Source organism: Gossypium arboreum, chromosome 10 (assembly GCF_025698485.1).
Source record: "Gossypium arboreum isolate Shixiya-1 chromosome 10, ASM2569848v2, whole genome shotgun sequence".
Classification (NCBI taxonomy): Eukaryota; Viridiplantae; Streptophyta; class Magnoliopsida; order Malvales; family Malvaceae; genus Gossypium; species Gossypium arboreum.
The window spans coordinates 46,243,530-46,308,604 of record NC_069079.1 but is presented as its reverse complement, the minus strand read 5'-3'; the positions used below and the strand labels follow the sequence as shown (position 1 = coordinate 46,308,604).

Sequence of the window (65,075 nt, the reverse complement as noted above, 5' to 3'; positions counted from 1 at the left end):
TACAAACTATATGTAATTTGATGATGCTTATATGTTTTTGTAACACCCGTATCCCGTAACCATCGCCGAAATAAGTAAGGGGCATTACCGGACTTGTAACTCATGGCAGAACGGTAAAATTTTTTTTTTTTAGATCATTCATTTGGATAAACACTAAACACAGCCAGGGATAAAATGTAAACTTCTATAAGTAAACATTCAAAAGATGTCATTTTCGCATGGCTTATATACAATAACCAAATTATTCTTTCGCTACTAGTCTATTCTGTACATGCCATAAGATAATCCAATCTCATGGCTACCGTAATGGTAGATAGTGTGATGAAGTGCTGACGATCCCCGAGCTAGTAGTCAGAATCCACAACCTACAGACCAAAAACATGAACTAACAGAGTAAGCTTTCGTAAGCTTAGTAAGTTTTAAGCAAAACGATAATTTTGTTGAACCAATGACGTTTTTCACATATACTTAATCTAGATAAAATCTCATTTGACCCAATATACCTAACCAAAATTTCACATAATTTAGTTCGCCTTTCTTTAGCCTTGAGCTTTAAGTCGCAAAGTGTTTTCATTCAATATCTTTGGTCATTCATTTCAATTGTTCGATGAAGTTAATCTAGAGCTTCATCTCGAACTATAATATCAATAAACGCATCACTTAACTCTCACATATATATACTTTCGTACAATAGTGACCTAGATGGTCGAATATTTCCAAAGCACATTCTTCATCAACTGAAGATGGATTCACATGGTAAGCACATTCTTCATCAATTTACAACTTTCAATAATCCTTTCCACTTGTTCATAATCACATCCATATTTTCAAGTATTTCAACATGACAAGTACTAAATTACTGTAGGCACCTAAAGAACCAAACATATTCCTTATTACATATACGTAAGTTTACAGAATATAATCCTTACCTTGTACTGGCACATCTAGCTGAACCCAACCCGTACTCAAATCATAAGGCCTTTGGGCAGAATACACTAATATATAAGAATATTTCATCCCATACTTTATTATACAAGCATACCATTACCAATTAGATCATTCTCATATTTGAAGTTATAATATTGATCACATTTACATACCTTTTTGATACTAATAATTCACTTTGAAATCAATCCACCGACGAGTAAGTAATACGTACCTGGACATCTTTAAATACGTAATACTTATTTGATGGTAACTTACTGCGGATACTCAATATCAAAGTCTTACTTGAATCTTCAGGTCTTCAAAACCCGGATATAGTACGAGCACGAAGCCTACGGACATTAATTCAGAATAATATTCCCGCATAAAGCCTGCGGGATCTTAACCCGGATATAGTACTGGCACAAATGCCCTTCGGGACTTATCACATTTATACACTTTCACATCCATCACATTGGCCATTCGGCCCTATCACATATATACACCTTCACATCCATCACATCGGCCATTAGGTCTTATCTCATATATACACTTTCACATTCATCACATTGGCCATTCGACCTTATCACATATATACACTTTCACATTCATCACATCGGCCATTAGGCCTTGTCACATATATACACTTTCACATTCATCACATTGGCCATTAGGCTTTATCACATATATACACTTTCACATTCATCACATCGGCCATTAGGTCTTATCTCATATATACACTTTCACATTCATCACATTGGCCATTCGGCCTTATCACATATATACACTTTCACATTCATCACATTGGCCATTCGGCCTTATCACATATATACACTTTCACATTCATCACATTGGCCATTAGGCTTTATCACATATATACACTTTCACATTCATCACATCGGCCATTAGGTCTTATCTCATATATACACTTTCACATTCATCACATTGGCCATTCGGCCTTATCACATATACATATCTTGTACATCAATTTCGTCATAACAAAATTGACTAGGTATACTAGTCATTTACGGCTTATAGCTTCACTTTAATACGGATTTGGTACTTTGATTACCAATTTTTGATCGATAGCTTATAAGCAACTCAAATAGTTTTATTAAGGTTTACAACATAATCACAAATTCAGCACAAGCTGTTTTTCCTGAGCAACAGTCATTATATTATTTGTAAATGGATCTACGAAACTCCAAATGAAGTGCCGTTAATTTTACCTGAAAATAGACTCATATATATTTTATTCAAAAAATTTTCAGAATTTTTGGTTTGGCCAATCAATACCAGATTTTTCTTAAAGTTTCCCCTATTTCACTGTTTGACTATTCTGACTACTCTTCACTATGAATCAAATTTCTCATTGTACAAAATTCAAAATATGTTCTAGTTTATTTCATTTGAAACTATACTCACTAATGCATCTAGCATATAAATTTTGTCCTATAAAAAGTTTTGTACAATTTATAATGATTTTCTAAAAACAGAACAGAGGATTACAGTGTCATTCTGCACTGTCTCACACAACTTTAAATATCTCATTATCGGAAATTCCTTTGCTTACACGGTTTCTTTTATAAGAAACTAGACTCATCAAGCTTTAATTTCATGTTTTATTCAGCCTCTAATTCAAGTCCATAAATTTATGGTGATTTTCTAAAGTCACGTTACTGCTGCTGTCCTAAGCAGATTATTTCAAATTACACTTAAATTTCCAAGCTCAAACACTTAAGAACTTACCATTTGAGCTTAGTACATATCATGGCCCATCATATCTTAATAAATCAACTCAATATGTTCTATTATGATTGAATTTACTCAACGTTTAATCACTTAAAACTTACCTCGGAAGTGGTCGACGACTAGATATCCACGGCTATTCGTTTACTTTCTCTTTTCCCTTATCCGACTTTGATCCTCTTTGCTCTTAAGCTTAAGTGAAACAATAGATTGGCTTAGGTACTTAACTAATATTATCCACTTGACAATCACATTTGGCAATCACATATCATTTTCAATATGTATTAATTAATAAAACATGCCATGACTCGATTTCATGCTTATTTAATCTATATCTAATTCACATTCACAAGCAAAGAGTCACTTAATTTATCATTCTTTCTTATACAAGAATTTAATCATATTGCCAAATGTCCTTATGTGTACATGGTACATACATAAGGCATATATATACATAATTCATATTCATTCAACACTTTTACTAAGTGTAGCCCAATATCTTATTCAACAACTAATTCGGATAACACATAAAGAAGATCTCAATTTATATTCATTCAAAATCAAGCTAAAACTAAATTTAATTACTCAACTTAATATGCGGCATTTATCTACCAATTCAAATGACAAATTGAATTCATGGTCGAATGCAACAATCAACCCAATTACATAATCAATTTATCACTTAGGTGCTAATTTGAATAATTCTCATACAACTATTATCAATACACATTAATTTTTGTATAAGCCCCCACATTGCCGATTTTCACAATCAACATAGTCACAAGGGCTCACCCTATCCACTCAAAGTTAAATTCACCAATTAAGCAAATGCTATTAATGCTAAGAATTTTTTTTTTTTTACAATTTATCCTAGTTTGCCGAAAGAAATTATGCCCTAATTCATGAACTTAAACAACATTGGTCAACTTTCCAAGCTCATTTGAGCCAACAAGCACATTTAGTTTGTTCATACTCAACTAGAATCAATTATCCTCCCAAAATCATCAAACATACAAAATATACCCTATTAAGCTCATGACCGATTGCTACATGTTTCATGAACACAAAAATTTTCACATGGGTCTTGTTGCAAGCTTCAAAACCAACCAAAATTCACAAATTTTCAAAGAAAATAACATGAATCTTACCTTATTTGAAGCCTTCTTTTGCCGAATGCCCTAAGCTCAAAGGTTTCTATTTTCTTTCTCAACTCACGGCAAGAAGAAGAAGAAAATGGCCTTGTTATTTTCACCTCAAACATATTTTATTCATTTATTTTATTAACTTTTATTATTTCTATTTTATGAAACCATTTTCTTTAATATAAACAAATATATTATTAACATTATTTACTAACATACAAAGCACAAAATGCCAAAACAAAGTCATCATTACCTTCCACTAACATTAAAAGGGGAAATTTGACATGCAACTCCACTATTTTGCATGCATGAATCAACTAGTCATCACACATTTCCCTATCATACTTTCAAAGTTTACTACTAAGCCCTTTTTAGTGAAATTCACATTTATAACTCTAAGTTAAAACATCAAAAATGTCACACATGAATTAACACATATTATAGGCATCAAAATGAATATTAAATTATTTTTATGTCTCGGTTTTGTGGTCCCGAAACCACTTTCTGACTAGGGTCAAATTAGGGATGTCACAGTTTATTTGTGTATGGCTTACTAAGCTTTTGAAAGCTTACCTTGTGTGTGTTTCCATTGTTTTATAGATATCGTAGCTATCGGGAGCTCAGGGATCATCGAGGATCATCACCACACTATCAAAATATATTCTGGTACCTTTTGAAAATGTGAATATTAAAGTATGGCATGTATAGGCTAAGAGTATTTGGATATGTTTTGTAATGTATATCAATCATGCCATGTGATATGGGTAGTTTGTGTTTGAGCTTATGGTTTGTTATTGTTATATGATATGTGTTACAAATGTGCCATTTTGATGTGCTTATGGATGACCAAATGAAATAGCCAATTTTGGTAAGTTTTGGTATGTGCTTATTTGAGAAATTGGTAAGTTTATGAAAGTGATTGAATAAGGTAAATTGAGTGTGTAAATCATATGTTTTGATATGTATTTGGCTCATGGAATGATATGATTTGGTATGTGTTTCAAGCATGAAATGTGTTGTTAATGAACTAGTATAAATGGTATATGTTTTGTTAATGAACTAGTAAATTGATTGATAATTTGGTATGAAATGTGCATGGTTTGATGATTGTAGGTTTGACCCAAATTGGGTGGCAAATTGGCTTTGCAAATGGCCTATTCAGGCAGAGACACAGGCATCTGTCTTAGCCATGTGTGACATACGGTTAAGCTACACAGCCGTGTGTCTCTTAGGGTAGTCCTACAATTTAAGGTCAGTCTCGAGCACGGCCTAGACACACAGGCGTGTCTGGTGGCCATGTGAGGCACACAGCCTAGGCTCATGGCATGTGTGGCCATTTCGAAATGTACGCAAGCTTGACACATGGACATGTGGCCAGCCGTGTGACCCAAGTCAGTTTTGACCACGACCAAGGCACACGGGCATGTCTCCGGCTGTGTGGATAAGTCAGTATGTATGCCCTGTTTTGCCACGGCTTAGACACACGGGCGTGTCTAAGGTCGTGTGAGGCACACTGCATGTTCACACGGATGTGTGACCTTTATAACTTTGAAAAATGTATAAGTTTCGAGAATTTTTGTATGAGCTAAGTTTAGTCCCAAACCTTCTTCAAAGCATGTTTAAGGTCTCAATGACCTATATAAGGGACTCTATGATAATGTTTGAAAATGACTGTGGATGATGTATATGAATTGTGTGTAAATGTTCCGATATGTCCGGTAATGCCTTGTAACCCTAATCCGGTGATGGATACGGGTTAGGGGTGTTAAAGATACAATCAATCGTATCAACCAAGACCACCTCCGCCTCAACAATATCAACCTCCAAAGTCATCTCCTGAAACTATAGTAGAGAGGTTAGCTGTTAGCACCGAAAAGTTCCAACAAAGGTATGAAGTGCACTTCCAAGAAATTGATCAGCAAATAAGTAAGTTAGCACTTATGATTAGCCGTTTGGAGAACCAAGGAAAATTGCCATATCAAACCGAGCTGAACCCACATTAAAATGCAAGTGCTATTATAGTAATAGATGGAATAGAGTCAGAACTAGTGCCTGGCACGAGTCGTGGCCACAACATTGAACAGGAATAACAAAAAGTCGAACCAATAGGTCTCACAGAGTCGGCACCACAGAGACCATTTGTTGTACCTCCTCTATTTTTTGGAAGGCTCGCCCAAGTTAAAAAAGAACGAGAGGAAAAAGAAATTCTTGAGACATTTTGGAAGGTAGAAATCAATATTCCCTTACTTGATGCAATTAAACAAGTTCCATGCTATGCAAAATTCTTGAAAGAATTATGTACCGACAAAAATGAAATTCCAAGGAAATGAATGAGTGAATGTGGGAGAAAATGTTTCTGTAGTATTACAAAGAAAAATCCTACCTAAGTGTATGGACCAAGGTATGTTTTATATATCCTGCAAAATAGGTAATATTGGCATAAAGAAAACCATGTGTGATTTGGGAGCATCTTTTAATGTAATGCCTTTATTTATTTTTAAATTGCTAAACAAGAGTCCTTTGAAAGAAATAGGGGTGATTATTCAATTGGTAGACATGTAATATGTGTATCTAGAATGGGTGTTGAAAGATGTCATCGTTAAGGTAAATGAACTAATTTTTCCTGCAGACTTTTAGATCATCAATATGAAGGATGATTACTCAAAAAATGCTTCTGATATTCTACTCAAGAGACCATTCCTAAGCACCATACTTACAAAAATTGATGTATGAAGTGGGACCTTCACTATGGAATTCGACGGTGAAGTGGTAAAATTTAATGTTTATGAGGCGATGGGCTAACCCAGTACAATGTCAAATATTTCTAGTATTGATATTATTGAACCACTAACAAAATTTCATTTTGAATATCATGAAGAAGGCGGGTTACAAATGGTGTTTTGCAGGAATTTAGACCTCGAAACGATGGATAAGTTGGAGGAGTTAATGACGTTCAGAGAATCAGTTCGTGAAACTATTATTTTATTAGAGAGTCCACAATTTCCTAGAAGCCAAGGTACATACTTTGAACTTTCTCCGTCTAAAACTAAACTGTTAAATTCTATTTAACAGGCCCGAGAAATAGAGCTTAAACCATTATCGGAAGACTTGAAATATGCCTACTTGGGTAATGGGAGCACTTTATCGATGATATTTTCTAGGAAAATTTCAGGATTGGAAGAGGAAAATTTAATTCGAGTCTTGAGAGACTACAAAGGGGCAATCGGGTGGACGATCATCGGCATAAAAGGGTTAAGTCACTCAACTTGTATGCATAGAATTCTGAAAGAAGAAAATGCGAGCCCTAAGAGAGAAGCTCAAAGATGCCTTAATCCACCAATGATGGAGGTCATGAAAAAGGAAGTTCAAAAGTTACTAGACGCTTGGATGATCTATCTAATTTTCGACAGTAACTGGGTTAGCCCAATTCTTGTAGTACCTAACAAAACTGGTATGACTGTAATAAAAAATGCATCAGGATATTTAGTTCCCACTCGAGTTCAAACATGTGGAGACTCTGTATAGACTATAAGAAGTTGAACTCTTTAACTCGAAAAGACCACTTTCCACTTCCTTTTATTGATAAAATGTTAAAATGTTTAGCGGGAAAAACTCACCACTGCTGTCTTGATGGTTATTAAAGTTTTTTTCCAAATTCTAGTGGCATCAGATAACCAAGAGAAAATGACGTTTACATGTCCCTTTGGCATGTTCGCTTATAGACAGATGCCGTTTGGACTTTGCAATACGCTAGTCACATTCCAAAGATGTATAGTAAGTATATTTTTTGACTATATTGAGAAAATAATTGAGGTATTTATGGATGATTTCACAGTATACGGTAGTTCTCTCGATGAATGTCTGTCAAACCTCATTAAAATTTTGGAAAGCTGCCTAGAATTTAATCTAATTCTAAATTATGAAAAGTGTCATTTTGTGGTAAATAAAAGACTGATTTTAGGGCATTGTTTGTGCTGAAGGGATCACTGTCGATAAGGCCAAAACTGATGTTATCAACTCACTTCTATACCCCATGAATATGAGGGAAATTCGCTCTTTTCTTGGTTATGCAGGTTTTTACAGGTTATTTATAAGGATTTTTCGAAGATTTCGCGACTGCTCTGCAATCTATTGTAGAAAAATAAAGTGTTCAAATTTGATCAAGCATGCAAATACGCGTTCGACACTCTCAAGCAAAAGCTTGTTTCATCTCCTATAGTATAACCACCAAATTGGGATTATCCTTTCGAGCTCATGTGTGATGCAAGTGACCAAAGTGTAGGAGCTGTCCTTGGGAAAAGAATTGGGAAGGAACCCCACAATTACTCGACTATTGAAAAAGAATTATTAGCCATTGCCTTTGCTTTGGAAAAATTTAGACCATATTTATTAGGCACTGTAGCGTTGAAATATTTGATCCAAAAAAATGATGCAAAACCTAGGCTGATTCGATGGATTCTACTACTGCAAGAATTCAATCTCGAGATTAAAGCCAAGAAAGGGTGCGAGAAATTGGTAGATGATCATTTGAGCCGAATATCCCTTCCAAAAGATAATGCTCATTTTAAAGACGACTTCCCAAATGAAAATCTTCTATCAGTTCAGGCAGTTTACCCATGGTTTACAAATATGGTAAATTATCTCACTACAGGTATTGTTTATTCCAACTAATCACGTTCTGAAAAAGACAAAATCAAGAGAGACTCACAATATTATATCTGGGATGATCCATACTTTTGGAAACACTATTTTGATTAGGTAACCTGACAATGTGTCGCAGAAACCAAGGTACAATCTATCCAATCTTTTACGCATGTGGAGGGCATTTTAGTCCTAAACGCGCTGTACATAAGGTACTTGAATATGAATTGTTTTGGCCACACATCTTTCGTGATGCTTACTTATTTTGTAAGACTTGCGAGAGATGCCAAAAAATGGGTAATTTAAGCCGAAAGAATGAGATGCCCTTAACTCCTATACATGTGTGCGAAATTTTTTATGTATGGGGCATCGATTTTATGAGACCATTTGTTTCATCATTTAATAATGTTTACATTATTCTCGCTGTAGATTACGTGTCTAAATGGGTAGAAGCTAAAGCTACCCATCGTGCCAATGCTAAAATTGTAGTGAATTTTCTAACAAACTTTATCTTTTCTAGGTTTGGCACACCAAGAGAATTAATCAGTGATCGAGGAACTGATTTCTGCAACAAGGTAATTGATACGCTACTGAAAAAGTATGGGGGTTACACAATGTGTGGCCACGACTTATCACCCATAGAAAAACGGTCAAGCAGAAGTTTTGAACTGTAAAATAAAGTCAATTCTGGAGAAGACGTTGAACCCAAATCGGAAGGACTGGAGCCTGTGAATAAACGATGCATTGTGGTCATACCGTACTGCTTACAAGGGACCCATAAAAATGTCCCATTATCGACTCATATTCGATAAACCATGTCACCTTCCCGTGGAGTTAAAACAAAAGACATTTTGGGTTGTTAAACAATGCAACATGGAGTTGGATGCCGCAGGTGATTATTGGAAATTACACATTCAAGAGCTTGAAGAGATTCAGTGAGACGCATATGAAAACACCCAAATTTATAAAGACAAAACCAAGGCATTTCATGACCAGAAAATATCCCACAAACAATTTTCAATTGACCAGAAAGTGTTACTTTACGATCCCACACTGAGAATTTTTTTGGGTAAGCTTTGAACCAAATGGCTTGGTCCTTTTGTTATTACTAAATTATTTCCATATGGTGCAACTGAAAATTAAAAGCGAGGAGTTCGAGAAATGTTTTAAGGTCAATGGTCAAAGTTTAAAATCCTTTTACAAGAATTTTTAAGTACACGTAGTGAATGAATTATTTTTCGAGGAGCTGAATGATTAAATTTTCAGATCGTCGAGATAACGATGTTAAACAAAAGTGCTTTATGGGATGCAACTCATTTTTGTCTTCGTTTATTTAATTTAATTTTGAAATCTAGTTTAGTTTGAGAATTAAATAAAATATTATATAATCTGTTTGATCGTTTTATTTTTCAGGAATGTGGACAGGGGCTATCATTTTCTAGAAGTCAGAATTCAATTGTGGCGTAGGCACGAACACGTTCGGCACATCCATTTCCTTTCCAAGTAAACAAAACCATACCCAAACCCAAAATTTCAAGAACCCAAGAAGCCCAAAAAATGAAAAAAAGAAAAAGAAGAGAAACCCAAACCCAAATACAAGTAGCCCAAAGAAAGAAAAAAAAGTAGAAGACCAAACAACCCAAGCACAAAAAGAAAAATGATGAAAAAAAGAAGAAAATAAGAAACAAAAAAGAACCCCACGTTTAGAACTCCCATTTTCTTTCTTTTCTTTCTTTTTTCCCCTCTATTTCTTATTCACCCATCTTCCCCAAACAAAACCCTAATACTATTAGACTATCAAGCCATCGCCGTTTCGCATGCCATCATCGACCCCTTTCGCTGTCCTACGTCACCGTTGATGACCGAGTAGCCGACGATCAAACCCCTTCCATCGTACTTCGCACATCGTCATTGCCATCACTTTTCCATCAAAACGCCACAGTTTGCAAGCCAAAGCCGCCATCTTTCCACCGCTGTTCATACCTCTCACTGCTGAGATTGCTCAATTAATCACCACCTCTTTTTAACTGACCAAAACCAGATTGCTCAATTAATCACCACCTCTTTTTAACTGACCAAAACCACCCTATTCTTCACCAAAAAACCACAGGTCATCTCGTCTCCACCGCTCCTTTGTCGTGCAACACCATCGATCGAGTTCCTCAATCGCCAAACCTTCACCCTTAACAGCCACCACCTTTCCAAAACCCAATCGCTACCTTTAGAACAACAAACCTCACCTTTTTTTCCCCATTACCGCCGACCTTCAAAGCCCCCTCCCAACCTTAAAAGAACCGATTAAAACACTCTACACAAACAATTCCAATGCCGTTTCAATCATCTGCCACCATCCGTCATCGCTACACAATCATCTTCAATTGATTTTTGAGCCCAAAAACTGACCATGGTTCGTATTAGAAACTAGTTGGTCGATAGATTCTCGATTTCACTTAACCGAGGTTGAAATCGATTTTTAGCACCACTAGTTATCAACCTTGACAACGAAGATCCAGAACCACCACCACCGATAAATGTTCCTGGACTGATTTGACTCTGATGCTAAAGAAGCTCGACACCGGTTGTAATAGAAAGTCCACAAGTTCATCCCGACACTTCTAACGACACAACGTTTCAAATTTACAACATGTTTTACGGTTACTAACATTTCCTACAGGTCGTTTAGACGGAGCTAACACTTCGAGTCACAATGACGCTGAACTGTTGAACCAAAGTGAGCAACCAACTCCACGACAAACAAGGTCGGCCATCGTTCACAATCACACCAACCTAATAAAGAGCGAGAGTCAACCTTGAACTACAGTACTGAAGCTGCTGATATGTCGTGTCCCCCGCATAGTGCAGTCTAAAACGAGTACCAATCTTCTAGAAATAATAGGCACGGTTAGTGGGGCCAAACTTATACAATGCCACAATAACAGAGACTTCGAGGGTCTCTAAATTTCACAATACCAGAACACCGTGCAAGATATGAGGAAATTCAACATCGGCCAATTCCAGTCTGTAAATATAACTTCCTCTTTACCCTTGATACACTTAACATGCGTGAGTCGGTGTTTAAGTATTTCAATGTTATCGGTTGGACATTATATGCTAATATTTACTGTGCTGCATATTATGAACTCGTGTTTGAATTTTATGCGACATTTAGTTTTGATATAACTGTAATTAGGACTGTTGAAACCCTGAACGTAATTAAATTCAGGTTGCTTGATCGTTCATTTGCTATGTCTATTTCTGATTGTAACATAGCCATGGGTTTCGTTGACCTTTATGATGTTCACTTCAACTTGTACCATACTGCTCTACTTAAGATACCTAGTGATTTCGATTCCAATTCAACTTACTCGATTTTGACTAATTTAGTATCCAGGTCTTACAATTCTAAGACCTTTAAAGCTTTGCTAATGCATGAACCGATCCTATGGTACATTCATAAGTTTCTCATTTTTAATTATTCGGGCTGCAATGATTTTATATCTGTCTTAACTAAGACAGAACTATTTTTCTTATGGTGCATGCATTTCGATTTTAGGGTCAATTTAGGATATTGGTTTGCACGTAGTTTTCATGCTGTAATTTGGGCTCGTCGTCTTATCATACTCAGCCATTACGTCACACATTTAGCTACAAAAATTCTTCCATCTAGGGTTGATTTTTCCTCGCTAACATATGTTTATAATATGGATCCTTTGGATGAATATTGTTTGGTTTCTATGGGTTTACTTGTCGGCACACCTACTGCATTTTATTTTGTTCCCCCAGGTACACGAACCGCTCGAAGCAATAAAGTCTTTCGATGAGGTGGCGATCTGACTACTAGAGAACAAAAGGAGCAACCCCCTTCCGCGGTGGACGAAAAACTTTATCGCATTGAGGCTCGCCTAGAAATAATTGAAGCCAACATCTCAAGCATCCTCATCATACTGTAAAATGGTCATTTCCACCATCCTCCGACCCATTAAATATATACAGGGAGTACATTTTACCTCAACTTTTGTTATTCTTTTTGCACATTATGGGCAATGTGGGCTAAGTAGGGGGACATGCCATGTTATTTCTTCTTTGCATGTGTTTCACTAAATAATTCCTTAATTCCTTTCGAAAATAAACCTCTAATTCTTATGCTTAGTTTATTTAAATAATAGGGGTGAATCATGAATAACTACTGCTTACTTGATCAATAAATATTTTGTAGAATTGAAAATGTTATTGCTTAGTCAATATTTCATATAAATTGTTGGCTCTTTTGAACTTGCCTAATGAAAGTACTCATTTTAATAAATAAATAAATAAGTAATTTGTTAATGGCTTCATTAAGAGTGAAGGATAAAAAATGTGACCAAATTGAGTAATTGGGGTGAGGTGCTTGGGTTGTCATCTCATTTTGCGTCAAAAGATTTGGTGACGAACCAAAACTTGTAACACTCTGCTAACTGAGCTTCCTTAAGAAAAGAGAAATAAATTCATTAGGGACATGCCAAGTTGAGTAACCAGAGTGAGGTGCTTGGGTTGTCATCTTATTTCATGTCAAAAGATTTGGCTATGTCTCGAATTTGTAAAAAATAAAAAATAAAAAATAAAAAAATAACATGTCGAGTTGAGTAACTGGAGTGAGGTGGTTGGGTGACCCTCCCATTTCGCATCAAAAGACTTGACCATGTCACGAATAAGTTTAAAAAAATATAAATGAAAAATTGAAAAAATATATATTGAGTACGATTGTCTTGCAAGTTTGATTAAACCTAAATTTAGTGAAGTAGTTGAGTTTGACATACTGTTCGAGATTTTATAAAATGCTTATTGATTGAGTCTAGTAATTATTTATTTTTAATTCACCTAATTGTTTGCTTTATACTTGATTGAGAAAGGGGGTTTGATTTCGAAAAGGATTGTCAATGATTTTTAGTGAATATCATGCTTGAGGACAAGTATCGACTAAGTGGGGGGAATTTGATAGCAAGATAAATTCATTTTTTTGAATACATTTAGTTTTGGCTAATTATCGAATAAGATGCTACTAAACTTCGGTTCTTCTTATTAGGAATGAAGTTTGTGTGCTGAAATTCAAATTCATACAAAAAGGGGGCTAAATTGGAACAAAAGCAATAATGAGGGCTAGATTGAGAGATTGAATATTTAAAGTTGGTTGAATAAAGATTGAAGGGTTGAAGATTAAAAAAAGTGGCTGGATAAAGATCAAATTATTTTTTATATTGTTAAAATTTTGTACTTAGTTTAAATTTGATTTTTAAATTTTGATTTATCTAGTGATAATGTTTAGGAAAAATCTAGCTAAGTTTTAGCATTAGAAGTATGTATAAATACTCGGTGGATATAACCACCGGGGAGACTTGGCCTTGAATATAAAAAAATTACTGCATTCTGCCAATTTTTTTTTCCCAATTTCAATAATTTGGTTAATTTGCCTTCTAAGCCCTTTCCCCTTTCTAGTTCCCACAATTTCCATTAAAAACCACTTCCATACTCCATCTAGCATGATTTATTTCATGGTTAACTAAGTTCCTTTTAGCCTTAGTCCAATTATTGCTCTGACAAAGTAACCGTGAGATATGAACCCATACTAAATACTTTGCAATTCTGTATTTGCTATCTCTCTGGTATATGAGATAGTACAAATTTCTTCCTAAAAGTCGATTCGATTTCAATTAATAAAACACACGTTGGGTTGGAATTGTTTGGCGTACTGTTGGGAAGTTGAGTCGGTCGTGTTGTATTCAAAATCCTGCGAACAAATTAGCATGTTTAAGTGGGAAAAGCTAGTTGGATTTCGTCAAGGGAGATAGTGATCGGATTTAAATGACTCACAGGATTGAGGCCGTTGATTCTAGTTGGACTTTTCAGATTGTAAGGCTGTCAAAGTCTTAAATTAAGGGCATGTGTCACATGGTTAGAAATTCGACAAGGGTTAATTTCTAGGTCGTACCGGAACTGACTACAAGAGGAAAAGCTGGTGGTTTGAGGCATCCTTGATTGCTATAACCAACTTATTGGTTGGAAGGAAAAACCTTTTTTCAAGGATCGGTTTGAGTTCGGGGTGTACCGAGGCTAAGGCTAAGCTTTAAAATATTTAATTTACCCATTTATTTTATTTACTTAAATTTATTTTTGCAATTTCGAATTTGTTTTCATTTTATTACACTACATATTTATTTATTTTATTTACTCTATTAACTTAAACTCCCTTTTTATTTTTCATCTCGCAATGCACAGGTTGTGGGCATGACTGTATCACGACAATAATTCTGGTAACGAGAAAAAAGAGAAATTGGATAACTAGACCTTGTGGATTCAACGCCCATCAATGTTGTGGAATATTTTAGTTATTAATCGTTTGCTTGCTTCTGGTTTAATTGTTGAATGTAGTACGAGATTTGCTAAAATAGTTCATTTTAAATGTCATTTTTAGGTGCTGGAATTGGGGTTGTTGTGTCGGCATTGAAAAATTTACAAGTGTGTGACTCGATCTCATAAAAACAGTGAACGACAGAAAGCCGAAAAACCCATTGTCTACACACAGGCCGTGTGCACCACATAGCGTGGCACACAACCTTGTGGGGCTGGGCAGTTTCAAAAATAGCTCCTGTTTCGCAATTTTCTTGAGTTTTGAGCAATATTTCAAGTTAGTTTCACACATTTGATTATTGATTTGACAAACCACATGTCTGGAATTCACGAAACCTACATTCGTTCAATAAATCGTATTAATTAACCAATAAAACACCCAACCACAACCACATCCAAGAATTGAAATTTCATACCCTTAATACCAAATTCAAACACTTCACCGAAACAACGTTTAAAACTGAGTTTTCTCTGTAGGAGGGCTTTGATTTCTACCCGAATTGCCTAACCAAGTACCATAGAAACACTTAAAAAAATCATGGAAAATAATCTAGCATCAAAACTATAATCTCGTTCAAGAACAAAATAAGGCTACAATAACAGAAAAATGCATTGACAGAACTTACCCTACACTTACCAAAAGGTCGAAAAACAAATTGCACACACGTACACCGAAAATGAAAGGAACGGCAACAACAAAATCAATGGAAAAGAAACAAGAATCGAAAACTCACGAAAGCAAAAGAAGAAAAGAAGGAAGCAAGAAACAAAAAAGTGGAAAACGTGAAAAAGGGTTGAGAATGATGAACGGATAAAGGGGTGAGTGAAAGTAGGGATTTTTGATAAATTAAAAATTAAAAATTAAAATAAAAAACTGAGAATCTTTCCTAATCCAAATCCTAACCCACAGATTTGATAGTATTTAAATTAAACTTAATCACCATGCGAAATTGTCTTTTGGGATAATTCCATGGCAACTTCTCCATTATTTGGAAGTTTGTAATTGAGTCCTTGAAGTTGTATTTTTTATTCTGATAATTTTGTCCTCAATGTAAGTCATGGTTTATTTTTAAAGTAGATTAGATGCATTCTATATGGTGTCCGATCTTGATATTAATGCTCTACCATGTTTGTTGTGAGTATAGTTTGAGATACACGTCTGACTTTTGTTTGACTTCTTTGTTGAAAATGCTTTATTATCCGAAAATCTTTTGAAATTCTTGTCGCCTACAATCTGAGTGCTTTGCGTTCTTCAGCGGCAGAATGCGCTGGTATAAAAAGAGAAACATGGAATAAAAAGTTTTTGAGGAATTTTTTATATTTTCTATTTTTATTATTATTACTTTTTAAAATTTTGATTCTAATCTTCTGCGTTTCGATTAAATTTTGAAAATTGGTTTTTAAAAATAAAAAAAATGCTTTTTTTTAAAAAAAAATCTCAATTTTTAATTTTAGATTTTTAAAAAGAAAACTCAAAAACTTTGAAATTGCAAAAGTGTCCATCAAGTCTCTCTGTTTCTCACATTGTCACTAATCCGACAATTTTAATTTTTTTTGTATTATTTTTAGGGTAAAATATAAAAATAGTCACTTTTGTTTGTCTCAAGTTACATTTTAGTCACTTATGTTGTTATTTTGTTACAAAGTGATCACTCTTCCGTTAAGTTCCGTCATCTCCCTAACGGTAATCTTATGTGGCAGTCTAACTAGATTTTAAGTGCCAACTTGGATTTCTTAATGAGATGAGAATAGATTTTTAATTAAATAAATTTAATTAATTAAAAATTTTAAACCCTAAATCTTAGTTAAAAAACCGTTCATCTCCCCTCTTGTTTTAGTTTTCTTTTTCAATTGACTAAAAAAACTATTATCATCAAAATTTTTTATTCACATACAAAAAACAAAAGAGGATTCAATGGAGGGTCCAGCTATGTCTTCTTTACCGACAAATTTATGTTCTAAGACTTAAAATGAAGTGGTTGTCGACAAATAAGAAGATGATAATCATTTTTGTTCCTAATCATTGTATTTTCCAATTCTTAACGTTCTTGAATAATTGGTTTCTCAATCCGGTTTTTTCTGATCTGAATCGGCTTGTTTGTTCACAATCCCTTTGTGGGTATCTCTTTTTTCTAATCTGAAATTCTTTTAGTTGTTAATATTCATATCAAGAATTTTAATTTAGGGTTTTGATTAAACAATAAAAAATCTAATATTTTATTTTTCAGTATTGAATAAAAGAGATAGAGGAATGCAAAGAAGGCATACCTGAACCCTCCATTGAATCCATCTTTATGAAGAAGTCAATTTGATGTCAACTATTTTGATCTTAATAATAGTTTTTCCACTCAAATGAAAAAAAAAACCATTGAAAAAAAGAAGAGACTGAAGAAAAATTAAAAAAAGGAGATGAACAATTTTTCTAGTTAAGGTTTAGGTTTAAATTTTTTTAATTAATTAAAATTTTAAATTAAAAATCTATTTTCATCCCATTTAGAAATCCAAGTTGGCATCTAAAATTTAGTTGGACTGTCACGTAGGATTACCGTTAGAGAGATAACGGAACTTACAGTAGAGTGATCACTTCGTAACAAAATATAAGTGATTAAAACGTAACATTTCAAATATAAGTGACTAAAATGTAACATGAGGCAAACAAAAGTGACTATCTTTATAGATTACCCTTATTTTTATTGTTGTCTTTATTTTTATGATTTTGGTTAATTATTAATAATTTAACTTTTTTGTTTTGTTTTTGAGATGATGTTGCGATTAGATTACTTTCAAATGTGTGAATAATGGAATCAACAGATGCATGTTAATTTAGGTTAATATAAAGCATAAAACCCTAATAAAAATGTCAAAGCTAAGGTGCTACTGTTTTTGAACAAGCGTGGTAGGGGTGTTAATCTTTTCCTACGTATTAATGTATTCTTTTAAAATTTCTGTTTAAGTTAATTCTAAAATGAGTAGATTCATAGGTGGTTAAACATATACATTTGGCACATTATGACGATACTATTTATAAAGCTTTTATTAAGTTAATGACACCCATTAATTGGGTCTAAAATCAATTAAAAATTACTTTAATGTTCCTTTACATTTAAAATAAAATATATTATTTAATAATATTTTAATTTTATTTAAAAATAATAAAATATACATATAAAATTTATTTAAATTCATGTCAATTAAATTACCAAAACCTTAAATTTACCATATGCATAGGATGCTAATAATCCTTTGAATTTCTTCTATTTATGAACCAAAACGTGTATAATATATATATATATACATATATATATATATATTTTAAATTTCATTCTTTGCACCGCCATAGAATTTTTAGTTAATGCGCTGATTAGTGTTTTGAATGTTTCGTCAGTTTTATTATTAATAGTAAGGGTTTTGGGTGATGTTTGTCGTAACCATTTTTTTTTAAGCTGTCGTAATCATTTTTTTTAAAAAAAAACGGTAGTCGACTTGGATTTTAAAAATGAAAATGAAAAAAAAACTGGAGTCGCCACCAATCTTTTTAGGTGTGATCGGATCACCTTAAGTTAATCATTTTAATAAAAGTTAAGATTTACCTAAACGATAATTTTTGGCCTACGAAAATCAGAAAATGGGTTCGGGAGTCGGTTACGCACGAGGAAGGATTAGCACCCTCGATACGCCCAAAATTGGTACCTAGTTGATTAATTAGTGTCTTAGTATCGAAAATTAAAAAAAGTTTGAAAGAATTTTAAAATACGATCCTTCTTTATAAAAAGCTCAAGTGTTAAAGACTCTCTCGTCTCAAAATATAAAATGTCACACCCAGTAAGTTAGGACACGACATCTTAAATTTTCGAGAGCGAGCTTGCCTTTATGAAATCTGTATTTCATTAAAAGGGTATTCGATTATTTAGAATAACGAGAGAAGTCGAAACCCAGTAAGTTAGGGCACGTTTTTCTAATTCTCAAACACCGAATATTGCCTTTATTTCGAACAAAATTCTTATTTCGAGATGACAAAATATCATACCCGTAAGTTAGGCACAACACTTCACATTTTCGAGAATAAGCATTTTTAACTTGTATAATGATTTAAAAGAATATATTCCGTTATTTAGGTTAAATGAGAAAAGTCGAAACCCAGTAAGTTAGGGCACGATTATCTCGAATTACAAAATACGGAATATCACTTTTATGAAAGGGTTATTTTAATATATATTGAGTAAAAACGTGATTTATAATGAAACATAAATGTTATGGTGTTAATATGTATAATGACACCATGATAGATGTGATAGCGTCAAAAAGCAATTAAAAAAATGAAACAATAGTGAAGCTTAGAAATATGTAAATGTAAACACATATGTGAGGGAAATAAAACAATCGAACACGCGAACGAATAAATAAATAAACGAATGTAAGAAAAATGGTAAAATAAAATGACAATGGTAATGATAATAATGATAAAGAGGTATATACATATATGTATTTAGGTACATACATAATAATAGAAGTAATAAGAAATATATAAGGAAATATATACATACATAATAACAATAATATAATATTAAAGGATACGCATGCGTAGTATATAGAAATGTATACGTAATAAAATTATATAGTATATATATATATTTGTGTATAAAACATAATAAAGGTGAAAATAGGTATAACAAGAATATGGCGTTAAATATATATATACTATGATATTAAAAAATGTGTACATAATATATATATTAGGAATAATAGTAAAATAACCGTCAAGAATAAATAGGTATAGTAATGGTGTATACATATCGTGAATAATAACAATGTGACAAAAAATGAACAATATTACGTAAATATATACGTATATTTTAAAAATGAATACTGATAATATTAAAAGTATGTACGTAAAATATATATAATATATAAAAGAAAAATATATGTATATAATGCTCAAAGAATAGGCACAATGCAATGTTAATATAGGTATATATAATGAGGAGTATAATATATAGATATATATATTTTAAAAGAATACATATGAGGTCATCAAATACATTAACCAAAATAATAATATTAAAACAAATTAATAATACTATATGATATATATGTATATAATACTAAGTAGTAATAATAATAATAATACCATGCTAATAAATAAAATATAATAATGATAGCAGTAATAAAATAGAATAGTATGAATAATATTAAGACTAAAATAAAATAATGAGAAAAAGTAAAAAAATGGACAAAGGTGAATTAACAATGAAGTTAAGGGGGGAATTTAAAATAAAAAGGACCCAATTGAATGCGCGCACAACACAGAGGGACCGTGGAAGCAATTATTCCTTTTGATCAGAACGCAGCGCACCAGCAGAGACTAAATTGGAAAGTGCAATAAATTATAGGGCCAAATTAAAATACAAAAAAACTGATTGAAAATCATAGAAAAGCGGAAGGACCCATGCAATTAATCCCTAAGAGCGAAAACACGGATCCCGAGTGGAGCGGGTCGGATCGGTCGGGTCGCTTCAAAGCAGCGTCGTTTTGGGTCTTGCACTGGCACCAAAGCAGTGCCGTTTTGGTAGGCTATAAAAGCCTAAAACTTCTAAAAATTTCATTTTAGTGCTAAAAAAAAAAGAGGTGAGAGAGAGGGAGAGGGCGATTTCGGCCGGGGGCGATCGCCGGCCGGTCAGCCGGGGCCAGCTTGTTGTTCTACCACCGCACACGGTGGTGGGAAATCGCCTCAGTATATTTTTACCTCTTTTTTTGTATTTTTATATGTCTATAATATATGTGTATTTTTGAGTAAAATAGGTTAAAAGAAAGAAAATAACGATGATACTAAATGAAATCACCTTGGGCTATTAGATATTGACTCTCTGTTTGACTTTTTTTTTGCTTCCGATATTCTTGGATCTGTTCTTTGCTTCGTGTATTTTTCAAATCTAATGTTATTTCTTATTTTTAAAAAAAACGCCGATCCTACAATGGTTTTGGATTCACCTCTTATAGGCATTTTTACAACTTGCTTCTTTGTTGTCTCTCTTTTTCCTTTATTGATGCAGTAAGCGGTGGTGGAGCAGAGGCCACTTGCAGGCGTCGGTGGTGGAGCAGAGGGGAGCACATGCTGGCGGCTAGGGTTTCTATTTCTTTGGTTTTGGTATTTTTAGGTTACTGTTGGGCTTAGTGGGTTAGTAGATGGGTTTTGGGCTAGGGATTTAGTGGTTTTTGGGCTTAGTTAGGGGTTGGTTTGTAATTGGGGGTTTTGGGTATTGGGCCCAAAATTGGGCTTGTACAGCTGCCCCTCTTTGCTTGTTGTCGTAACGAGAGCGAGCAAAGACTTGAGAAAGACCAATTTTGCCCGGTCTCACTATGTCTGGACTTGTCTAGTGCTCCTTTTCCCCAGGTAGCTTCATTCCAATCTTGTTGCTTCACTCCGCTTCACTGCTCTACTGCAGCTTCAAGAAGGTAAGGTTTGTTTTGATCTGCTCCACTGCAACTCTATGGAGCTAAGACATGTGATTTCAATCTGCTTCACTGAAACTTCAAGGAGATCTGCTGTGGCTTCGATCAACTCCACTGCTGTTTCAGGAAGAAGATATTTAATTTTCAGCCTGTTACCCTACTGCTTAAGGGATTAAGGCTTGTCATCTTTGATCTGTTTCCCTACTGCTTAGGGTTTTAGATCTGCAATTTAACCTATTACCCTACTGCTTAGGGGTTTAAGGTTCTTCTTCTTCGATCTACACCACTACTGCTTAGGGGGATAAGATCTACAATTTGGTCTGTTTCCCTACTGCTTAGGGGTTTAAGATCCTATGAACATCAACTTGTTACCCTTCTGCTTAGAGGGTTAGAGCTTGGTGGTTTGAATCTGCTTCACTGCATTCGAGGAGGCAAGATCTGTAATTTTCAACTTATTACCCTACTACTTAGGGGGTTAAAGCTCATTATCTTCGATCTGTTTCCCTACTGCTTAGGGGATTAAGATCCATAAATCTTCAATCTGCTTCACTGCAACTTCAGGAAGACAAGATTCGCTGGATTCGATTTGTTCCACTGCAACTTCAGGGAGACAAAATCTGTAATTTTCAGCCTATTACCCTACTGCTTAGGGGTTAAGGCCCATCTTCTTTGATCTGTTTCCCTCCGCTTAGGAGGTTAAGATCTTCATCTTCGATCTGTTTCCCTCACGCCTAGGGAGATAAGATCTGCAATTGATCTGTTACCCTACCGATCGGGGTTTAAGACCCTTCGTCTTCGATCTGCTTCCCTCGCTTAGGGGTTAAGATCTGTGAATCTTCAGCCTGTTACCCTACTGCTCAGGGGGTTAAGGCTTATGAATTCACTGATTCTAGGGACATGACCTGTAGAATCAGTTCCCTGTATATATGCTTATGTCAAAGAATTAGGATGTTATGATCAAAATGAATCAAATGTTCCTAATTAGATGCACTTATGAATGTTCTATGAATGTATGAGTGCAGCATGTTGTGAGCATGAATCCTCGCTTAGGTTGCCATTGCTCTTAGTTAATCAAGGTTCCTTTTGAAATGGTATCCTGTCTTCTTGTTCAAACTTAAATTTTGAATAGAAAACCGAAGGGTAGTCCCAATTTAAACTCTTTCTTCTCGGATGCTTCCAATCTTTGAGTTTGGTTAGTTCTAAATAATAGTCCTGCTTGTGTTCTGTACTATTTAGAAACTTTCGAGTAATATGCGAGAACTCTTTTGTGAAAATGGCTTTAGTCCATTAATCATCATTTCAATGCAAAATGCTTGAAAAAGATCATGACAAAAATGAAACTTATTAGAAACAACATTTGAAGGGAATATATTAATTACAGTCAACAAACATTGCTGGAATACAAAATGGATAAAAGGGAATAGGTGCCCCAGATATCGCAGCGTGAGTTTCTCTGTATTGACTTCTTGAAGGCTCCCTTTTTTTTGCCCAACATGCGTTTAGGGGATCTAGAGTACTCTTGCTGATGCCCTAAGATGTAACATCTCTCCTCCTTGTTAATTTAGGTACCATAAGACCATCGCATGCCCCACCTTTGATCAAAATTTGAATTGCCCTTTATGGGTTTTCAATTCAAAATCCCTTTGGTCTTAAGATGCTCTTTGCGAGTTTTCACCCTGGCCTCTCTCCTTTTTTTTTTTTTTTTTTTTTAGGCGAAGTATTTCTTAACCGAATCCGAATTCACGGGATTGGATAAGGTCTTGCCATCCATTTCAGCCAATATCAATGCTCCGCCAGAAAAGGCTTTCTTCACCACATAAGGCCCTTCCCAATTCGGCATCCATTTTCCTCTGAAGTCTTTTTGTATGGGCAGGATCTTTTTCAGTACTAGGTCTCCCTCGTGGAATTCTCTGGGACGAACCTTTTTGTCGTCAAAAGCTCGCATCATTCGCTTTTGGTACATCTGACCATGGCGAATAGCCCGTAACCTCTTTTCTTCAATCAAATTCAACCGATCGTATCGGATGGATCCATTCGCTTCATCCAACTTTACCTCGACAAAACTCTAAGGAAGGGATCTCGACCTCGATAGGTAAAATTGCCTCCATTCCATAAACTAATGAGAAAGGCGTTGCCCCAGTAGAAGTTCTGATAGACGTTCGATAAGCATAGAGGGCAAATGGTAGCTTCTCATGCCAATCTTTATAAGTTTCCGTCATCTTTCCTACAATCTTCTTGATGTTCTTATTGGTCGCTTTATTCGCACTGTTCATCTTGAGCGATACGGTGACGAGTTGTGGTGTCGATCTTGAACCGATCGCAGACATCCGTTATCGTGCTATTATTTAAATTCAATGCGTTGTCGATATGATCCTTTCGGCATTCCATATCGACATGATGATTTCTTTTTAGGAACTTGCTAATCGCCGATTTAGTGACATTGGCGTATGAAGAGGCCTCCACCCATTTGGTGAAATAATCGATGACCACAAAGATGAAACGATGCCCATTTGAAGCTTTTGGCAAAATTGGCCCAATCACATCCATGCCCCACATCGAGAAAGGCCATGGCGAGGTCATGACATGCAGATGTGAGGGAGGCACATTAATCTTGTCTCCATAGATTTGGCACTTATGACATCTTTTGGCGTAGTTAATACAGTCTCCTTCCGTGGTGGACCAATAATAACCGAACCTCATAATTTGCCTGGCCATTGTAAAACCATTAGCGTGTGTCCCGCAGATGCCCTCATAGACTTCTTTCAAGATTTTTTCGGCCTCAACGGCGTCTACACACCTTAATAGTACCTGATCCTTCCTTCTTTTGTACAGGATCTCCCCATCTAAGACATAGTCACTGGCCAGTCTTCTCAACGTTCTCTTGTCATTCTCGGTAGCTTGGTTAGGGTACTCACGATTCTTCACATATCGTAGGATGTCGTGGTACCAAGGGTGATCATCATTTTCCTCTTCTTCTTCAAGGTTGTAACAATGAGCCGGGGCCTCGTAAATGCTCATTTGGATCGGTTTCACATCTTCTGGCTGGTTCACCTTGATCATAGAAGCCAAAGTTGCTAGGGCGTCAGCCATCTGATTTTCTTCTCGTGGGAGGTAGTAGAAGACAATATCATCGAACTCTTTAATTAACTCAAGGATTAACCTCCGGTAATTGATCAATTTGGGGTCTCTTGTCTCCCATTCACCTTTGAGTTGATAAATTACTAGGCGTAATCTCCATATACCTCTAACACATTGATTTTACGTTCTATGGCCGCATCGTATTCCCATGATGCATGCCTCGATTACGCCATATTGTTTGTGCAATGAAATCTAATTTACTAGTGAATGGATAATGATCTCCACTCGGGGACACCAGAATCGCCCGATTCCGCTACCCATGGCATTTGATGCTCGTCAAAGTTTAGCTTCCAAGGGTGACCCTCTTGAGGGTCTTCTTGATGGTTGCTATGCACATTAGATCTTCATTTGGGAAATCAAAGTTCAGAGGCTCGTAGTCCTCTAGGGCTCTCACTGGCTAAGAAATCTGCTATTGCACTCCCTTTACTACCTTACGGTTCACATAGACTATATCGAATTCGAGAAAGTAGAATTTGCCATCGGGCCATTCTCCGTTCAAGGCGATTGACTCCATCAAGTACTTCAGAGGATCCATTTTAGAGATCAGCCAAGTTGTATGGTACAACATGTATTGTCTCGATCTTGGGTTGTCCAAATCAAGGCGCAAAGACAACTTTTCAATGAACGAGTATCTCGTCTCACACTCAATAAACTTTTCTTCGAGGTAATATATCGCTTTTCTTTCCTTCCCGATTCATCGTGTTGGCCAAGCACGCATCCTATAGAATTTTCAAATACCGTCAAATCTGATATCAATGGCTTATCTGGATTAGGTGGTGTCAATCTTGGGGCATTGGACAAATATTGCTTAACCTTGTCGAAAGTCTTCGGCATTCCTCGTCCCAACCACCGTGGTTGTGTTTCTTAAGGAGACGGAATATGGGGTCACATTTTCAGTTAGTTGTGAAATAAACCGAGCGATGTAATTTAATCTTCCTAGGAATCCTCGGACTTCCTTTTGAGTACGTGGTGGAGGTAATTCTTGTATGGCCTTGACTTTGTCTAGGTCGATCTCAATCCCTTTTCCATCGACCACGAATCCTAGCAGTTTTCCTGACCTGGCTCCGAAGGTACATTTTGCAGGATTGAGCTTCAACTGGAATTTTCTCAACCTCAAAAATAATTTTCTTAAGACTTGCACATGTTCTTCTTCAGTCCGAGATTTGGCGATCATGTCGTCGACATAAACTTCAATTTCTTTATGCATCATATCATGAAATAGGGTAACCATGGCTCTCGATATGTTGCTCGCATTTTCAATCCAAACGGCATTACTTTATAGCAAAAGGTTCCCACATGGTCACAAATGTGGTTTTATTCATGTCTTCGAGGATGCATTTTGATCTGATTGTACCCGAGAAACCATCCATGAAGGAGAAAAGTGAGTAACCCGCCGTGTTGTCCACTAAGGTGTCGATATGAGGCAATGGAAATTATCTTCTGGGTGGCCTTGTTTAAGTCTCTGTAGTCTACACACATCCGTACTTTCCCATCTTTTTAGGGACGGGACGATGTTGGCCACCCATTCTGAGTACTTAACTACTTGTAAGAAACCAGCATCAAATTGCTTCTTGACCTCCTCTTTTATTTTTAACAGAACATCGGGCCGCATCCTTGAAGCTTTTCTTTGGCGGCTGCATTCTTCTTTGATGGGGAGCACATGTACCACAAGGTCGATTTAGCCCTGCATATCCCGATATGACCATGCAAAGACATCCTTGAACTCTTGGAGTAACTCAATAAGGTCCCGCTTTGTCTCTGTAGTGATGCAAGTTCCGATCTTTACTTCTCTTCTTTCTAGTTCATCTCCCAAGTTCACGACTTCTACGGTCTCTTTGTGGGGTAGAATCTGTTTCTCCTTGCGTTCTACCATCCTTAACAAATCGGGGATAAGTTACAATCATGTCATCTCCAAAATCCTCGGATCCTCTAGACACATATCGCTCAAAGGGAGACTCGAATTAATAGCAAGGTCACTCACATCGTTGATATCCGGAGACTGTTTTGGGCGTAAAGGAAGATGCAAAGAACAAAAGAATCTAAGAACAATGGCATGTACGGTATGAGTATGAAAGAATATTTGCCTTTGAATAAGGCGAAAGGATGCATTTTATTGAAATAACGATTTCGAACATAGGCCTATTTCACAAAAGACACTTATTACTCCTAGGCCTAGGGTAATAAGCGTGTTTTGGGCATTACTACGTGTTAGTTTCAAAGACTACGGAATCTCTTCCGCAATTCAATTATTCAAAACACTTTCGGCTCATAAGGGCGAATGCGGTCCCATTCTCTTCTCCGGTTCCTCCTTGAACGTGGCATTAATGTGAAGTTTTCCTCATTTCTTCAATGGACTCTTGGCACGCCAATCTTCCTTCAGCATAAATAGTTCCTCCTGACACAAATGTTCTGGATATATGGGGAAAGGTCATTGGTTTCCATTTAATCTCTTCCCCGTTCAAACGCGCTCTTCTCCTTTCTCGTTTCTTCTCTTGCTCCTCTTTCTTTTGTCTTGCATCTGGCTTGAATCCTAAGCCAAAGCGGTCCCGTTTGTCCGTGAGCATAGGTACTTTGACCCTTCCTTGTAGGCTTCTTCCAAGTCCTTTCCCTGGCAAGGCTCCCTTCCCAACCATCAGTTGTAGTCCCATTCTTGTGGTTTTGGAAATTTTGGGTGTTGGGACTTTATTTCCTTCGACAACAAAGGTCGCATTTACGAATTCTAACGATCGAAAAGAACATTCCATGGCTTCATCATCTGTCCCCACATATGGTGCGTTCTTGTGCAGATGCAATGATGTCTTCCTCCGCATTTATGGTCACCAATCGACCTTCCGTTATAAGTTTAAGCTTCGATGTAATGATGACTAGACCGCCCGCCGAGTGGATCCAAGGTCTTCCCAATAGGCAATTGTAAGAGGGTTTAATGTCCATCACTAAGAAGTCTATCTCGTGCGTGCTAGGACCGATTTGAAGGGTAATTCCATCCTCCCCATTACGTTTCTTTCGAGATCATCAAACGCCCTTACTACATTTAGGCATGTCTTCATATGGGAACTATCCACGGGCAACCTTTTCGGTGTGGATAGGGTAAGACGTTTAGTCTTGATCCATTATCGATCGTACCTTGTAATGTGTATCCCTTGCAAGCGCTGTGGTAATGTCTGTGGCCTTTGTGGACCCCATGCCTCCTAGTGGTATTTCGTCGTCGTTAAAGAAAATAAAATTGTCGCACGATATTGTTGACCAGCGGTCCGGCTTTGTTGACAGAGATGTCATGCGCGACGTATGTCTCGTTCAAGATTTTCATTAACGCGCTCCAATGCGTTTCGAGCTCAAGAGTAAGGCCAAGATCAAATGCGAGCTGGTTGCTTATGTAGTCGTTCAACGACGCCAGACTCACTGTGTTTTTAAAATTTTAAGAATTTCGGCTTCATTCTCGATTCATTGACTCATTGGTGACGATTCAAACTCGACCATCTTTTCTTTCCTTTGCTCTCTTGTCGGGACCTTTTCTTTGGCAATTTTGGTTCTGTGCCTTTGAACATAACGTCTCCCACTGCGTGTAAAAAACCTACGTCTTGGTTTCCTTGTGAAGCATCGGTCGGGCTCTTCTTTCCTGGGATCGTCACATTGCAGCTGTAATTCCATGGTACCCTCTTGCTATCTTTATAAGGGAAAGCAACGGGCTTCTGGATCACGACTTTGGGTGCGACTTGGGTCCCATCTTCATTAGTTCTTAAGCGTGATATGATAACCAATGGGTGGTTGATTTTGCAAGCGTTTCTCGTCGACCCTTCTTCCGAGGCACACACGTCTGCTTTTTCCTAGTTCCTGACATATTCGAAGAATTCCAGCTCCTTATTATCCATCAATCCTTGTACTAAAGCCCTGAATTGGCTGCATTTCTGGATCTCATGGTCCTCTTGGTCGTGGAACTCACAATAATTCTTCGCTTCTCGAGGCTTAACCCCCGAATTTTGCGCCATCAAACCTCTTTCCACCATTTTCTTCCACACTTCTTTCAACGGGGTATTCACTTCTGCAACATTCATCTTAATTTCCTTCCCTGAACTCTTGATTATGGCATTTATACCCTTATCCCCATGATTCGGTAATGGGTTTTCTGCACTAGGTGTATCATCAAATTTAACGATGCCAATATTGATGAGTCTTTCAACTAGCTTCTTGAAAGTGGTGCAGTTTTCTATCGAGTGCCCTGTGGCTCCTGCATGGTATTCGCATTGGGTGTTTGCGTCGTACCATTTGAGGAATGGGGGTTGCATTGGCTTTAGATAGAAGGGCGACACTACATGGGCATCGAATAAGCTCTGGTACAATTCCTTGTAGGACATCGGGATAGGAGTAAACTAGACTCTTTCCGTGCTAGGCCTTGGGTTGAAGTCCTGTCTTGCGGAGCCATGATGGCTGGTAGTTACCACCTTTGGTTGGCTCATGGTGACTGGCTTATTATACATACTCATGTTGTTCACATCGTTCTCTTTCCTTCTCGGGGTTGATCTCTTAGCATTTTCCCCTGCTTCAATCCTTCCACATCTTATCGCGTTCTCTATCATTTCTCCAGACATTACTATGTCTGAGAAGCTTTAGTAGCGCTCCCTAGCATGTGGTTAATGAATGGAGCCTTCAACAGTATTGATAAAGAGCATGGTCGTTTCTTTCTCCGTAAGAGGTGGTTGAACTTGCGTTGCTACCTCTCTCCATCTTTGGGCGTATTGTTCGAAACTCTCATTTTGTTTCTTCTCCATGTTCGTAATGTGACTCTATCGGGGCCATGTGCATCACGTGATCAGATCGCTTCATGAAAGCTCGCGCTAAATCCCTCCATGAACGATATGGTTACGACTCGCTTGGTTGTACCACCTAGAAGCGGCTCCAACTAGACTTTCACGAAACAGTGGATCAACAGTTGGTCATTATTGACATAGCACGCCATGCGTCTGCGAGAACATAGTGACGTGGGCTTGGACACCTACTCCCGTTGTATTTCTCAAATTCAGGGTCTTGAACTTGGGAGGAGTACAGTGCGGAACCAAACTTAATTCCTTAGCGTCGATTCCACCACGATAGTGGTGTTTTCCATTTCTTTAAATTTTTCTTCCAACCATCTACATCTTTCCTCAAGCTCTCTGGAGTTCTACCCTTGTCTTTTTCGCTTCTATTACTTCATCGAGATTGAGGACCACGTGGTTGGTCGGATTATCCCGGATTAGAGCCCGAACCGGTCGATAATTCATCTGTGCCGAGACACCGGTTTGAAATGGTTGAGGCCCGATAGTGATCGATGGCCTTCTTGGGTACACATCAGGTTGTGTCTCGAACGTCATTGGGACAAACCACGGAGGGTAGACGGGATCTTCGTTGTCATCTCCATTATTGATTATGGGGCTTTTCCTTTTCTAATCCACCAGCCAATAGACGCATTAATTGATCCATCATACTCCTTTGGGACTCCAAAGACATCGTCCCTTACATCTTCTTTGGATTTTGGCCACCGTTTTGCATCGATTTGTAGTTGATCCCGCATCTCTTTTTGCATTTGTTCCAATCTTTCTAACCTTTGATCCATTGCTTTTGTTTTCCTCTTGTACCGTGAACGATGTTCCGTGGTAACCGCCATGATTTTAGGGTTTCTTGTAAGTTTTAGTGTGTATGATGCAATGTTGATGCATGAATGCAATGAATGAGATGGATGCAAAACAAGATTGATTCCAATTCGATTTCATTAGAGTAACTTTTCTAGAAAACAAGTTTCTTTACATAAAATAGATTACATATAAGGCTTGGCCACGATACTTAAGGCCTTAACTTGTCTAAGAAGCCAAGCTAGCTTTTGGCCTCGTTCCGCCTCTAACTCAGATTTTAAACTCAAAGACATCGGCTTGTATCGCTAACGCTTGCAAGTGGTCACCACTTCTCGACTTGAGTCAAAGCCTCGCCCATGATGTAGTCCCTACTCCTGACTTGGTCTTGGGATTGATGAAGTTGCTCCTTCCATCGCTCGTTATTTACTTCGAGGAGCTCTATCTGAAGTTCACGATTTTGCAGCGCTGTTTTGAGTTCCTCTATATTCTTTTTAATTCTTCGATTCTACTCGACTAGCTTTCAACTCGATTGCGAGTTACTGAGCAGATCGATATAATAACCTCTCTAACTCGATACCGGATCTTTAACCCTTCTTTCTCATTTTGACTTTCTACCAAACTTCTCTTTAGAGCACCTTCTCGAGCTTGAGTATCGCGAAATTTTTCCTCCCACTGGTTGGCTTTGCTTTGCTCTTTTCTAACTTCATGTCGCCATTGTTCGGATGTTTTTCCTAACCCAGCGGTTCTCATTGATCTACGCAGCTTCTTATAGTCCGTTTTTAAACTGTCTAAGTCCTCTTCGGCCTTGTTCTTCCCTTTTCTGAGTCTTTCAGCTTCTAATTTCTGGGTATCGGCGTCTAACCCTAACTGTATCTTTTCTTCTTCCAAATGCTCGATCCTTTTTTCTAGCTCTAGACTCTTTCTCTTGAAATCTTGCCTGATGATTTCCAGCTCAGATGGGATTACTTTCAAGTGCTCTTCACCGATCGAGGATTCCTTGATCCGATGTAGGGATGTTGTCGTTAATCCTCCGATTCCACCATCGGTCGTACTCGGGGAGTAGTCATGGGATTTGCAGCAAACTTCTTCATTTTCTGAGTCCGGTTCCGTGCATTCGATATCTCGCGAACTTTCCTTTTGTAATTATTCCTGTGAACGTGAACTCGAATCGGCCAACCCGTATGTTGGTGGTATAAACCGTGCGGATCTATATTGTCGCAATGCAAGCAGAGAGCGATCCGACGCCCCCATACTCCCAACAAGGAACCCAATCAAAATCTCCGCATCGATATAATATTTCATCGGGGACCATCCACGGGGCTCTCTATTCAACATCTTCTTCTTGCAGATTTTGGAGAACATTCATCCAATTTTCTTCTGTTACATCATCTCGCCTCGGTGTAGCCACTAACTCTTTCAGCGGAGAGTAATTTTCAGAGAAGATACGATATGAGACCTTTTCCACTTTCCAAAAATGGCTGTGGAACCAGGATAGCAAAAGCTGTGCACATCCAATAAATCTCCCTTCACCTGCTCTTCTACAAGCATTTAATGATCTGAAAGTTTCCGCCAAGATTATGGGTGCAGTGTGGTTCCTTTACTAAGCCTATCAAAAAGGTCAACAACAGCCTCGTCTACATGCCCCAAAGCCTTGGGGAAGATGACCAGTCCATAGATGCTTAAGGCGAAGACATCTACCCTTTTTTTCACGTCGGGGTGTGCTAAGATTAGATCCCTCAGGTTCCTCCATGGGATGCATTTACAATCTCCTTTTTGTTTGATCCGAATTTGTCACCCACTGTTCGCTCATCCCCGTGATGTTCATCGCTTTTTTGAAAATCTTTGACGCGTTGGTGTCCGGTATAAATTCATCTATTTGAATTTTTGGGCAACGGAGTAAGGTCGTGTATTCTTCTATAGTAGGTACCAAATCTACCTTCCCGAAAGTGAAGCAACCGTAAGCGAATTCCAATATTGGGCAAGGGCTCAAACAGTGCTCGTCTACCTTGACATCGAAAGCGATAAGGTAAATCACCGTAATAGAATAATTGTTTGAACTCGTCGTCCCATTGGTTCCATATTTCTTTCAATTCTTGGAGATTATTTTGGGTTACGCTGATTCGAGTGAAATTCCATAGCTCTGACACATACCCCTTGGTAAGACTATTACCTTTCTCTTGTTGTGTTGTCTCACCATACCGGACAAATTGCGTTGTCTTCTACTTTATCAAAAAACCCCTTTTCCATGATAAGCTATCTATTTAGGAACCGAACACGAATCAACACCTTTTATGATGAAAATGCCATGCAAATACAAATGAAAGTAAAACAAAGCAAGTCAGTAATTTATGCACAGTTCAAAGCAAACGAAGAATAATACATATAGCACTTGCTCAGGTAACCACTAGGGTTTCGGAGTGGCTCTACCTAGGGTGGGTTATTAAGGCTCGCTACATGGGGTTTGATTCTAGAATAAGGGTACCTGAACCAACAGATTCCTCGATCTTCACCCATTATAGGCTCATCTGCATCGAAGTTCGATCAGGGGAATACATTTCCCTATGGCTGCACGAGATGAAAATCTCACGAAGACATAGGTACGGATGTATCCCAAAGCAATCCACTATCACGCACGGAGGTGAAAACCTCACGAAGGAATAGTTTTGCGCTCCCACTTAAGAGGTGTGACCACAACGGTCATGCAATGCAATATGCAACACTATTTAAAGAATCGGTATTATTTAGACCACAAAAACGATGAAATGCGATGAAAGGATCGTAATTTTCGATAGTTAATCAATTCTAGACCACAAAATAAAAAAAGCGGTAGTCGATGAAATGAAAATGAAAAAAAAGGATCACCAATGTGATCGGATCACCTTAAGTTAATCATTTTAATAAAATTACGATTTACCTAAGCGATAATTTTGGCCTCTGAAAATCGAGAAAATGGGTTAGAGAGTCGATTACATACGAGGAAGGATTTCGCCCAAAATTGGTACCTAGTTGATTTAGTCGAAAATTAAAAAAGTTTGAAAGAATTTTAAAATCGATCCTTCTTTATAAAAAGCTCAAGTGTTAAAGAGTCTCAAAATATAAAATGTCACACCCGATAAAGAGACATCTTAAATTTTCAGCGAGCTTGCCTTTTATGTGTGTATTTCATTGATTCGATTATTTAGAATAACGAGAGAAGTGAAACCCGATAAGTTCGTGAATTCTCAAACACGAATATTGCCTTTATTTACGAACAAAATTCTTATTTGAGATGACAAAATATCATACCGTAAGTTAGGGCACAACACTTCACATTTTGAGAATAAGCATTTTTAACTTGTATAATGATTCATAAAGTGATATTCCGTATTTTGTAATTGAGATAATCGTGCCTAACTTACTGGTTTCACTTTTCTCATTTAACATAAATAACGGAATATATTCTTTTTAAATCATTATACAAGTTAAAATGCTTATTCTCGAAAATATGAAGTGTTGTGCCCTAACTTACGGGTATGATATTTTGTCATCTCGAAATAAGAATTTTGTTCGTAAATAAAGGCAATATTCGTGTTTGAGAATTCGAGAAAACGTGCCTAACTTATCGGGTTTCGACTTCTCTCGTTATTCTAAATAATCGAATACCCTTTTAATGAAATACACAGATTTCATAAAAGGCAAGCTCGCTCTCTAAAATTTAAGATGTCGTGTTCTAACTTATCGGTGTGACATTTTATATTTTGAGACGAGAGAGTCTTTAACACTTGAGCTTTTTATAAAGAAGGATCGATTTAAAATTCTTTCAAACTTTTTTAATTTTCGATACTAAGACACTAATTAATCAACTAGGTACCAATTTTGGGCGACGAGGGTGCTAATCCTTCCTCGTATGCGAATCGACTCTCTAACCCATTTTTCGATTTTCGAGGCCAAAAATTATCGCTTAGGTAAATCTTAACTTTTATTAAAATGATTAACTTAAGGTGATCCGATCACACCTAAAAAGATTGGTGGCGACTCCAGCTTTTTTTTTTTCATTTTCATTTTTAAAATCCAAGTCGACTACCGTTTTTTTTTAAAAAAATGGTTACGACAGCTTAAAAAAAAATGGTTACGACAATGTTCATTTCAGATTTTCTGTCAGCTAATTGGAAGCCAATTGAAGTTCATAGTATTTGACTTAAGGAATCTGCACCTATTATTGCTGTTAAGATGACAGGTTCAAGCACAACCCAGAATACTGAACCTCAACACCATGTGAATTGTGAAGAACAAGAAGTGCTTTGTATGCAACCAGCCTACGCTTGGAATTTTCAATACTGCTCATGAGATACGTAGAAAGATGGCAGAAGAGGGTAAAAGATAAGTTCATTGATGTTTTGCTTTAAGACCTACAACTATGAACATTTTTATTTCATTGTTTAGTGTTGTAGTGTGGGATTCACTTCTCTATATACCTTACAGAAGGAAATGCATTCCCTGCCAGAAGTGTTTTGAACTCATTGTTGCTGCAAGCCTGTGGATTAGTATTCTTTTCAAGTCATGCTGCTAGCAACTTATCCTCCTTGATTAGGCAATGGAAAAATTCATCTCATCCCCTCGTATTTTTACATGATAGCATTTCCATTTTCGCTGTTAATGTTCACATTACGATGTTCATTTGGTCAAGGAAGTTCATTTAATTCAGTAGTACAGGGAGTTTTTTGTATGGGAGTAGCATTCCCATTTTCCTCTAAAGCTCTTTTGGTTTTGGTGGTTCACTTAATCCAAGTTGCTGTAATAAAATTAGTCTAGTTATCATCTGACTAGCATTATTTTTTTTTCATTTACTCCCATTTTTACCCGAAATGAAGCCAGTGCTAGAGTTTAGGTCTCATTCGTAATGTTCCATGGGCATTATAGTTTGGTTTTGTTAGGTTAGAAAACGTTTTCCCGATCAGAAATTTGAATGAAGTTGGTGTTGGAATCGTAAAACTCTGATATAAAATTAAATAAGCTAAGGTTTATTATGTTAAATTATCAAGAATAAATTAAGAATAAAATTAAACACGGAAGCATACTTGAATTCATTGTTGGAAATTGCCTAAAAAATTTTGATCTTTTAATAAAATAGTTTTTTTCTCTTTGTATAATTCTTCTTATGGAGATAAAAAAGAAAGGGAATAACTTGCATAAGGATGATTCTAAAAACTAAAGTTTTTAGGCACCAATAAAAGTTTGCCATCTCATCAAAATTTAAAGATATGAAATATTTATTATACACTCATCCATAGAGAAATTATTTTATGGACCATTCCCACCACATTATTCAGGATCTATTTCTAATTATTTAATGACATTTCAACAATTTTTTTCATGTCACTAACACGTGATTTTGAATTTTTTTTTTAATCCTGAACCTCAAACCCTGAATCCAGATTCATAAACCCTAAATTCAAAATATAGAAAACCAAACCCTAAACTTAAAACCTAAACTTGTAGCCATAAACCATAAACCCTTGAACCCTAAACCTAAACCTTGAACCCCCAAATCCAAAACCCAAACTCGAATCCTAGACTTTAAATTCTGAACCCAAACCTTAAACCTTAAGATTTAGGGCTCAAGGTTTAAGGTTCAGGGTTCAAGTTCAAGTCCGAGGTTCTCGATTTATGGTAAAATAATTACCAAAATTATGTGTCAAGAATATGGAAAAATTGTACAAAAATTACTACTTTTTAAATTGGTTGGACAAAATAAAAAATATTAACTTATGAAGAAAAAACAAAATGATTAAAAATTGTAAAAGAAGAAAAGACGTTTGATTGTAATTTAAAAAATTAATCATTTTAAGTAATTTAACTAAGTTAAATTAAGTTGGAGAAGATATTAAATATAAATGAGTGTATAATAATATTTTGTTATCTTTAAAATTTAATGACGTGGCACAATTTTATTTGTGCCTAAAACTATACTTTCTAGTATTTATTCCCAAAAGATATACGAGATATATATCTATTTCTTGGGGACCACTATATCTTTTAAAATAACTATTATTAAATCAATTTTGGATATTTATAATTTGATCAAATTATAAATACAACTTATGATATCTACACATTATTTCCATGACACTTTAATACCTATGACACTTATAACATAATTGATCACTTAATTTTGTATCACACTTTATAATAGCATTATATACATTATACATATGTGTCCATAATTAAAGATTTTAATCCAACACTCGGTGTGTGGTTGGTAACAACTTTTCCATTCGAATGGAGGTCACCTGGATTGTTGTCACACGACAATGATTGGTTGGTTTAGTTAATGTTTATTTATTTATTAATAGTTTGCTAGGAATGGAGATTAGTCAATGTTGAGCACATAGATAGTCTAGGGGCATTATTCCAAATGGTTTCGTTTTGAATTTTAATTCAACGGTGGTTTTGAATAGTTTTAGACTGATACATCTGTTAGTTTGTGATTTGGTCGGTATGATTTCAATAACATGGACAATGTTTAAAACAAATTTAAAATTTGAAGCTGTCAAAAGTGGGTCTAATATGAAAAATCGGAACTAAGATTGAACGTATTCCAAAAAATACGATTATAAAGTTGGACAAAAATTAGTATTTACAAAGTTGTTTATAGGAAATCATGACATGTCCATTTTATTAAAAGTATAACCCAAACCCTTAGTTTTTTGTCTTTCTATATACAACTTACAATTGTATAAATATTTGGCATAAGAAATAATCTTTTAACTCAAGAAGCTAGCTACTTGTCATAGATTAAGTCTGCTAACCCTAGACATTTATATTTGCAATCGGTTTTCTTTTCGAAGTACAGACTTCGATTACTCTTTTTCAATCGGTTTTCTAGTTCACAGTAAATTTTGTGCAGCGACTTTCCTTTGCATTGTTATCGAAAATTGACAATTGGAATTTTGGAATTCGAGAGTTCTCTTTATCTGCGATTGTTTTTGTACGGGAAAATACGAGAAGGTTTCAATTTTGGCATAATCGTTGGGAGCTGTTTCTACAGTTTCGACTTTAGGCAATTTTGCAACATGTCAACGGAAGAAGAGTTAGCCAATCTGAATATCGATGAGGATGAAGGGGTATCGGTCAGATCGGGAGAGGAAGAGGTAGACGTGGGAGAAGATTTCAACTTGTGCTTGGTTGGAAAGGTTTTGACAGAAAGTTTGGTGCACTTTCTGTCTATGAAGAACACACTCACAAATTTGTGGCATCCGTTTGAAGGTACCTTAATCACTGATACTGGTAAAAAAAAGGGTGTTTTTTTTTTTTGTTTCTATAGCCAGATCGATCTAAGAAGAGTAATGAATGATATGCCATGGTTTTTTAATAGACATCTCATTATCTTTCCTAAGATGGAAAAATAAGAGGATCCATTATAGGTCCCATTGTTTTATCCCCCATTATGGGTTTAAATTATAACCTACCAATAGGATTGCATTTCACAATAGTTTGGAAATTTTATTGGACAGTTTGTGAAGTATGACGCATCAATTGCTACAAGAGGTGTGAAAAAGTTTATAAGGGTTAGGGTAATTTTGGATGTTTGTTTTCCGTTAAAAAGGAAAAATAAAATTTATCATTAATCAAAGTAGCTCTACCTATGCTCAATTTCAATATGAAAAGCTTCCACTATTCTATTTTATTTTTGGAAGGATGGGGCATGTCGAAGGTTTTTTGCCCATTAAGGCTAACGTTGGGAGATTAAGAGGTGGAGTTTGGTTGGAAAAGTTCATTAAAGGTGGAGCCAAAAAGGATTATACAACCTAAAAGTCCATGGTTAAGGGAGAAACCAAAAGAAGGGATCAGAGTTGGGGGAAGATCGAATAGGATCCTGGAGGTGGCTATATTGTAGAAGTTAGAATGATGGTTATTAATGGAAGAATATGATGTATTCAAGGACAACCCAGGTCAACCACCGTACAATCTAGAACAAGATTTTTAATACACTTAGCTGTGAAAGAGGATCCATCAAAGGCAAGGAGGTAGTTTAAGAGGAGGAGGATAGACTAATAAAGTTTAGGGAAGGGAAGAAACGACAAAGAACCCTATGTGAAGACCAAACTGTGGTAACCATATGCGAAGATCAAGCAATGGAAGGAAGTTTTGAAATCTTGCCGACTGCTAGAATTCAATATAGCCAGTCGTAATGAAAACCTTAAGTTGGAAGGTCTGCGGGTTGGGGCACCCGTTGACAGTTCGTCGTCTCAAGAACATGTTGAGACACTTTTGGACCCAATGTTTGTTTTTGATTGAAACAAAAGTAAGCAAAAAAGGATGGAAAATAAGGAAGAATTGTGGTTTCAAGTATGGAATTGATGTAAGTGCAGATGGATCGAAAGGAGGGCTATCTTTAGGTTGGAAAGAGAAGGTAGATGTAACTTTATAGAGTTTTTCTTCTTCACATATTTATGTAATAGTGAAAGAAGAGAGAGAAGTTTCAACATGGAGGTTCACCATATTTTATGGTGCATCGGTGGAGGGGTTGCGAAAGGAATCATTGAATTTGTTAAGACGGTTAGGAAGAGGATGTGATATCCTTTAGGTAATTATGGGTGATTTTAATGAGATCATGTTTTCTTTTGAGAAAAAAAGGATGGAGGATGAGAGAGGAGAGGCAGATGAGTGCCTTTCGGGAGGTGCTTAAGGAGTGTGGTTTAAGTGATTTAGGTTTTTCTCATGGGAAAGGGGAAAGCTTTCAGACAACAATATTAGAGAAAGGTTGGATAGGGGTTGGCCAATACTAAATGGTGGGAATTATTCCTAGAATATTCAGTTGAACACCTTCATCATAGTATTTCAGATAATTGTCCACTTTTGTTAAACATGATTGGGCAAAAAGTGGAGCAAATGCTAGCAAAAACATTTTGGTTTTGATTTAATGCAGATTGAACATTGGAAGAAGACTTTAAGGAGAAAGTAGTAGTGAGATAGGGATCAGATGGAAGGGATGTGCCAGAAAAGTTATCATAGCTCAGATCTAAATTGAGTAGATTGGCTAGTGCAAATAAAGTTAAAAGAGAAGGAAGAAAGAAAGATTTACAGGCCAGGTTAAGAGAGCTAGTTGAAGAAGAACCCATTGATGAGATTTTAGCCAAAATTACGGATGTAAAGCTCGCATTAAATCCAGAGGCAGACAAAGAAGAAATTTTTTGGGAACAAAGGGAAAGGGTGAACTGGCTCAAGTTGGGAGATCGAAATATGTCCCTTTTCCATGTTGTTGCAAATAGTCGTTGTCAAAACCTTTTTTGAAGTAGACTTTATTTTGAAAACGAGAATGGGAGTCGCCACTCGGGTCACCTTGAAACTTGATCTTTTTAATAAAAGGTTTAATTTATTAAAACAATGTTTTTCGGTCTATAAAAATCTAGAAATGGGTTCGGGAGTCGGTTACATATGAGGAAGGATTAGCACCCTCGTAATGCCCAAAATTGGTACCTAATTGATTAATTAATGTCTTAATGTCAAAAGTTAAAAACTCGGAAATAATTTTAAAAATATGATCCCTCTTTGTATTAATGTTAATTTAAAAAAAACGCTTGAATAGATCGAAACGTGTGTTAAAGGTTCTCTTATCTCGAAGTAACAAGAGGTTATATCCCGTAAGTTAGGATATGACACCTTGAAATCTCAAATAATAAGCTCGCTTTCTATTATTGAATTAAATCTCATGTATTTTAAAAGGATACTTGGGCATTTAGGCTCAACGAGAATATCGAAACCTGGTAAGTTAGTATACGACTTCTCGAATCTCGAAATACGAAATATTGCCTATTTTTAAAAGATTTCCTTTTTATGTATTAGGTAAAAATTAGTGTGACACGAATTGATTATAATAATGGTAATGATCATAACATAATTAATATTTATTTGGTAATAATGAAGAATTATAATGATGCAAATAAGGATATTATTTCATAGCATTAATAATAAAATAAATAAAATAATTTAGAATAAAAATAAAGGAAAATATAAATAATATCAAATTAAATATTTCGAAAGTGACTAAATGGGACTAAATGGGAAATTATTCCCAGTCCTCGGGGTGCGTCGTTTTGCAATGTACCAAAGTGAAACAAAAATTACTTTATGCGGACAAATTTTAACTATATAAAACGGAAATAGGGATAGAATGAAAAATATAAAAAGGTGAAAGGGTTAAAGCTAAAAATAACCCATTTTGCTTAAAAACACGCGGATCCCATCTGCAAGTCGGGTCAAACACGGGTCAAGGGCCAAACGACGCCGTTTTGCGGCTATCAAAATTAGCCCTAAACGACGCCGTTTGCATGGCCTATAAATGCCAAGTTTTTTTTTAATTTCTTCATTCCATTCTCTCTAAAAAAAACTAAAAAAACTCTCTCAAACTCTCTCCCTCCCCTCTCAGTCCGGCCTTGGGCTAAGCCTCCGCCGTAGCTCCGCCGTAGACGGTGGTTGAAGGTGCACAAAATTGGGACTTTTCAGCCCTTTTCGATCCTCTTTTCTTTTTAAAATAAAAACCTTTAAATCTGGTTTTGGTTTAGAAATAGAAGAGGAAATAATTTTCCAAAATACAACAACCCCCGTTGCCTTTTGAACCATCATCAGAACCCATATGGGTTCTTGGGTATTCGGATGCCGGCAAAGTTAGACGGAGGGGGAGACAAATCGACAGGTAAGATTTTTACTATTTATTTATTTATTTTGAAGAAAAAAATAAAAAAAAACACCTTTGATATTTTCTGTTTCATTCTTTTTTTATTTATTCAAAAATCCCCCTTGAATATTACAAGAAATCAGCCTTTATAGCTGTTTAAAATTACAACATTTTTCTTTTTTATTTTGTTTTTGCGTTACTACTATTTCTCTGTCATTGTTCCTGTCCTTTTCTTTGCCTTTTTTGAAGGTGCTAGGCTCGATCAATAGGGTTGGAAAGCTATTCTGGTGCAAGGCTGAGCAGAGAGGGTCAGGCCTCGGGACGAGGCGCGGGCGGTGCGCTCGAGGAGGAGTGGCGCATATGGGAGCTAGGGTTTCTGCTTCTGCTGAAACTGTTAATCATGTGGGTTTGTAATTTTTGGGCTTGAATATTTGGGTAGTGGATTTTTTGTAAATTTGGACTATTTAATTTTGGGGTTTTATTTGATTTTGGGCTCGGGCAAATTGGGCCTACTACAACTGCCCCTCTTTGCTCATTTTCGTGCAACGATAATGGAGCAAAAACTTTTAAGAAGGATCAATTTTGCCCGGTCTCACTGAATTTGACTTCTTTCGGTGCTTTTCTTCTTCAAGTAGCCTCATTCCAACCCACTGTATTTTCAGGGGTTTAGGAATTGTCACTTCGATCCAATCCATTGCAACTTCAGGGAGATAAGACTTGTAGCTTCGATCCACTCCACTGCAACTTCAGGGAGATAAGACTTGTAACTTCAATCTGCTTCGCTGCTACTTCAGGGAGATGAGATTTGTGTCTTCAATTTGCTCCACTGCAACCTCAGGGAGATAAAGTGTGTAGCTGTAATTTGCTCTGCTGCAACTTCAAAAAGATAAGATTTGTTATTTTTAACCCGCTTCACTGCAATTTTAGGGAGATAAGGTTTGCGTCTTTAATCTGTTCCACTGCAACTTCAAGGAGATAAGATTTGTAGCCCGTCTTCAATCTGCTCTACTGCAACTTTAGGGTGATTAGACTTGTAGCTTAAAACTGCTCCACTGCAACTTTAGGGAGATAAGACTTGTAACACCCCCTAACACCAAACCATCGCCAGAACAAGTTTATAGAGCATTACCGGACCTATCGAACAATTTACAATTAATATACAAATAATTATCAAACATAATATAAAATAATCTTAAAGTCTCTTAGATGGACCCTCGATGCCCAAAATATGAATTAGGAGTGATTCGGGTGCTTGGGAAATTTTTTTTATGCGAACTCAATATAACCCCTTTATAAATATCTAACCTTCCCTGCAAATTCAAATCGAGAGCAACCCAAACAAAAACCACAACCAATCCAATTCACATTTAAATACACCTAAATTATATCTAAAACATTAACTTGATATTTTAATTAAATGAACATTCATAATATCATTCAAAATTTTACTAACTAGCTTTATTCATTTTTCTTTCCAAGTTTAATACCAAACTTACCAAATTTGTCAAACCATTTCATTTAACTTAGTACTAAAACACCAAATATCATTTATTACAACTAAAATCATAAAACATTTTAAAGTGACCATTACAACACCTATGTACATGCCACTTTTACCAAAAGAAGAGTACATCACCAAAGTTTGATGCTGGAGTCGGGATTGTTCTAGATGCTGGACCGGGACTCTGGACTCCTATCGACCTGCGTACGGAAACAACCGTACGCTGAGTATTTCATACTCAATGGTATTACCATAATTCAAATTATAATAACAATAATAGAATATAATTATCAAGCATGTAATGATTAAATTTATCAAATATCAATTCATTCTTAAACTTTCATTTATTAACAATAACAATAATTTTTTTTTTAGCTATTCTTCAATTTCATTCACATATCATATGCCTCAATTTCAATCACTACATGAACATTTAGTTCATGCCTTTCATTTCCAATCTCAATTTCAATCCACAATTCAACTTTCTCATTTCTTTCAATATTTTCAATAGTATAATCAATCAATTTATTTTAAATTTCTCATTTCAGTTGTTCACCTCATTAACAAACCCAAACTTTGACGGATACACGGATTTCAACTCAAACACACCAGTACGGCACATTGTGCCTAAAATAATATATAGTACCTGATCAGTATATGACACACAAGTGCCTGAAACGACACACGAGGTGCTTTATACGACACATAAAGTGCCTGAAACGACACAGAGGTGCCTGATACGACACATAAAGTGCCTGATATATGACACATAAAGTGTCTAATTGGAAAAGCCGATAAACCCTGTACTCTTCCAAATCCTATGGTATGCCAACTATATCCGACTTAGCCCGACTAGTTAATAGGGTATTCCAATTCTCAATTAAATTTTCACTTTCATACCAAATTTAAAATCACTATTCAATTTCAATTTCACATTCAAATCAATATATAATTCAATTATACATAAACATTCACCATCCAATCCAATTCCTTTTCAACTCAAATATTAATACTTACCTTATACTTATCTATTAAATATAAAATTTATATAGAACATTTAATAAAAAGTAATTTGAATTATAGTACGTAATACAAACCTGGATTTCGCGATTACTCCTTGATAACTTTCTCCTTTCCTTTTTGTGCCGATGCCTTAGTTTCCTTGCTAGCTACGAAAATAAAAATAATTACACTATTAATTACAACACTAATTAATAATAATAATTGAATTTTTATCCAATTTATACCTTATTCCAATTTAATCCTAATTAACTCATTTACTTTTCTAACTCAATTCATACTTTATTTCTATTCAATTTCCTTCTATATTCTACTTATCTATCTAATGTTCATAATAAAACCCTAATTTAAAAATTCTTTCAATTTAATCCCTACAGCAGAAAACTTATAGCCTAGTTTACAATTTAATCCTTTAATCAATTCTAACTTAAAATTCATTCAATTAAACCCCTAATTCATTATTTTGTTCAACATGAACTATGTTCAAAAACTTAAAAACTTCCAAAACCTCAACTTAATTTCAACAAAACTTTGTTCTAAAGCTTCTAAAATTTAAAAGAAAATAACTTTATTGACTTACCAAAATAAGCTTAAAGCATTAAAACTCTAATTTTTCCTTTTATTTTTCTTTCCTTCTACCTTGAAATGCTCTCAGTTTCTTTTGTTTTGTTTCTTTATTTATTTAGCTAGTTTCATAATAATTTAATATAATAATTATTATAATAAATATCTATTTACTAAGAAAATAGATATATTACAAATATACACTTATATATTACTATATTTGTATATCATCATTACCATCCATTTGTCACAATTTAGTTTATTTCATAATATAATAATAATTAATAAATATCTTTTACTTATTACTTAAGAAAATATACAAATATATTACAAATGTATTTTCATGTATTTTACATATGTTTATTATCATTACCATACATTTGTCACTATTTTAATTAATTTAATAATAATAATTTAATAAAAACCATAACAATAATTAATAATAATAATTATTATATATAATACATAATCTAAGAAAAATCTTAGATTTTTCTTCCCATTTGCCACCTCACCTAATGAAATAGGCATAATTGGCTATTTAATCCCCTTTATTTTGTTTTAATCTATAATTAAACTTTTACCCTTTATTCAATTTAGTCATTTTTACTAATTACTCTAAATTAAGCTAAATTCACTTAATAAAAACCTAATTAGACACACCACTAGACTCATAAATATTTCTAATAATTATTTACGAACTCGGTTTATTAAGATGAAGGCCCGATATTGCACTTTTCCAATGCTTGTGAATTTTGGGTCATTACAAGACTTGTAACTTCAACCTGCTCTACTGTAACTTCAGGGAGATAATGTTAGTGGCTTCAATCTGCTCCACTGCAACTTCATGGAGATAAGATTTGCCATAATTTGTAGCTTTAATCGGTTCTAATGCAACTTCAGGGAAATAAGATTTCCTATTTTTAGTCTACTCCACTGCAATCTCAGGGAGATAAGACTTGTGACTTCAACCTGCTTCACTGCAACTTTAGGGAGATAAGATTTATAACTTTAATCTACTTTACTGCAACTTCAGAGAGATAAGATTTACTATCTTCAATCTACTCTACTACATCTTTAGGGAGATAAGATTTGTAACTTCAACCTGCTCCAATGCAACTTCAGGGAGATAAGGTTTATAGTTTTAATCTACTTTACTGCAGCTTCAGAGAGATAAGATTTGTTATCTTCCATCCGCTCCACTGCAACTTCAGGGAGATAAGACTTGTAATTTCAACCTCCTCCACTACAACTTTAGGGAGATAAGGATTATAGCTTTAATCTGCTCTACTGCAACTTCAGAAAGATAAGATTTGCTATCTTCCGCTTGTTCCACTGGAACTTCAGGTAGACAAGATTTATAGCTTTAATCTACTCTACTGCAACTTCAGGGAGATAATATTTGCTATCTTTAATCTGCTCCACTGTAACCTCAGGGAGATAAGACTTATAATTTCAACTTGCTCCACTGCAACTTCAGCAAGATAAGGTTTATAGCTTTAATCTTCTCTTCTGCAACTTCAAAGAGACAAGATTTGCTATCTTCAGTCTGCTCCACTGCAATTTCAGGGAGACAAGATTTGTGGCTTTAATCTGCTCCACTGCAACTTCAGGGAGATAAGATTCGCCATGATGATTATAATCCGTCCCACTGCAACTTTAGAGGTATAGGATTTGTGGTTTCACTGATCTGTTACACCATTCTCTGGGGAACATGACCTGTAGAATCCATTTCATGGGCCTATTTATGCCTAGTGATTTGGATGTCATGATTAGGATGAATCGAATGCTCCTAACTAGATGTGTATGAATAATATTTGCATGAATGCAGAATGTCATTTTTCGAGAATGATCCCTTTTTAATGCTTAGGTTGTCATTGCTCGTTGTTCATCAAGGTTCTATCACTGATGTGCTACCATGCCTTCTTGTTCAACTAGTATCTTTGGCAGAAAATCTGAAAAAATAGTTACAATTTAGACTATTCTTTCTCAAATATTTCCAACCCTTAAGTTTGGTTAGTTCTGACTAGAGGTCATGTTTCAGGTCATTGCACAATTTAGAAGCTTTTAGAGCAATATGCATAACTCTTTTTATTTGAATATTATTAGTCCATTAATCGTTATTTCAATGAAAAATCATTGAAAAAGATTGTAACAATGGACAAGATTGAAATTCAATGGGAGCAAAGCTCAAAATGAATAAATTAATCAAAGGTAGCACATGTTGCTAAAATAAAAAATGAGTACGATGAAAATAGGTGCCTTAAATATCGTAGCATGATCTTCTCTACACTAACTTCTCGAGGACCCTTTTGAGCTTGATATGTGTTTCGGAGATCCAAAATACTTTGTTGATGCCCCAAGACGTAGCATCCCTTCTCCTTGTTAATTTGGGGATAACAAGACTACCACATGTCCCATCTTTTATCAAAATTTGAATTGCCCTTTTCGGGTTTTCAATTCAAAACTCTTTTGGTCTCAAAATGCCCTTTGGGGGTTTTCGCCTTGGCCTCTCACTTTTTTCTCTTTTTTCTTTTCTTTTCTTTTCTTTTCTTTCTTTCTTTTGCTCTTTTTTTTAGGTGAAATACCTCTTGGTTGAATCTGAATTCACAGGGTTGGGCAAATCTCTACCATCCATCTTGGTCAAAATCAACGCTCCTTTAGAAAAGTCTTTCTTCACCATATAAAGTCCTTCCAAGTTTGGTATCCATTTTCCTCCGAAGTCCTTTTGTATGGGAAGGGTCTTTTTCAATACTAGGTCCCCCTTATGGAATTCTCTGGGGCGAACCTTTTTGTTATAAGCTCGTATCATTCATTTTTTTTTTTACATTTGATCATGATGAATAGCTTCCAACCTCTTTTCTTCGATCAAATTCAGCTGATCATATCAGTATTTGATCCATTCGGCTCCATCTAACTTCAGCTCTGACAGAACTTGGAGAGAAAAAATCTCGACTTTAATGGATAAAACCGCCTCTATTCCATAAATCAATATCAAAGGCATTGCCCCGGTGGAGTTCTTGACAGACGTTTGATAAGCATAAAGGGCAAATGGTAACTTCTCATGCCAATCTTTGTACGTCTCAGTCATCTTCCCTACTATCTTCTTCATGTTCTTATTGGCTGCTTTTACCGCACCATTCATTTTTTGGCTATATGGCGACGAGTTGTGGTGTTTGATCTTGAATTGACTGCAGACCTCCGTTGTATTACTATTGTTTAAGTTTAATGCATTGTCAGATATGATCCTTTCTGGCATTCCATACCTACATATGATCTCTTTCTTCAAGAATTTGCTGACTGCTGAATTTGTGACATTGGCGTAAAAAGTGGTCTCTACCCACTTGGTAAAGTAATCAATGACTACGAAGATGAATCGATACCCATTAGAAGCTTTTGGCGAGATTGGCTCAATGACACCCATGCCCCACATGGAGAAAGGCCATGGAGAAGTCATGACATGAAGAGGTGAAGGAGGCACATGAATTTTGTTTCCATAAATTTGGCACTTATGGCATCTCTTGGCATAACTGATATAATCTCCTTCCATGGTGGACCAATAATACCAGAATCTCATGATTTTTCTGGCCATTGTAAAACCATTAGCGTGTGTTCCAAAAACGCCCTCATGGACTTCTTCCAAGATTTTCTTAGCCTCAACAGCGTCCACACATCTTAGGAGTACCTGATCCTTTCTTCTTTTGTATAGGATCTCCTCATCTAAAACATAGTCACTGGTCAATCTTCTCAACGTCCTCTTATCATTTTTACTTGCTTGGTCAGGGTATTCTCGATTCTTCACATATTGTAGTATATCGTGGTACCAAGGGTAATTGTAACGCCCCCACGCCTGAGACCATCACCGGAGTCGAGCTTGAGGGGTTACCGAACATAATTTATCAATTTAAGAACTTCAAATCATTTGTTTCTACATTCACAGCTTTCTAGCTACTCGCGTCACAGTTACAAGAAAAATCATATCTCGAGTTAAGAAACTCAAAATCAAGATCCGTAAATTTTCCCTGAATCTAGACTCATATATATATTTACTAATTTTTTTATAGAATTTTTTATTAGTCCAATTAGTACAGTTTATTAATTAAAGTATCCTCTATTTTAGGGTTTGACTGCTCTGACCTCTGTGTATTACGAATCAGATATATCTCTATAAAAAATTTCAATGACTATGAGGTTTATTTCTATTAAAACTAGACTCAATAAGGAATCTGTACATATAAATAAAAACTTCTAATTATTTTATTAAAATTTATTATGAATTTTTAAAGTCAGAATAGGGGATCCAGAAATCACTCTCGCCCTGTTTTACAAAAGTTTAAATATATCATAAAATATAATTTATATTCCTGTTTTGTTCAATCCATATAAAAATAGACTCATTAAGCTTCAATTTCATAACTTACTAATCATTTAGTTCTATTTATACTATTTTAGTGATTTTTCAAATTCATGTCATTGCTGCAGCAATATTCTATTTTAAGGCAAGTTTCATCTTTCCATGAATTTTTATGAACTAGATAACCTGTTAAACTTCCATGATATCAAACATGATCTAAATTAGCCATCACCATGACTTATCAATATCAAACATTTTCTCAACCAAACATGGCCATATCATAAAATTATTTACACAAAATAGGTATATTGCTATACATGCCATACTTAAGTAGTTGTACAAGCCATTTACCAAGATAAAAGTCCTTTGGATAGTGTGATCGAACTTTCGACCTGTCCCGATTCCTGAGCCGACTTGTTCAAAACTACAGTAAATGAAAAGGAAGGAGTAAGCATAAATGCTTAGTAAGTTCATATGTAAATAACAAGTAACATAACAATACAAATATACCAAACAACTTTAGCATGGTACCACCAAAACATATATCACATCTTTAAACATCATTCATCATCTTACCACCTTATCGTTGTTGTATCTATTTTCAACCCGAGGGTTAAGAACATACCTGTCCAAAGTGTCCATTTCACAACACTTACCCAAAACGTCACTTATATCTTAAGTGCTCTTCCATTAAACTAGAAATTTCACCGTTGAACACATCGAATATAACTTCGGATACATGGATAATTTGCACATAAGTGCCACATATGTAATCAAGAAATCATGTAACCCGCCCTAAGTGAACTCGGACTCAACTCAACGAGCTCGGCGTTCAGATCCATAAATGAACTCGGACTCAACTCAACGAGTTCGGATGCCTAGTTACATCTCACGAACTCGGACTCAACTCAACGAGTTCGGACATTTGCATCCATAAGTGAACTCGGACTCAACTCAACGAGTTCGGATGCTCAACCATCCTAGTGACATGTCACTTGTATCCTAATCTATTCCTAAGGTTCAAACGGGCTTTTTCCTCGATCTCACATTTGCCGCCTTCCATGGAATATCGGAATCGATACTCGGTAGCAATTCATATTTATCAAGTAGTAAACATAATTTGCATATTACTCAACATTAACCACAAAGCATAATATTTCACGATTAAATATCAGCATATCATATAATTAACATTAATAACTTAAAAATAACATTTATGCTACATTATTTACACATGAACTTACCTTGGTACCAAAATATAAAGATTTTGCAATTTAGTCCACAATCTTTTCTTTTCCTCGATCACGACTTGAATCTCATTTTTCTTGATCTATAATACCAAATTAATCTTATTTAATACATACATTTATCAAAACAACATTTAATACGAACTTTAAAAAAATTACACTTTTGCCCCTAAACTTTTGCATAATTACACTTTTGCCACTAGGCTCGGGAATTAAACTTTGTTCCTTAATCTTATGTTTTACAACATGCTGATCACTTTTCTCTTCTATGGCAACATCAAATTCTCACTCTAACATGTACTTGTGACTATTAGGTATTTTTACCGATTAAGCCCTTTTACTCGTTTTTGCTTAAAATCGAGTAGTACAAGTTGTCTAACATAATTTAAAACTTCATATTCTTTCATAAAACATCAAAATACACAAATTTCACCTATGGGTATTTTTCCAAATATAAACCCTAGGTTGAATTATTGCTAGCATAAGCTTAATCGAGCTTCCGGGATTCTAAAAACGTAAAGAACATTAAAAACGGGGCTTGGAATCACTTACTATGGAGCTTGGAAGCTTGAAACAAACCCTAGCTATGGAGAACCCTTGAAATTTCGGCCTAATGAAGAAGATGGACAAAATTGGCTTTTAATTTTGTTTTAATTCATTTTAATAACTAAATGACCAAAATACCCTTACTACTAAACTTTCCAAAAATTCCTTCCATGTCCTAATTTTTCCATGAACTTAAAATTGGTCAAATTGCTATTTAAGACCTCCTCATTAATATTCCAAAACAATTTCATACTAAAACTTCTAGAATGCAAGTTTTGCAACTTATTCGATTTAGTCCCTACTTTCAATTTAAGCACTTTAGGCATAGAATTTCATCACAAAATTTTCACACAATCATGCAATCATATCATAAACATCAAAATCATTGTAAAATAATTATTTCTATCTCGGATTTGTGGTCACGAAACCACTATTCCGATTAAGCCCTAATTCAGGATATTACAGTAATCGTCCTTTTCTTCTTCCTCAATATTGTAACAATGAGCTGAAGCCTTATAAATACTCATCTAGATAGGTTTTATGACCTCTTATTTGTTCACTTTGATCATAGAAGTTAAAGTAGCCAAGGCATCAACTATCTGTTTTTCATCTCGTGGGAGATAGTAGAAGGTGGTATCATAAACTCCTCAATTAATTCAAGAACCAGCCTTCGATAATTGATCATTTTGGGGTCTCTCATCTCCCATTGACCTTTGAGCTGATAGATCGCTAATGCAGAATCACTATATACCTCTAGTACTTTGATCTTGTATTCTATGGCTGCACGGATATCTATGATGCATGCTACGTATTCTGCCATATTATTTGTGCAATCAAAATCCAATTTACTAATAAAGGGATAATGATCTCCGTTTGGGGATACCAGGACTGCCCCAATTCCGTTACCCAAAGTGTTTGAGGCTCTGTCGAAGTTTAGCTTCCAAGGATGACCTTTTTGAGAGTCTTTTTCAGTGGTTGCAACATACATCAGATCTTCATTTGGGAAATCAAAATTCAAAGGCTCGTAATCTTCTAGAGCTCTACTGGCTAGAAAATATGCTATTGTGCTCTTTTTTATAGCTTTCTGATTTATATAAACTATATTAGACTCAGAAAGCAGAATTTGCCACTAGGTCATTCTTCCATTCAAAATAGTTGACTCCATCATGTACTTTAGAGGGTCCAGTTTTGAGATGAGTCAAGTTGTATGGTACAACACGTACTGTCTCAGTCTTCGTGTTGCCCAAATCAAGGCACAGCACAATTTCTCGATTGGCGAATATCTTGTCTCACATTCAGTGAATATCTTACTGAGATAGTATATCGCTCTTTCTTTTCTCCCTGACTCATCATGTTGGCCAAGCACGCATCCCATGAAATTTCCAATTACCGCAAAGTACAGTATCATCAGCTTATCTGGGTTAGGTAGCATCAGTACTGGGGCATTGGACAAGTAGTGTTTAACCTTGTCGAAATTCTTTTGGCATTCCTTATCCCAAACGCCTAGATTGTGTTTCTTAAGGAGATAGAATATAGGGTCGCATTTCTCAATTAGTTGTGGAATGATCCGGGTGATGTAATTTAGTCTTCCTAGGAAACCTTGAACTTTTTTTTGAGTGCGCAATAGAGGCAGCTCCTGTATAGCCTTTACTTTATCTGGGTCGATCTCGATCCCCTTTTTATTGACTACAAATCCTAGCAATTTTCTCAACCTAGCCCCGAAGGTAAATTTTGCTGGGTTGAGCTTTAGCTATTATTTTCTCAATCTTAAGAACAACTTCCTTAAAACTTGTACACGCTACTTTTCTGTTCTGGATTTTTCAATCATGGCGTCAACATAAACTTCAATTTCTTTGTGGATCATGTCATGAAACAAGGTTATCATGGCTCTTTGATATGTTGCTCCCGCATTTTTCAGTCCAAATGGCATCACCTTATAGCAAAATGTTCCCCACATGGTTACGAATGTAGTCTTCTCTATGTCTTCAAGATGCATCTTTATCTGGTTGTATCTTGAAAAACCATCCATAAAAGAGAACAGCGAGTAACCTATCATGTTGTATACTAAAGTGCCGATATGAGGTAATGGGAAATTGTCTTTTGGGCTGGCTTTGTTCAAATCCCTGTAGTCTACGAATATTCATACTTTCCCATCTTTCTTAGGGACGGGGACTATATTGGCTACCCATTCTAAGTATTTAACCACTTGTAGGAAACCAGCGTCGCATTGCTTTTTGACCTCTTCTTTTATTTTCAACAGGACACTGGGCCTCATCCTTCAGAGTTTCTGTTAAACTGGCTTGCATTATTTTTTTAGGGGAAACCAGTGTACCACGATACCAGTACTTAGACCAGGCATGTATTGATACGACCATGCGAAGACTTCTTTAAATTTTTAGAGTAACTCAATGAGGTCTCGTTTTGTTTCTGCAGTGATGCAAGCTCCGATCTTCACCTCTTTCTTTTATTATTTATCTCCTAAGCTCACAACTTCCATTGAATCTTTGTGAGGTAGGATCTGTTTTTCCTCTTGTTCTACCATCATTAACAAATCAGGAGATATGTTACAATCTCGATCATCTTCAAAGTAATGAGGTTTCTCTAGACACATATCTTGCTCAAAAGGAGATTCTGAGTTAGTAGCAACGTCGCTCATATTATTGACATTTGGAGACCTATTATAGGAACGAAAGAAGACCCAAAGAACAAATGAATTTAAGAATAACTATATGTGTGGTATGAGTATGAATGAAATGGAAAGAACAAAATAATTTTTTCCAAAACGAGACTCAAAGATGCATTTTATTGAAATAAAAATAGTTCACATGTGCCTTTTTTACAAAAGGATTCCTATTACTCCTAGGCTTAGAGTAACAGGTGTGTTCTAAATATTACTCAGAAATGGTCCTAAAAATTATAGGGATCTCCTTCACAGTCCAGTTGTTCAGAACACTTCTGGGGATATAAGGACAAATTCTTAATAGGTTTTTTAGTTTCCTTTCCAAACGCTCGATATTTTTAAAGAATTCTAACTTTTTGTTATCCATCAGGTTCTGTACTAGAGTTCTAAACTCGACGCACTTTTGGATTTCATGAAATTTATTGCATGCAATGAAATGTAATGTTAATGAATGGAAAAGATACATGCAAAAAGGCGTTGATTCTAGTTCAATTCCATTAGAACAACTTTACTAGAAAACAAGTTTCTTTACATAAAGTGGATACATATACGGCCTTCCTTTAACACTCAAAACCTTAACCTTCCCAAGAAACAAAGCTAATTCTTGGCCCTGATCCAACTCCGATTAGGATTTCAGACTTTGAACGGCTGGGGTCTGCAAGTGGTCAGCCACTTCTCATACTCGGACTAAAGTTTTGCTAATAATGTGGTCAATATCTCTGACCTGCCCCTCTCATAGGCTGTCACCTTTCTCTTGTTGCCTTTTCTCGGACCATATTCGTGCGACTGTGTTGTCTTCCACTTTATCAAGAAACCCATTTTCCATGACAAGCTCTCTATTTAGCAATTGAATGTGAATCAACACCTTTTTTATTTATTTATGATGAATATGCAATGCAATCAAAGCCAAAACAAAACGAAACAAGTTAGTATACTTCATACAAAGCTAAAGTAAACAAGAAATAATAAATAAAACACCTATTTGGGTGACTACTAGGGGTTCCGTGCGGTTCTACCTAGGGTAGGCTCTTAGGGCTCACTATATGCAGTTCGGTTCTAAAGTAAGGATACCTGAACCGACAGATTCCTCGATCCTCACCCATTATAGGCTCATATGGACTGAGTTCAGTTCAGGGGAATACATTTCCCTATGGCTATACGGAGATGAAAATCTCACGAAGTCATAGGTACGGATGTATCCCGAAAGTGATCCACTATCCTATACAGAGGTGAAGACCTCACAAAGGAATAATTTCCCACTCTCACTTAAAAGGGTATAACTGACTGATTATGAAATGCAAAATGAAAGTTGTCGACTTTATTTTGAAAACAAGAATAGGAGTCGCCACCAATCCTTTTTATATGAGGTGTGATTGGATCACCTTAAAACTTGATATTTTTAATAAAAAAGTTTATTTTATTAAAACAATGTTTTTCGGTCTACAAAAATCTATAATTGGGTTTGGGAGTCAGTTACGTACGATGAAGGATTAGCACCCTCGTAACACCAAAAATTCGTACCTAATTGATTAATTAATGTTTTAATGCCGGAAGTTGAAAACTCAAAAAGAATTTTAAAAATACGATCCCTCTTTGTATTAATGTTAATTTAAAAAAAACACTTGAATAGATAGAAACGTATGTTAAAGTTTCTCTTATCTCGAAGTAACAAAAGGTTATATCCCGTAAGTTTAGATACAACACCTTGAAATCTCGAATAATAAGCTCACTTTCTATTATTGAATTAAATCTCATGTATTTTAAAAGGATACTTGGGCATTTAGGCTCAACGAGAATATCGAAACCTCGTAAGTTAGGATACGACTTCTCGAATCTCCAAATACGAAATATTACCTATTTTTAAAAGATTTCCTTTTTATGTATCAGTTAAAAATTAACGTGACACGAATTGATTATAATAATGGTAATGATCATGACATAATTAATATTTATTTGGTAATAATGAAGAATTATAATGATGTAAATAAGGATATTATTTCATAGCATTAATAATAAAATAAATAAAATAATTTAGAATAAAAATAAAGGAAAATATAAATAATATCAAATTAAATATTTAGAAAGTAAAATAATAATAAATAAATAGACAAAACAAATAACATTAAATTTAAGTAAAATAAAAATAGATAAAACAAGTAGATAATATTAATTCTAAATATTTAAAAGAAGGTAAAAGAATAATAAATGAATAAATGAATAAATAAAACAAATATACATAACATTAAATTTAAATAATTAAAAGGTAAATTAACAAATAAATAAACAAATATAATAGATATAAATAATAAATAAATAAGTATTAGGTGAAAACAAAATTTTAAATATAACAAGAAGGTAAATAATTAGTAAAACAAATGGATAAATAAATAAAAATAAGTGAAAATAGAATAACGTTATATAAAATCTAAAAAGATTGAAATTGATTAAATAAAGGATGAAATCGAAACAAATATAAAGTTGAAAGGATAAATTATAAATAAATAAAAGAAAAGGGCAAAACGGAGGGCCAAAATAAAACACACACCAAGAAGGAGGGACTAAATGGGAGATTATTCCTAGTCCTCGGGGTGTGTCGTTTTGCAATGTACCAAAGTGAAACAAAAATTAAATTATGCGGACAGATTTTAACTATATAAAACAGGAATAGGGCTAGATTGCAAAATATAAAAAGGCGGAAGGGTTAAAGCTGAAAATAACCCATTCTGCTTAAAAAAACACGCCGATCCCAACTGCAGGTCGGGTCTGACACAGGTCAAGGGCCAAATGACGCCGTTTTGAGGCTATTGAAATTAGCCCTAAACGACGTCGTTTGCATGGACTATAAATGCCAAGTTTTTATTATTATTATTTCTTCATTCCATTCTCTCTAAAAAAAACACTAAAAAACCTCTCTCAAAATCTCTCCCTCCCCTTTCAATCTGGCCTTGGGCTCTGGCAAGCCTCTGCCGTAGCTTCGCCGTAGACGGTGGTCGGAGATGCACAAAATCGGGCCTTTTCAACCCTTTTTGATCCTCCTTTCTTTTTAAAATAAAAACCTTTAAATCCGGTTTTGGTTTAGAAATAAAAAAGGAAATAATATGCGAAAATACAACAACCCCAGTTGCCTTTTGAACCCTAATCAGAACCCATATGGTTTCTTGGGTATTCGGATGCCGGCAACGTTCGATGAAGGGGGAGACAAATCGACATGTAAGATTTTTTAATATTTATTTATTTAGTTCGAAGAAAAAAAAAACACCTTTGATATTTTCTGTTTCAAACTTCTTTTTTTATTTATTCAAAAACCCCCTTGAATATTACAAGAAATCGGCCTTTATAGCCGTTTAAAATTACAACATTTTTCTTTTTTATTTTGTTTTTGGGTTACTACTGTTTCTCTGCCATTGTTCCTGTCCTTTTCTTTGCCTTGTTTGCAGGTGCTAGGCTCGATCAACAGGGTTGGAAAACTATTCTGGTGCAAGTTGAGTAAAGGGGGTCAGGCCTCGGGACGAGGCGTAGGTGGTGTGCTCGAGGAGGAGTGGCGCACATGGGAGATAGTGTAACACCCCTTACCCGTACCCGAGGTCGGGATAAGATACGAGGCGTTACCGGACAAACATACAAACATTAAACTAAAATACGGGCCATAAAATTTCATTCATATTTTAAAACGTTCATTTACTTACACATAGTCCCTTATTTGAGTCTACGGAGCCAAAACATACTTTAGAAAGGGTTCGGGACTAAACCGAGAACTTACGAAAATCTTGAAAATTTCATACTTTAAGGCTCCACACGCCCGTGTCCCAAATTCGTATTCCATACACAGTTGAGACACATGGTCGTGTCTCTGCCTGTGTAGAGTATACCTAGGATATTTTCCAAGCTTTGGTCAACCTTAATCTCTTACACACTTATACAAAATCAAAAGCATATAACATGGTATTTATTTAATGATTAAACACTCTCAATTAAACCACAAACATAGCATTTGTATGTCATCATACATGTGTCTCTCATACTCATTTTACCTTGTCTATTATAGTACCACTGATACATTTATACCAAGATTATCATCTTACCAAGTATCTTCAGCTTAATCATAAAGTATTCATATTTAAAGCTAGATCATATCTTTATAAAATACCACAATTTTTATGCTCAGAATAACATGTTTGCCTGAAAAATTTCAATTCAACTCCATACCCAACAAGCATTACATTGAGACTAGTCATATATATATACATGTCATGATACATATTATTCTCTTTCTGTTTTCTTATAAACACATATAATTTATTTCATTATATCAATATTTCATATACCATAGTTTCCATGTATTCCACATATATTCATTTTCTTCCTTCTCCTCTCCATTCCACATCCTTAATGTATATAGCATTCTTGTAAGTACGATTTCACAATTTACTAATAAATGCTCACATCAAACTGTCCACACGAGTCATAGTCACTTACTTATTTATAATTCGAGCTACAGAGCTCCAAATTAAGATCTGTAAATTTCCCATGAAACTAAACTCACATATATTTCCACCGTTAAATTTTCATAATTTTTGGTTTAGCCAATTAGTAAAGTTTATTCATTAAAATTTCCCCAGTTTCACTTTCTAACAGTTCTGACCTCTCTTCACTAAAAATTAATTATCTCACATTACAGAACTCGGATAATCTTCTTGTTGATTTATCTTGAAAATAGACTCATTAGAGATTTTAAAAATATAAGTTTGAGCCTCAAATTATTTTTCTCCAAATTTTTGTGATTTTCCAAAGTCAGAACAGGGGATCATGTAATCGTTATGAACCAGTCTCACAAAAACATAAATATCTCAAAATATAGAACTCCTTTGCTTACTCTGTTTCTTTTATATGAAAATAGACTTATTAATATTTAATTTGATATCTCATTCAGTCTCTTATTCAAATTCTACTATTTTTGGTGATTTTTCAAAATCATGTCACTGCTACTGTTCAAAACAATTTTATTGCTAATTCACTCTTTCACACTTTCTTTGTATTAACCTCATTTTAACATACATATCACAAATCATTTTCACCACATTTCATACATCACAAGTATAGGCCTATGATCACAAGATCACCATAAAATCATCCTCATGTATAACTTACTTGTTTATAATCTTACCACATCCTGGTCACTTAACGAACATATCATTCACATAACCAAGTTCCTGCACTTATTCATCACAACACTCACAAAGCAATACATAGAGAATCTCCCGTTGAACACTTCGGAATATAATTCGGATACATGGAAAGTTTGCACATAAGTGCCACATATGTAGCCAAAGTATCTGGTATGCATAGTAGCCTGCACTTAGTACTACACATGCGACCAATTATCCAGTACACGTAGTAGCCTGCACATAATACTACATACGTGACCTAACTATCTGATACACGTAGTAGCCTACACTTAGTACTACACACGTGATCGAAGTTATTGGGTACGCATAGTAGCCTGCACTTAGTACTACACATGCGACCTAGCTACATATATCCCGTAGCTCTCTTGTCTACATGGTGTACACATAGTATTACCCATGCGACCTAGCTACATCATAATGTCTTGTAGCTCTCTTGTACACATGATGTGCACTTAGCACCATACATGTGACCTAGCTACATACTATCTGTATCATCCAATCTTTCCGAAGGTTCAACCGAGATTTCTCTCTCTTTTCCAACAATTTCACCAATCAAGTAATTATCTACAAACATATTTCCAATATTATTATAAAATATCATAATACAAGTAATATTGATGTATTACTTACATATAAACTTACATCTCATTTAATATCAAGGCAATAACATTAAATTACACATTGCCTTATTAAAAATCATATGAACTTACAATTTCCCATAATATCCATAATCATAGAAATCACATTTATGTATGATAATTCAATGAACTTCATGTACCATAGACATATTTTTAAATCAATTCATAAACTTGGCACCATAATCATTTAATTTAACGTAATTCAATTAATTCACTACATTTAACTTTCAAATATAAATTACAAACATTATTGTCAGTATTATTATCATACCAACTTACATACTTTTAATACCTCGAAATCATAGTAAATATATCAATTTTACATTGAAACATACATAAATTAATGCTTATTATACATATGAACTTACCTCGATACTAAAACGGCCATTTAACCAACTTTCCCAATTTTTGATTTTTCTCTCATTCTAGGTTCAAATCTCGTTTTCTAGGATTATTGAGCTTGGAAAGCTTGAAAACCCTAGCCATGGCTTCCCCCATGCTAATTTCGCCTCCATGAAAAGATGAGTCAATTTTGGATTTATTTTCCCTCTTTATTTCTTTTAATTACCAAATGACCAAAATGCCCTTCCTTACTAAACTTTCAAAAATTTCATCCATGTCCAATTTTTGTCCATCACTTAGAAATTGGTCAAATTGCTATTTAAGACCTCCTAATTAATACTTCAAAGCAATGTCTTACTAGAAACTTCTAGAATGCAAGTTTTACAACTTATTCAATTTAGTCCCTAACTTCAAATTGAGCACTTTATGCATAGAATTTCTTCACGAAATTTTCACACAATCATGAAATCATATCATAGACCTTAAAATAATCATAAAATAATTATTTCTATCTCGAATTTTGTGGTCCCGAAACCTCTGTTCCAACTAGACCCAATTTTGGGCTATTACAACTCTCCCCCCTTTAGAGATTTTCATCCTCGAAAATCTTACCGGAGTGAGGTTTAGTATCTTTCTCATAATTTCCAGCATTACTAACTAATTGTTTTCAAGACGATACTTTCAAAAACACTCTGTCATCAATTTGAATCCCAAGATAACTCAGTCAGATCTGATATTTCTCTAACTCTGTCCTTTACTTGTCAACCATTCTCAGTCTCTGGTCATATCTATAATTATTTTATCACTGAATTCTTTGATTCCACACTTAGGAACTTAGTCAACATGATTCTCATGAAATTCCGTTATATACACCTCATCGGTAAGGGGTGAGGTCGCATGATCTCTAACTCGATTCGACATATATCTATATGACACATTTTTTCATTATCCACATATGTCATTATTATCATACTATCCACTTCAAACAATTTATTATTCATATCTGTCTTACATAAAATTTCCAATTATCTCATTTCAAATAAGTGCACTCACTCATACATTCTATGAATTTTGAATAACTTTAATCATCACATTTACTAATTATTTTAGTCAAGCATGCAACAGCATATGAAGGCCAAACAATAATGAATAAATATATCACTATATAAACTTTCATCTCACATATTATCACATATACATATATCACGAATTCTTATTCATATCTTTCCGAGTTTAACACATCATAGCTACACTTTATTCAAATACTTCAATATTACTATCAAATGGTCAGATGTAGCTCGGTTGGAGAATACTTCATTTTAAACAAAATGGTCCTCATTAGTGTCGAGAGACATCACACTATCACATATTTGTGGCATGTATGACTAAACTCTCACACTTGCTATGTTAGTTCGAGAATCGACTAAACCATAGCTCTGATACCACTAAATGTAACACTCTTTACCCGTACCCGAGGTCGAGATAAGGTACGAGGCCTTATCAGACAAACATACAAACATTAAACTAAAATACGGGCCATAAAATTTCATTCATATTTCAAAACATTCATTTACTTATACATAGTCCCTTATTTGAGTCCACGGAGCCCAAAACATACTTTAGAAAGGGTTCGGGACTAAACCGAGAACTTAGGAAAATCTTGGAAATTTCATACTTTAAGGCTCCACACGCCCGTGTCCCAAAGTCGTATTCCATACATGGCTGAGACACATGGTCGTGTCTCTGCCTGTGTAGAATATACCTAGGCTATTTTCCAAGCTTTGGTCAACCTAAATCTCTTATACACTTATACAAAATCAAAAGCATATAACATGTTATTCATTTAATGATTAAACATTCTCAATTAAACCACAAACATAACATTTTTATGTCATCATACATGTGTCTCTCATACTCATTTTACCTTGTCTATTATAGTACCACTTATACATTTATACCAAGATTATCATCTTACCAAGTATCTTCAGCTTAATCATAAAGTATTCATATTTAAAGCTAGATCATATCTTTATAAAATACCACAATTTTTATGCTCAGAATAACATGTTTGCCTAAAACATTTCAATTCAACTCCATACCCAACAAGCATTACATTGAGACTAGTCATATATATATATACATGTCATGATACATATTATTCTCTTTCTGTTTTCTTATAAACACATATCATTTATTTCATTATATTAATATTTCATATACCATAGTTTCCATATATTCCACATATATTCATTTTCCTCCTTCTCCTCTCCATTCTACATCCTTAATGTATATAGCATTCTTGTAAGTACGATTTCACAATTTACTAATAAATGCTCACATCAAACTGTCCACAAGAGTCATAGTCACTTACTTATTTATAATTCGAGCTACAGAGCTCCAAATTAAGATCCGTAAATTTCTCCTGAAACTAGACTTACATATCTTTCCACCATCAAATTTTTATAATTTTTGGTTTAGCCAATTAGTACAGTTTATTCATTAAAATTTCCCTGTTTCACTTTTCTGATTCGACCTCTCTTCACTAAAATTAATTATCTCACAAGATGAACTTGGATAATCTTCTTGTTGATTTATCTTGAAAATAGACTCATTAGAGATTTTAAAATATAAGTTTGAGCCTCAAATTATTTTTCTCCAAATTTTGTGATTTTCCAAAGTCGAACAGGGGATCATGTAATCGTTATGAACCAGTCTCACAAAAACATAAATATCTCAAAATATAGAACTCCTTTGCTTACTCTGTTTCTTTTATATGAAAATAGACTTATTTTTATTTTATGTGAAAATAGACTTATTAAGCTTTAATTTGATATCTCATTGAGTCTCTTATTCAAATTCTATTATTTTTAGTGATTTTTCAAAATCACGTCACTGCTACTGTCCAAAACAGTTTTATTGCTAATTCACTCTTTCACACTTTCTTTGTATTAATCTCATTTTAACATACATATCACAAATCATTTTCAGCACATTTCATACATCACAAGTATAGGCCCATGATCACAAGATCACCATAAAATCATCCTCATGTATAACTTACTTGTTTATAATCTTACCACATCCTGGTCACTTAATGAACATATCATTTACATAACCAAGTTCCTGCACTTATTCATCACAACACTCACAAAGCAATACATAGAGAGTCTCCCGTTGAACACTTTGGAATATAATTCGGATACATGGAAAGTTTGCACATAAGTGCCACATATGTAGCCAAAGTATCTGGTATGCATAGTAGCCTGCACTTAGTACTACACATGCGACCAATTATCCGGTACACGTAGTAGCCTGCACTTAGTACTACACACGTGACCTAACTATCTGATACACGTAGTAGCCTGCACTTAATACTACACACGTGATCGAAGTTATCGGGTACGCATAGTAGCCTGCACTTAGTACTACACATGCGACCTAGCTACATATATCCCGTAGCTCTCTTGTCTACATGGTGTACACATAGTATCACCCATGCGACCTAGCTACATCATAATGTCTTGTAGCTCTCTTGTACACATGATGTGCACTTAGCACCATACATGTGACCTAGCTACATACTATCTCAGATCATCCAATCTTTCCAAAGGTTCAACCGGATTTCTCTCTCTTTCCAACAATTTCACCAATCAAGTAATTATCCACAAACATATTTCCAATATTATTATAAAATATCATAATACAAGTAATATTGATGTATTACTTACATATAAACTTACATCTCATTTAATATCAAGGCAATAACATTAAATTACACATTGCCTTATTAAAAATCATATGAACTTACAATTTCCCATAATATCCATAATCATAGAAATCACATTTATGTATGATAATTCAATGCACTTCATGTACCATAGACATATTTTTAAATCAATTCATAAACTTGGCACCATAATCATTTAATTTAACGTAATTCAATTAATTCACTAAATTTAACTTTCAAATATAAATTACAGCATTATTGCTGTATTATTATCATACCAACTTACATACTTTTAATACCTCGGAAATCATAGTAAATATATCAATTTTACATTGAAACATACATAAATTAATGCTTATTATACATATGAACTTACCTCGATACTAAAACGGCCATTTAACCAACTTTCCCAATTTTTGATTTTTCTCTCATTCTAGGTTCAAATCTCGTTTTCTAGGATTATTGAGCTTGGAAAGCTTGAAAACCCTAGCCATGGCTTCCCCCATGCTAATTTCGGCCTCCATGAAAAAGATGAGTCAATTTTGGATTTATTTTCCCTTTTTATTTCTTTTGATTACCAAATGACCAAAATGCCCTTCCTTACTAAACTTTCAAAAATTTCATCCATGTCCAATTTTTGTCCATCACTTAGAAATTGGTCAAATTGCTATTTAAGACCTCCTAATTAATATTTCAAAGCAATGTCTTACTAGAAACTTCTAGAATGCAAGTTTTACAACTTATTCAATTTAGTCCCTAACTTCAAATTGAGCACTTTATGCATAGAATTTCTTCACGAAATTTTCACACAATCATGAAATCATATCATAGACCTTAAAATAATCATAAAATAATTATTTCTATCTCGAATTTTGTGGTCCCGAAACCTCTGTTCCAACTAGACCCAATTTTGGGCTATTACAACTCTCCCCCCTTTAGACCCAATTTTTGATTTTTCTCATTCTAGGTTCAAATCTCGTTTTCCGGGATTATTTAGCTTGGAAAGCTTGAAAACCCTAGCCATGGCTTCCCCTATGCTAATTTCGGCCTCTATGAAAAAGATGAGTCAATTTTGGCTTTATTTTCCCTTTTTATTTCTTTTAATTACCAAATGACCAAAATACCCTTCCTTACTAAACTTTCAAAAATTCCATCCATGTCCAATTTTTGTCCATCACTTAGAAATTGGTCAAATTGCTATTTAAGACCTCCTAATTAATATTTCAAAGCAATTTCATACTAGAAACTTCAAGAATGCAAGTTTTGCAACTTATTCAATTTAGTCCCTAACTTCAAATTGAGCACTTTATGCATAGAATTTCTTCACGAAATTTTCACACAATCATGCAATCATATCATAGACCTCAAAATAATCATAAAATAATTATTTCTATCTCGAATTTTGTGGTCCTGAAACCTCTGTTCCAACTAGACCTAATTTTGGGCTATTACAGATAGGGTTTCTACTTCTGCTGAAATTGTTTAATCATGTGGGCTTGTAATTTTTGGGCTAGTTTTTTTATTTCGGGCTTGAATATTTGGGTAGTGGATTTTTTTTTAAAAATTTGGACTCTTTAATTTTGGGCTTTTATTTGGTTTTGGGCCAAGGCAAATTGGGCCTACTACAGTCGTTAACGAAAAAAAATAGGATTTGTGGACTCAATGATGAAAATGGAAGATGGGTAGAGGAGGATAGGGAGCTTGTCGAAGTAGCGTCAAAATACTGTCATGAACTGTTTCAATCAACGACAATAGATAATTTGCGATGGGATTTTAGATAGTATTAAGCCATGCATTACAACAGGAATGAATGAGGAATTAATACCTGATTTTAAAAAAGAGGAGATAGTTGAAGCCGTTAAGTTGATGGCTCTCTCAAAATCATCAGGTAAAGACAGTTTTCCTGAATTCTTTTATCAACAATACTGGCACATTATAGGAGAAGATATTAGTAGTTACGTCTTAGAGGTCTTAAGGGGGATACGGGACATTAGGGACATTAACAGGACAAATATTGTCCTAATCCCTAAAGTTAATTCACCACATAGTATGAATCGGTTTAGGCCAATTAGTTTGTGTAACGTTATATACAAAATTATCTCGAAAGTTTTTGTCAATAGATTTAGGAAGGTACTATATTTTTGCATTGATGAGTACTAGGGTGCTTTCATGCCAGGAAGACAAATTATAGATAATATCTTGGTAGCATATGAAATTCTGGACTCATTCAGAAAAAAAAAATAAAGGTTTGATAAGGTCATTTTCTTTAAAGCTTGATATGAGCAAAACCTATAATAGGGTGGAGTGGAGTTACATGGAGAAAGTTATGTATCGTATGAGTTTTTGTAGATAGTGGATTGAGATAATAATGTGATGTGTCACGTCAATAACTTATGCTATGGTGTTAAATGGAATACAGGGAGGGAAATTTCAGCCTAGCAGGGGATTGTGACAAGAAGATCCCTTAAGCCTTTATATTTTTATCATTTGTGCTAAGGGGTTCTCTAAACTGATAGCAAGGGCAAAAAATGAGGGTTTTATTAGAGGGGTAAAAATAGGAAGGATTGTTTTGGCAATTACACATT

The 65,075-nt window shown here is 35.1% G+C and overlaps 1 long non-coding RNA gene across 1 annotated transcript; it reads left to right on the top strand.

The window, feature by feature from the left end:
• Nucleotides 1-9,848: 9,848 nt before the first annotated feature.
• Nucleotides 9,849-15,072, top strand: LOC128282245 (uncharacterized). The gene is made up of 2 exons (XR_008272456.1): nt 9,849-11,477; nt 12,240-15,072. It is a non-coding gene; the product is annotated as an uncharacterized LOC128282245 (long non-coding RNA).
• Nucleotides 15,073-65,075: the final 50,003 nt, after the last annotated feature.